The sequence below is a fragment of the Triticum aestivum genome, chromosome 7D (genome assembly GCF_018294505.1).
Source record: "Triticum aestivum cultivar Chinese Spring chromosome 7D, IWGSC CS RefSeq v2.1, whole genome shotgun sequence".
Taxonomy (NCBI): domain Eukaryota; kingdom Viridiplantae; phylum Streptophyta; class Magnoliopsida; order Poales; family Poaceae; genus Triticum; species Triticum aestivum.
Window position 1 is genome coordinate 246,726,335 of NC_057814.1, and position 71,586 is coordinate 246,797,920.

The 71,586-nt window shown below is 44.8% G+C and overlaps 3 protein-coding genes and 1 long non-coding RNA gene across 53 annotated transcripts; all 4 read left to right on the plus strand.

Annotated features, from left to right (window-relative positions):
• Positions 1–16,877: 16,877 nt before the first annotated feature.
• On the plus strand, positions 16,878–23,681 carry LOC123164693 (pyruvate dehydrogenase E1 component subunit beta-1, mitochondrial). Its single transcript, XM_044582242.1, has 14 exons — positions 16,878–17,158; positions 17,245–17,328; positions 17,958–18,038; positions 18,124–18,150; positions 18,254–18,316; positions 18,426–18,512; positions 19,285–19,410; positions 19,823–19,956; positions 20,038–20,110; positions 20,217–20,282; positions 21,753–21,791; positions 21,901–22,025; positions 22,093–22,207; positions 23,265–23,681. Exons 1-14 carry the CDS (start codon positions 17,129–17,131, stop codon positions 23,313–23,315), a joined length of 1,101 nt encoding a protein of 366 aa, XP_044438177.1. The 5' UTR covers positions 16,878–17,128; the 3' UTR covers positions 23,316–23,681.
• A 1,351-nt stretch (positions 23,682–25,032) lies between these two features.
• LOC123164446 (uncharacterized) lies at positions 25,033–30,091 on the plus strand. The gene is made up of 7 exons (XM_044581945.1): positions 25,033–25,471; positions 26,102–27,601; positions 27,696–27,953; positions 28,312–28,392; positions 29,026–29,182; positions 29,265–29,698; positions 29,890–30,091. Exons 2-7 carry the CDS (start codon positions 26,444–26,446, stop codon positions 29,944–29,946), a joined length of 2,145 nt encoding a protein of 714 aa, XP_044437880.1. The 5' UTR covers positions 25,033–25,471; positions 26,102–26,443; the 3' UTR covers positions 29,947–30,091.
• A 2,113-nt stretch (positions 30,092–32,204) lies between these two features.
• Positions 32,205–40,004, plus strand: LOC123165799 (uncharacterized). 49 transcript variants are annotated; one of them, XR_006483177.1, is made up of 16 exons: positions 32,205–32,613; positions 32,747–32,809; positions 33,484–33,658; positions 33,875–33,922; positions 33,984–34,092; positions 34,201–34,341; positions 34,407–34,478; positions 34,757–34,879; positions 35,257–35,328; positions 35,538–35,635; positions 35,774–36,030; positions 36,551–36,704; positions 36,798–36,825; positions 36,944–37,105; positions 38,148–38,523; positions 39,520–40,004. It is a non-coding gene; the product is annotated as an uncharacterized lncRNA (long non-coding RNA). The 49 variants fall into 49 exon arrangements; XR_006483157.1 differs by adding an exon at positions 32,878–32,912 and having other exon boundaries at positions 33,475–33,658; positions 33,875–34,341; XR_006483156.1 differs by adding an exon at positions 32,878–32,912 and having other exon boundaries at positions 33,875–34,341.
• Positions 40,005–45,795: 5,791 nt separating this feature from the next.
• LOC123168420 (uncharacterized) lies at positions 45,796–48,868 on the plus strand. 2 transcript variants are annotated; one of them, XR_006484330.1, is made up of 7 exons: positions 45,796–46,151; positions 46,532–46,855; positions 47,280–47,460; positions 47,539–47,731; positions 47,966–48,114; positions 48,194–48,293; positions 48,549–48,862. XR_006484330.1 is itself a non-coding variant. In XM_044586295.1 (6 exons), the coding sequence occupies exons 1-6, from the start codon at positions 46,009–46,011 to the stop codon at positions 48,239–48,241; spliced, it is 1,038 nt and encodes a 345-aa protein (XP_044442230.1). In that variant the 5' UTR covers positions 45,796–46,008; the 3' UTR covers positions 48,242–48,868. The 2 variants fall into 2 exon arrangements, 1 of the variants encoding a protein (XP_044442230.1); XM_044586295.1 differs by having other exon boundaries at positions 48,194–48,868.
• The last annotated feature ends 22,718 nt before the right edge of the window (positions 48,869–71,586 follow it).

Sequence of the window (71,586 nt, forward strand, 5' to 3'; positions counted from 1 at the left end):
ATTGTAAATAGCGGAGTAGTTTGATAGCATGATAATTTGTAATGAGCAAGTAACGATAGTAGTAACAAAAGTGCAGCAAGGTATCCCGATCCTTTTGAGGCAAAGGACAGGCCAAAACGGTCTCTTATGATAAGCAGAGTGTTCTTGAGGGTACACGGGAATTTCATCTAGTCACTTTCATCATGTTGGTTTAATTCGTGTTCGGTACTTTGATAATTTGATATGTGGGTGGACCAGTGCTTAGGTGCTATTCTTACTTGAACAAACCTCCTACTTATGATTAACCCTCCTGCAAGCATCCGCAACTACGAGAAAAGTATTAAGAATAAATTCTAACCATAGCATTAAAATTTTGGATCCAATCGATCCCTTACGGAATAGCGCATAAACTGGGGTTTAAGCTTCTGTCACTCTCGCAATCCATCATCTAATTGCTACTCCACAATGCATTCCCTTAGGCCCAAATATGGTGAAGTGTCATGTAGTCGACGTTCACATGACACCAGTAAGGGAATCACAACATACATACCATCAAAATATCGAACACATATCAAGTTCACATGATTACTTGCAACATGGTTTCTCCCATGACCTCAAGAACAAAACTAACTACTCACAAATGATAAACATGCTCATGATCAAAGGAGTATTAAATATCATATTGGATCTGAACATATAATCTTCCACCAAATAAACCATATAGTAATCAACTACAAAATGTAATCAACACTACTAGTCACCCACAAGCACCAATCTATAGTTCCGGTAACAAGATTGGACACAAGAGATGAACTAGGGTTTGAGATGAGATGGTGCTGTTGAAAATGTTGATGGAGATTGCCCTCCCCAAGATGGGAGAGTTGTTGGTGATGATGATGACGATGATTTCCCCCTTATGGAGGGAAGTTCCCCCGGCGGAATCGCTCCACCGGAGGGCAAAAGTGCTCCTGACCAAGTTCCGCCTCGAGACGGCGACGCTCCGTCCCGAAAGTCCTCCCTTTATTTTTTTTCTAGGTCAAAATGACCTATATACCAGAAGATGGGCACCGGAGGTGGGCCTGGGTGAGCACAACCCACCAGGGCACGCCTGGGCTCCCTAGCACGCCCAGGTGGGTTGTGCCCACCTGGTGGGCCCTCTCTGGCAGTTATTTGCTCCAATATTCCTTAAATATTCCATAAAAAATCTCCGTGAAGTTTCAGCTTGTTTGGAGTTGTGCATAATAGGTAGCCTGACGTAGCTTTTCCAGGTACAGATTTCCAGCTGCCAGAATTCTCCCTCTTTGTGTATACCTTGCATATTATGAGAGAAAAGGCATTAGAATTACTCCAAAAAGCATTATTATGGATAAAAACAGTATAAATAACAGTAAGAAAACATGATGCAAAATGGACGTATCAAATTTCCCTTTCTTTCCCTCGCCCTTTTTCTTGAAACTGGTGGTCTTGTTAACCATCAACACTTGATGCCCTTTCTTGATTTCTACCTCTGCTGATTTCAACATCGCGAAGAGCTCGGGAATCATTTTCGTCATCCCTTGCATATTATAGTTCATCACAAATCCTTTGTAGCTTGGTGGCAGTGACTGAAGAACTCTGTCAATAACACTCTCAATTGGAAGTACCAGCTGAGTCAAGTGGTTGCGGTACCTAGACATTCTGAGTATGTGTTCACTGACAGAACTATTCTCCTCCATCTTACAACTAAAGAACTTGTTGGCGACTTCATATCTCTCAACCCGGGCATTAGCTTGAAATATCAACTTCAGCTCTTGATACATCTCATATGCTCCGTGGCGTTCAAAACTCTTTTGAAGTCCCGGTTCCAGTCTGTAAAGCATGGCACACTGAACTATCGAGTAGTCATCATATCGAGCTTACCAGATGTTCATAACGTCTGCATTAGTTCCTGCAACAGGTTTGTCACCTAGCGGTGCATCAAGGACATAATTCTTCTGGGCAACAATGAGGATAATCCACAAGTTATGGACCCAGTCCGTGTAGTTGCTACCATCATCTTTCAACTTAGCTTTCTCTATGAACGCATTAAAATTCAAGGGAACGGTAGCACGCGCCATTGATCTACAACATAAATTTGCAAAGACTGTTAGGACTAAGTTCATGATAAATTTTAGTTCAAATAATCAAATTATGAATGAATTCCCACTTAAATCAACATCCCTCGAGTTGTCTAAGTGATACATGATCCAAATCAACTAACCCATGTCCGATCATCACGTGAGACAGGGTAGTTTTCAATGGTGAACATCTCCATGTTGATCATATCTACTATATGACTCATGTTTGGCCTTTCAGTCTCCAGTGTTCCGAGACCATGTCTATACATGCTAGGCTCTTCAAGTGTAACCCAAGTATTATGCATGTGCAAAACTGGCTTACACCCGTTGTATGTGAATGTAGAGTCTATCACACCCAATCATCATGAGCTGCTTGGAAACGATGAACTTTAGCCACGGTGCATACTCGGGGAGAACACTTTTATCTTGAAATTAAGTGAAGGGATCATCTTATAATGCTACCGTTGTTCTAAGCGAAATAAGATGCATAAAGGATAAATATCACACGCAATCAAAATATGTGACATGATATGGCCATCACCATCTTGTGCTTTTGATCTCCATCTCCAAAGCAACGGCATGATCTCCATCGTCACCGGCATGACACCTTGATTTCCATCGTAGCGTCGAGGTTATCTCGACAACTATTGCTTCTACAACTATTGCTAATGCATAGCGATAAAGTAAAGCAATTACATGGCGCTTAGTGATTGACACACATGTCATACAATAAATTAAAAACAACCCTAAGGCTCCTGCCGGTTCTCGTACTCATCGACATGCAGGTCGTGAACTTATTACAAAACATGATCATCTCATACATCAACATATATCATATCACATCTTGACCATATCACATCACAACATGCCCTGCAAAAACAAGTTAGACGTCTTCTACTTTGTTGTTGCAAGTTTTACGTGGCTGCTACGAGCAACTAGCAAGGACCGTTCTTACCTACGCAAAGCAAGAATGGTGATTATCCAGTTGCCATTTAACCTTTTGCAAGGACCGCCGTAGTCAAATAAGATTCAACTAAAGTGGTAGAAACTGATACCCGCCAACCACCTTTATGCAAAACAAGTTGCATGTCAGTCGGTGGAACCGGTCTCATGTATGTGGACATGTAAGGTTGGTCTGAGCCGCTTCATCCCACAATACAAGACATTGGTGGTAAGCAATATGAACATCACCACCCACAACTCATTTGTGTTCTACTCGTGCATATCATCTACGCATAGACCTGGCTCATGATGCCACTGTTGGGGAACGTTGCATGGAAACCCAAAAAAATTCTACGCACACGCAAGATCTATCCATGGAGATGCATAGCTACGAGAGGGGGAGAGCATCTACATACCCTTGTAGATCACTAAGTGGAAGCGTTTATCAACACGGTTGATGTAGTTGTACACCTTCACGGTCCGTTTTGATTAAGCACCGAATGTACGGTGTCGGTGCAACAAACCCTGGGTCTGTTGCCCAGACTATGCACAGGCACGGGATCAAGATTGAAGCACCGGCCCAAGTTAGAGTACAAGGGACCAAGAGCACTGAAGGACCAGTATGCAGATCAGAGGGACCAAGATCAAGCTAGAGAAGCAAGATATCACTAAGAGAAAGGCCTCCCTTGCCGGGCAGGCGAGCTTGGCGAGGGGCGAGGCCAGCCCCAGAAGTAGATGAACCAAGGCGTCCCGGCAGGGCCTGCCGGGACTCACGGAGGCAAAACCACTTCACCAACCACTCCAACACGACCCACGTTATCGATCAGTGCGGTGTCAAGCCGCAGAGTGACTAAGTGGCAGCCATTCGCCACATGGCAGCCTCTCCCTATAGGAAAAACCCACAGACGATACCCGTCCTGCGACGTGTCAAGCGAACAGGCACGGGCTGGCGAGATAGCCCGGCAAGCCTTGTCGAGCAACCAACAATGCGACGTTAAGCGGTGCATTTAATGCGCCCTGTCAGCCCGCAGAGTTAGGTATGATAGCATTGTTGCTATCTTACTAGTGCGTAATGACTACTTTGCCATTGTGGTAACCCCTTGATCTATAAAAGGACGCCCATGGCAACCGTAGAAAGGGTTACAAGGTTGGATAACTCACACCCCCATACGCGCGTAGTCGCTGCCGCCCTGAGGCAACCCTTGTGGGGCAAGTGTACTACGCTCCACCACCACCTTTCCACCATCAATCCACCAAAGCAGGAGTAGGGTTTTACGCCTCACGGCGGCCCGAACCTGGGTAAAAATGCTCGCGTGTGTGCTCCCCCACACTCGTCTGCTCTTTGTGTAACGCGATGCCCCCTGCCGAACCAGCAAGGGGCCTCCTGGTCCCATAGGTGGTCGTGGTTTCCCGCGACATACGGCACCTCTGTGTTCAGCACACGTTCAGCTCGATGACGTCCTCGCCTTCTTTGTCCAGCAAGAGGGGCAAAGTAGTAGATGAGTTCCGGCAGCACGACGGTGTGGTGACGGTGGTGGTGAAACTATTTCCACAGGGATTCGCCAAGCACAACGGATTTAGAGCATAGGATGAACTAGAGGGAGAGGAGGCGCCGACACATGGCTTGGTAAATCGTGGTGTGTTCTAGGGGCTAGCCCTACCCCTCTATTTATATGTTGAGCCCTGGGGTCGTTACTTGGAGAGAGGGCCTCCCCAAAGTTGGTTTGGAATGCAAGAAAGAGTCCTTTTTAGATTCCAGCACCAGACGCCACGGTCCTGGGCGTCTGGCCCAGGGCCAGACAGCAGGGTCCTTGGCGTCTAGTCCCCGGCCTCCGCACAACTTCCTTTTGCACCAACCTAAAGCCCTGTGGGCCTTACCCCTTGGCCCAACCATCATCCTATATATCAATCTTTACCTCCAGACCATTCTGGAGCTCCTTGTCATGTCCGTGATCTCATCTGGGACTCCGAACAACATTTGGTCACCAACATACATAACTCATATAATACTATATCGTCAACGAACGTTAAGCGTGCGGACCCTACATGTTCGAGAATGATGTAGACATGACCAAGACGCTTCTCCCGTCAATAACCAATAGCGGGACCTGGACATATTGGTTCCTACATATTCTACGAAGATCTTTATCGGTCGAACCTTTATGACAACATACGTAGTTCACTTTGTCCATCGGTATGTTACTTGCCCGAGATTCAATCGTTGGTATCTCCATACCTAGTTCAATCTCGTTGCAAGTCTCTTTACTCATTCCGTAATACATCATCTTGTAACTAACTCCTTAGTCACTTTGCTTGCAAGCTTCTTGTGATGTTGTATTACCGAGAGGGCCCGGAGATACCTTTCCATCATACGGAATGACAAATCTCAATCTTGATCCATGCCAACTCAACAAACACCTTTGGAGATACCTGTAGAGCACCTTTATGATCACCCAGTTACGAAGTGATGTTTGATACACACAAGGCATTCCTCCGGAGTCCGGGAGGTGCATGATCTCATGGTCGAAGGAACATGTATTTGACATTAAGAAAGCAGTGGCAATAAACTGAACGATCATATGCTATGCTAACAAATGGGTCTTGTCCATCACATCATTCTCCTAATGACGTGATCACGTTATCAAATGACAACTCATGTCTATGATCAGGAAACCTTAACAATCTTTGATCAACGAGCTAGTCAAGTAGAGGCTTACTAGGGACTTGGTATTTGTTTATGTATTCACACATGTATTTAAGTTTCCGATCTACAATTATAGCATGAATAATAAAATTGTATCATGATTAAGGAAATATAATAATAACCACTTTATTATTGCCTATATGGCATATTTCCAACACGATGGAGTTCCCGTCTTCTCCCCTACAACGTGAGTGCAGTGCCGGCCTGCCTACGCCGGGGTTGCTCGCCACATGGCCGACCCGGAGGTGGAGACGTTGCGACCAGGTTCATCACGAAGCCGCATCCATGAACCTCCATAGCGAGGAATGTAGATCAATCTTTTCTTTGGTATTCCCTACTCTCCTGCTTCAATTGGCAGCCAATTAGACTGTGATACGTCTCCAACGTATCTATAGTTTTTTATTGTTCCATGCTATATTATATTCTGTTTTGGATGTTTAATGGGCTTTATTATACACTTTTATATTATTTTTGGGACTAACCTATTAACCGGAGGCCCAGCCCAAATTGCTGTTTTTTTGCCTATTTCAGTGTTTCGAAGGAAAAGGATATCAAACGGAGTCCAAACGGAATGAAACCTTCGGGAACGTGATTTTCGGAACAAACGTGATCCAGAGGACTTGGAGTCTACGTAAAGCAACCAATGAGGAGAGCACGAGGCAGGGGGCGCGCCTACCCCCCCCCCCCCCAGCGCGCCCTCCACCCTTGTGGAGCCCACGTTGCTCCACCGACGTACTTCTTCCTCCTATATATACCCATATACCCTGGAAACATCAGAGAGAGAGCCAAAACCCTATTTCCACCACCGCAACCTTCTGTACCTGTGAGATCCCATCTTGGGGCCTTTTCCGGCGCTCCGCCGGAGGGGGCATTGATCATGGAGGGCTTCTACATCAACACCATAGCCTCTCCGATGATGTGTGAGTAGTTTACCTCAGACCTTCGGGTCCATAGTTATTAGCTAGATGGCTTCTTCTCTCTCTTTGGATCTCAATACAAAGTTCTCCTCAATCTTCTTGGAGATCTATTCGATGTAATCTTCTTTTGCGGTGTGTTTGTCGAGATCCGATGAATTGTGGGTTTATGATCAAGATTATCTATGAACAATATTTGAATCTCCTCTGAATTCTTTTATGTATGATTGGTTATCTTTGCAAGTCTCTTTGAATTATTAGTTTGGTTTGGCCTACTAGATTGATCTTTCTTGCAATGGGAGAAGTGCTTAGTCAGTCTTGCGGTGTCCTTTCCCAGTGACAGCAGGGGCAGCAAGGCACGTATTGTATTGTTGCCATCGAGGATAAAAAGATGGTGTTTATATCATATTGCATGAGTTTATCCCTCTACATCATGTCATCTTACTTAAAGCATTACTCTGTTCTTATGAACTTAATACTCTAGATGCATGCCGGATAGCGGTCGATGTGTGGAGTAATAGTAGTAGATGTAGAATCGTTTCGATCTACTTGTCGCGGACGTGAGGCCTATATACATGATCATACCTAGATATTCGCATAACTATGCTCAGTTCTATCAATTGATCGACAGTAATTCGTTTACCCACCTTAATACTTATGCTCTTGAGAGAAGCCACTAGTGAAACCTATGGCCCCCGGGTCTATTTTCCATCATATTAATCTTCCAACACTTAGCTATTTTTATTGCCGTTTATTTTACTTTGCATCTTTATCATAAAAATACCAAAAATATTATCTTATCATATCTATCAGATCTCACTCTCGTAAGTGACCCTGAAGGGATTGACAACCCCTTTATCGCGTTGGTTGCGAGGTTCTTATTTGTTTGTGTAGGTGCGTGGGACTTGAGCGTGATCTCCTACTGGATTGATACCTTGGTTCTCAAAAACTGAGGGAAATACTTACGCTACTTTACTGCATCACCCTTTTCTCTTCAAGGGAAAACCACCGCAGTGCTCAAGAGGTAGCAGACTGCAACTTGTATGACTCTCCAAGTTCCTGGCACCTGGACCGGCATCTCTCTGTAGTTTTCGTTAGATTGCCTATGCAGAACTGAAGTTCGTGTCGTGAGGATTCAGATAAAGTTCCATCTAGATATGTTTTCTGTTAATATGTGTCAGTATAATTCTGTTCTGCATATTCATCTTAATGGATAATTTTGAATTGAAAGAAAAGGTATTAATTATTGTCCCGGCGTCCACAGAAACAAGTTGTGTACTATGGAGGTTAACTGAAGAATTGTTCACCCAAAAGAATTGGACTCAAAGAAGTAGAGGAGAGATGAGAGAAACTTGAGAGAAAAGTGAGAAGGAATTGACCCAATGTGGTACAATCAAGATCTTTGGTAGTGCGATTGGATCATGGGGAGATAAATGGATCTGTCCCAAAAGGGAAAGAGAACTGGTTTGATTTTATGTCAGCTTTACGTATTGCGTCTCTTCTTAAATTGACTCAAATTCTGATATTACCTACACAAGGGCACAATGATGCATTCTACGGAGGATGCTCCTGGTACACAACATCCTTACCTCATAATCACCTATCTGAATGGTGCACAACATTAATGCTTGTTAATGCTAAGTCCCTTGATTGATTTTGTGTGCAGGAAGGAAAGGTTGTGTTGTCTTAACAAGGATGGAAAGTATAACAGCATACACAAACCAACATGGACAACTCATATCTGGTAAATTGTTTATGTCACTTAAGCTGTCTCTAGCATTTGCTATAATGCATAAAATCCTAGTAGGGGTTAAATTGCTAAACGTTCAAGACTGCTCATTGGAGTGATGTGGTCGGACATTCACCCTACCATCCATTGACTCATTGTTGCAGATATCATAGTGCGCACAACCTTTTTCACATGTGTTATCTTATTTTACCATCGATAATGCATTGCTTATGTATATTCATTTGTTGTATGCTTTACAGGACAGGTGGGACCTGGAAGACACACCAGAAACATAAGAAAAAGTTCTCAAAATTACGAAAGAGCGATATAAAGGCTGGCGATCAACTCTAACCTTGACTTACAAGACATACAAAACATATGCAGCTAGATTGGCTAATCCGCAAGAAGATTTACAACCAGAATAGTGGGAATGGATGATTGAGTACTTTGGCACTGATTCAAAATTTAAGGTTATCTCTAAGATCACTCTTTTTCTACTATGTGTTAAGATGAAATTGTTTTGTCTGACTGGTTATATTTGGTTTCAATGAATTGATATGAACACAGCCAAAAACACACCGATAATCGTAAGAAACAGAAGACAAAACACATAATTGGATCAAAATCTTACTCACAACTAAGTTTTGAGAAGGTATGAGTCTAACTAAATATGTATGCCTCGCTGCTAACTATGGTTTCATGTTTCAAGCATCTCATTGCTATATTACTCGCAGAGAAACATGAAAACTGGAGAAGAGCCAGATTGTATTGCTCTGTGGGAACTCACCCACACGAAGAATGGAACATGGTCTAACATAGAGTCCCAAGATGTTTATGTGAGTACACTGACTTTTGGTTATTCTATCGTTATTCAATGATGTGCATTTGACATGCTTCTTCATCAGCTAGGATTATTCATGCGTTGGATCATGTTATTCTTGTTTCATCTTTTATAGTGTCAATATTGATGCCGCACCTATATTCTTTCCATTTTTAGGACAAAGCACATCAAGAAGTTGAAACCATAGAAACTGAAACTCATGGCCCACTTTCAAGTGAGCAGAGAAACAATATTTTCCAGACTGCATACAAACACACTCTGCAATGCAAGTCATCGTAGCCTCGTGGGTATGGAATGATACATGGACAAACCTTCAACTTGTTCTGAAAGGTTTCGGGTCCAGATTGAAGAGCAAGCTTGTCCTATAGCAGCAACCCAGCAGCAAAACTCTGAGCTCAGCCAGTGGTCAACGAATTACAAGATCAACTACAAGCTGAAAGTGCAAACACACAAGAGAGGATTAACTTGGAGCATTCTGAGAGAGAACAACTTCATAAGAGGTTAAAAGAAGAGTGTGCTAAAAGAGAAAGATTGTTGGAGGAGGAGCGAACATCAAGACTGGAATTTCAAAAAAAAATGATGCCAAAGTTTGCAAAATTGAGCCAACATATGGGAACCCAATAGGTGATTACAGTCATATGCTTGCGACCTTGTAAGATTTATGTTGCTTACTTACATTTCTAAAAGTGCACTTCTATTTGGAGGTGCCTATGAAGAGGATTGACAAAGAAAATAGTAGTCCAAACTTGCAAAATACTCTTTTACAGAGATCTAGTCCTAGTAAGACTCAATGTGCAAGGCTAACTGTTATTTCTTCAAATGCGCTCATACAAGCTACAACAAGGAATTCTCGAATGTTTAAAGCAATGGTAAGTCACAACCTTGCTTTCTCTTCATGTTCACCTGCATTTTATACGTCATTGACCTTCATAATTAGCTAGTTGCTTCTTCTCTTTAACCATGTGTTGTTGTTGCATCGAGTCACAACTTAAAAAAATGAATATGTGCTAGCTAGGGACATGAACTAAGCTAAAACTATAGATCGAGTCACAACTTAAATCAATAGCGGAAGCTTTTAGTACATGTACTTGTGCTTATGCTTTAGACATTTACACTTGTAAAACTATTTTGATCCCTCAGTTACATGCTTGCGGACACAATATTACACTATTTACTCTAGCGACGATTCTTTTTAACAATGGGGCTGGAATAATTGTATGGTGTATGTTATGTTGGACTCATTAACTAGAACTTTTTTTTGATTTCTTGATTGCAGGATCCAAAGAACTAGCTTGACTGGACTCTAGATCACGGACTGTTTAGTCTTGGCACTTAATGGGTAAATTACATTTGAGTTTCATTTGATGGATATTTGCTATGAGAATTATGAATTTTATGAATCTACATATTATACGAATGGTTTTCAATATTGTAATTGAATGCCTGCATTTTTTATATGAATGCAATAGGCTATTACCACAACCCACTTTTGGTTGCCACATGTTATCACCACGAGGCGACGAGGTAGATCTCAGCAAGGCGACAGACACAAAAGAAATTGAACCAGTCCAAGTAAGCGAGGGGAAGGAACAAGGTGAAGAAACTTATGTGCGCGCCAAGATCTGGGCGGCACCGCCGCCCACCCACACTCTCCCACCGATGCAGAGTAGCGAGGCATCGGGTGACCACCAGGCGCGAACTTGCCGATTTGGCTGCCGACGGTGCCCAGATCCCGTGAAGCAGCAACAGTGAGGAAGAACCATCACGATCACGATTAGGGTGGAGAGGAAGAACCATCTTTATCCGAGGAATCATCACCATCACGATCAAAAGCCCCAAATCGGTTGGACGATAGCCGCACCGGAGAACAGAGAGAGGAGAAGGGAGCGAGGAGCACCGATGGAGCGGGGGAAGGAGAGGAAGGACGGCTGCGACACGGGGAACCCTGTGCCGGGGGGGTCAAGACGGCAACCGGAAAAGGGGGCGGGTAGCTCACCGGCGAGGGAAGAGAGAGGGGCGCCGGGAGAGGGAGCCATCACCGATCACCACACTCGTGCTTTTAATGTCAGTGGAGATGGAGACAGAGATTATTTGTGCAAACATTTCAATGAACTGGAAAAAAGAATTATTATTAGAAGATTAAATTTTGAAAAGTCTATTAGATGAAGAAAAGTTGCCTAAAAAAGATGAAGAAAAGTTTAATTCCTTACAAAATAAGGAATTAAGAGCAACTCCAATGGGGCGACCCATTTCGTCCGCCACCGTCCGTTTGGGTCGGCGCGGACAGAAAAGTCGGCCCAACGCGCCGACCCAAACGGACGCGCGTCCGCTTTTCGTGAGCGGGCGACCCATTCCTGGCCCATTTTTGAGCCGGATTTGCGTTGGTGTGGACACAAGACGGACGCGCGCTCGCCCTCTCTCCTCCCCGGGCTCGCTGGTCGGTGGCACATTGGCCTCTCCACATCCAACAGCACACCCTCGCCCACCTGCTTCGTCGCTGACGCCGCCGGCCATTTTTTCCGATAGAAAAAGGATACATAGATAGTTCTAGCGTACACAGATAAAAGAAAAGATCAACTACTCGTCGCTTTCCGACTCCGACTCGGTAATGTCCTCCTCCGACGTCTGAATGTAGGCGTGAGCATACCGCTCGTCCTCGAAGTCTCACCCCGACGTTTCTCGTAGCTTCAGTTTTAATTGAGCGGCCTGCTTCCGCGCACGCTTATCCTCCCGATAGGCGGCTCGCTCCATCCTCCTCACCTTCCTCTCCGTCCTCCTTTGCTTGTAGAACTGGCACTCATCGATGATGTCCTGCGGGAAGCGTTCGCGCCACACCATCATGGCTTCCACGTCCATCTCGGCGATGGCGAGGCGACGTTGCCGCCTCCGGTGGACACGACGATCCTCGTCGGTGAAAAGCCGCGGGAGAGGCGCGAGATCCTGCGCCCGCTGGCTCGACACGTCGGGAAAATTCATCTCCCGACGAGGCCTCAGGAGGCGCCACGCCGCCGCGTCGTGCGCGCGGGCCGCCTCCTCTGCGGTGTCGAAGGTGCCGAGGATGAAGCGTTTCTCGCCAAACCAGATCTCGGAGGAGAAGGCGCCGGAGCGGCGCTCGCGGACTCCGCGAAAATCCGAAGCGCCCAGGCAGCGCATCGACATGGTGGCGCAGAGGGCGGCGAGGCTAGTGAGAGGGGGCGAGACGAGTGGGCGGCGGACAGAGTGTGGAGGGAGCGCCGGCCGCGGCGCGCCAAAACAAGCGCGCGAACCTTTCCCACGCGCTGGAGCGCCAAAACCAAGGCGCGCTAGGCCGATTTTCCCCGCGCGCTGAAGCGCCAAAACCAGGGTGACGACATGGCCGCTGGCATGATCTAAAACGCGCGCGGTCATGAAATGGGTCGGCGCGTTGGGTGCACTGCCGACCCAAATCTAAAAAAGGGCGAACGCCAGGCGGGCGGCCGACCCAAACACAGACAAAAGCGCCGTCCGTTTGGGTCGGCCCGTTGAAGTTGCTCTAAATGACGGAGATAGAATGAAATATCTGCAAGATATGCTCCTAAACGAGAAGACGTTATCAGACGATTAGGCCAGCGCATCGTAGCAATCTGTTCATCTGAAAACGAGTGATAGACGCTAGCAAGCTAGCAGCTGGGCGGTCGCCGTTGAGGGCTTCAGGAAGAAGAAAGGCATGCATTTGCTTGAACGTGGAAGGAAAATACGGCCCCTGCAGGCTCCAACGGACGGGGCCGGCCGGTGGCGCGGGTGGCTCCGGGCCTCGCCGGTTGGCCAGATGCTCGCACCACCCGTCGACAGCACGGATCACACCGCACTGTCACGCACGAACGTTCTTCATCTTGATGACCACACGAGCGCTGCTGCTGCCGCCTTTTCTAAAATAAAAAAAGTGTGCTGCTGCGGAGGCATGTCATGTCAAATGCTCCGTAGTCAGATCAGATGGGATAGATTCGATACGTCAGGTTGATGTTTGTGCAAATATGGTTTAGCTCACCTAGCTAGCCGAAGCCCGTTTCCTCACCTCGCCTATGCCAGTGGAACTCACCTGCAATATCTTTTTTCTGTTCACAGAAATACAGCAGAAACGCACAAACAACAGAAATTGAGTTTTTTTTAAGAGAAATTGAGGGTTTTTTAAAATAATGGAGGACCCCGGCCTCTGCATCTGGACGATGCATGCAGCCACTTTATTAATTATTCACACAAGACCTTACAAAGTCATACAACATTAAGACTGAAGCCATCATCTAGGCAACAAAAATGTCGCTACTCCTATCCAATTGATGAAGGGATGCTAATAGTCTGGGCCTAATACCAAACAGACCTCGCAGCCAGACCTAACATATAAGACCTGAGGTCCCAACCAGGACGCCTGCCGGGTATGCGCACCCACTAGTCCGGCGTGCTCCTCAACCAGGACGCCTGCCGGGTATGAGGCCGCCGCAGCCACCTGCCACCAATCCATCTTCAGAGCTGTACTGCTGCATGAACGTTGCCCGGTCTAGCTGCCGCCGACGCCACCACGACGCCAGACAGCGTCGACCTCCTACGCGAGTCCATCATCGCACATCAGACGCATAATCTCCAGAGCGCCATGCCATCGAGATCCGACCCCATCGATGTATGTGATGAAGCACTACTCCTCCTCTTGTCTCCTCCAGCCATCACTTGCTCCAAAACGATGCCCCCATGAGGGAAAGCGCTACTAAGAACGCCATCATCGTCCGATCCGGGAGACCCGGATCTAGGGTTTCCCTCGGAGCATCCCAAGCCTGATGACGCCAACTGCAACAACGATGCCTCGACAAGGAAACGACATCAAAGACACCGCCATCGTCCGCCATGACCGTAGTCGACGCGATTTTCATCGGCAGTTGCGCCACCGGGCGCACGCCGCCGGCCTCGCTGGTTCCTTCGACCGTAGCAAACTCCAAAACGATGCCCTGAAGAGGGACTACGGCGCAAGAGCACCGCCATCGCTCGATCCCATGGAGATCTAGGGTTTCCCCCGGAGTTGCCCGGATTGTCAAGGACCAGACACAGATGGAATCCCGCAGATCCGTCCAGCTGCCGACCTGTCGCACTCTCCATCGCGCCGACCGTGACCCGGAGACCAAGCTCACGCCTGAGCCCTGATCCGGCTGTGCTGCCGCCGATCTGGTCACGCCGCCGCCGTCCATGGCGACCGTGGCGCCCCAGATCTTGAAGTCGCCTGCCATGGGGAATGGGCGCCGCCAGCCCCGTCGTGACGTCCGGCCGCACGCCACGCTTTGGCCCGGGGGCGCCGGCCCGCGCCAGCTTCTCACGAGTGGGAGGGCACCTATTCCCCCCCGCCGCCGGCGACAGCAAGGCTTTGCCTGGCCGCGCCCTCAGGCGGTGGCGAGGGAGGGGGAGGACGATAGGGGGAGTCGGGGGCGACAGGATCTAAATATGCCATGAGTTATTGTATGAACAAAAAAACTTTTGGGAATCACGCGAGTTAAACACATAATTTGAAGATACAAAGGTCAAGCTTCTTTTTTGGCAAAACAAGTCTCATGTTTCTCCACCCCGACCTCCCCTAACGGTCTCTTTGTTTCGTAGGATTATAAAAACACAGGAATAGAAAAAACATATGATTAAAATGTCATACTCATGTCGATTTTATAGGTTTATGGGTTATTTGATTGCATCATAAGAAAAAAGCAACACACAGTCGTCAGGAAAGAGCGCTCCTACCCAGCTGCCGCCAGGGTTTCTTCTGCCTCTCACTGGCGCCGACGCCGGTCTGCCTCGTCTCCTGTGGCCTTAGGGCCATGGAGGCGTGGTGGATCCCGGCCTTTGCCTGCGGGAGGGCTTCGTTTTGGATGCTTTTTTGGGTTATTTAGGGTTTGTGTCTTGCTCAGATAGGCGAGGCGGTGGTGGCGGCTCTCTGAGGATGAAATAAGGTTCTCTCCGCCTAGTCGCTGTCCCGATGGTGCTTCTACCGTCATCGGAGGGTGTGTGGAGGTTTGTCTCTGGTGGATCTCGCAGGATACGGTCGGCGTTTGTCTTCAGTGGGTCCACGTGGATCCGATATTTGTTCATCTATGTTCTCGTGTCTACAGGTTGGATCCTTCCGATCTAAACTTCTCTTCAAAGGCGACGGTTGTTGTTCCAGTGCGCTGGTCCTATAGGGTCTTATCACGACGACTTCCCGACTGTTTACTACAACAGGTTTTACCCGACATCAGTGAGGGAGGGGCGATGACAGTTGTGCGCCTTCGCGTCCTTAAACTTGGTAACATAGCCAACAATCAATCTAGAGTAAAGAGACTTAACCGAAAAACACCCACAAGAAGTATGGGCCCAGATCCCCGAATTTGCCGCCTCCGAAAGCGTAGGGAAGATGGCAGCAAGACAGTGCCATTCTTCCAACTCCGCGGGAGAAAGGACACAACGGAAACCCAAATCCCAATTGTTGCGAGAGAAATCTGAGATGGAAATCTCAGGATCAGCACGGAAAGAAAAAGGAACAGGAAAAGACAAGCACAATGGCGCATCACTGTGCCATGAATCAAGCCAAAATCGGACTGAAACACCATCACTGACCACAAACTTAACGTGAGAACGAAACTCATCACAAACTTTAACCAAATCAGGCCCGAACTAGCACTCCCCAGACGCTGAGGCAGACAAGGGGCTGCAGGAAGGAAAGTATTTTGCTTTTAGAATATCAAACCACAACACCCCAAGAGAGGTGTTAAGAATCAACCACCCCTATTTGATGACCAAGCAATCAACATACGGAAAATTCCTAAGAATTCTAATCTTCCAATATCCTATGAAAATCCTCTGAATGAAGAGAGCCCAGTTCATAGATTGTCTCATACAAAGGCCAATCAAAAGGTATATGGTGACTTTCTCCAAATCAGGCCACAAGATTTTCCCTATGTAAATCATGTCATCAAATACACTATGATTTCCATGTCCCAAACATGGCATAAGACTTGCAAGATTTTTTTCTTCTAAAAATTTCTATGCCAATTCCATATTCCATATTCATAATACTAGTGCATTCAGATCACCAAAACAAAAACACACACACATGCACACTCATCCTATGGAGGCATGGACCCGACAAATCTTGAAATTGGTGAGCCTGCATAAACACCATATTGCTAAAAGATTAGCGCCGGACAACCTAAAATAAATTCAGAAAAATGTGATTACTCTTGCCAAGTCTAGACCTTGAATCCGGATAGACACGTTCCGCCACAAGGGATCTAGCCATTAGATCTATGCTTAGTTCACAGCAAATAACGCTATTGACATGATACAAAGTCATCATGTCATAAAATTTCAAACCTAAATACAACCCACAACTTCTATAAAAATAAAAATAAAAATAAAACCAAGCTACTGATATTACAAAATCAAACCAATGAGGCAGTGACTGAGCCCCACCATGTGCATCATTCAATGTAAATTTATCTTCTTCTTCCCTCTTTATTTAATTTGCACTTTAATTCCAGCGTCATAGATCATATGCTCCCTTAGATACATCCGTATCTAGACGAATTTAAAATAAGTAATTTGAGACATAATAATTTTTATTTGTATCTTAAAATTAAAATGAGGAATTACAGGTAATAAACTGTGTACACTTATTATTTGATGTACCATACATTCAATACCGAACTTCCTCGATGTCCTTTCGACAAAATATAGCAAAAGGAGATAAACGCAGGCTGCAAGTCGGCGCGGCAATTTCGGCGGCGTCCTCTCCATCCATCTCCCTCGCCCTCCCCCGCCGCCTCAACACGGCGCCATCCTCATCACGAACCAACCAAACAAACAAAAGGCGGACCCAACTCCCCCTCCTCCACCTTCCCCGGAGCGCAAATCTCCCCTCCCAATCCCCACCCCCGTCGGTAGCCGATCGCGTCGACGATGCTGGGCGCCGCGAGGAGATCCGGATGCGTACGTGCGCTTCTCTGAGATGTTTCTCCTCCGTCCGTGCCTGTTGGTTTTGTCTCTGATCCGTGCGCGTGTTTCGATTGGTTCAGGTGCTGGGGCAACTGATGCAGACCCTCCGCCCGGCGGCGTCGGCGGCCACGGCGGCGAGGAGCTACTCCGCGACCCCGAAGGAGGTGAGCGCTTGGCTGGAACCCTAGCTTAGCTCGTGTTGTGAGGTGTGGCACGGTCGTCGGTGTGATTGATTAATCTGTTACTATTTGTTTGTTTGTTCTTTGGTGGTGAATGGTACAGCTAGGTGGGGTTAGTTTTCGAGACGGTTGATCTGTGACAGGGGTGGTCGCAAATTGGCCAGTCATGGGCTTTAAACACTAGAGGGCGTCGATTGTATGGAACCTTGCTGGGTTCGTGCAGCTCAGTTCTGGAAAATGGTTGATCGCTCAGGAGAATCAGTCGTTTTTGTTGTCGACTTCTCCAGGTGGAGGACATACCTTTGGTGTGAGGCCATGGTTTCAGTGAATTGAACGGTACTGTTTTGAGAAATGCATAGCAGTATTGTCTAAGCATGTGCTTGGACAGCTGGTGTAGAGGTATTCGGGGTTGTTCTGATTTCACAAGATTGAAAGAACCCAACATTGAGTTCTTTTGTCAAGGGCACTAAAATGCATCTCTTATTAGTTTTTTAATATGCTTGCTTGTTGAATTTTTGCAAGTGTTGTGTTTGTCTCTAGAGGTAATTTTTTGTTCTGTGTACATTGTGATTTTGTCTGGGAAATTTATGCAGTCCTCTTCTTTTGCTCTTTAGATGACTGTGCGTGAAGCATTGAATTCCGCCCTTGACGAGGAGATGTCTGCCGACCCTTCTGTTTTCTTAATGGGAGAAGAGGTACCACGATACCACCTGGAAGACAAGTTATATATTTTGTGTCCTTTTTTTGTGCACTCTAATACTCTTGTCATTTCTGTGGCAGGTTGGAGAGTACCAAGGTGCGTACAAGGTGAGTGAATTCTTCTCAGGACTCGTGATTTCTTTATTACTTCGTGGCAACTGAAAATTTGTGTGAATACTATTAGCATTTATATATTTTATGTTATTTGCAGATAACAAAGGGTTTGCTGGACAAGTATGGTCCTGATAGGGTTCTCGATACACCAATCACAGAGGTTATGAACTTAAACCCTTAAAGTAATCATTGGCGTCTGTTCATAAGCTGTCAGATTTGTGCGATCAGTTTTGGAGTATTCAGTACTAATATGCTTTTGTTCTGTTCAGGCTGGTTTTACTGGCATTGGCGTTGGTGCTGCCTACCAAGGTCTTAGACCTGTAGTAGAGTTCATGACATTTAACTTCTCGATGCAGGTCAGTCATTTTATTTTCGAAATTCCTGAAAACGCCAGTTTGTCAAATAACCTTATTATATGGCTGCATTGTATTTTTCGCTGCTAGTTTTCTAAGCAGCTTAAATTATGGTAGGTCGTGCTGATTTTTCCCTTGTGATGAGTGGTGATGTAGTCTGCTCTTGATTTGTTCTATATCATGCTGTGTTTAAGGGGACGGGAATATCCTTCTCAATTGTTCTATTCTTTTACAGAAATATGGTTACTAGAAACTGACATTGGAAAGTACTCATTGGAACAGTATCATCCTTCTGAAAATTAGATGATCAAGATCACTACATTTTCTTCCTGTTGGTAGTTTAAACAGAATACAGAACTTGATGGCCACAGTATAGTTTATGCTTAACTGCAAGTGCAAGAGTAATAAAAATCTTTTACTCGTAGTTTGTTTCGCATGTTGCCTATTGGACATTTGAGAACTTTGTTTTAAGACATAGTTCTTCCTTGTCTGCATATTCACATATTACTCTGAATGGTTGGATATTGAAATGATACCCATTAGTTACTGCTATTTTTGATTAAAACTTTGATCCCCATAATTACATATTAATCGCATACGGCTGCTAGTATGCCTTTCTTGTTGCACTCAGTTTGTATTCGGTTTGTACATAACTCTGTCCATAATTTTACTTTCATTTATTCTGTATATAAATCTCGTGAATATGTCTACATACAACAACTGTGTATTGCATTAGACAAAGTGTTTGCCTAATAGCACTGTTTTGCACATCCAGGCAATTGATCACATCATCAATTCAGCTGCCAAATCAAACTACATGTCAGCTGGTCAGATATCCGTTCCTATTGTTTTTCGAGGACCAAATGGGGCAGCTGCTGGAGTTGGTGCTCAACACTCGCAGGTTTGTGACTAAAGCTTACCTCTACCTATTTTTTTTTCAGAAATCCATTAGCACTGCCTTCTCATGTAGACAGAGATGAACAATATGTACAGGTTTTTGAAGGGAGCATGGCAAAACCCTATAGGACTAAACTTACCTCTACCTATCCATGTGTTGTTCGTCATCCTTGCTCTATTTCTTCTGTTGGTAGTAGAATGAAAGCCAAAACTGTCAGAATATGACTTATTCATCTCACTATCAATAAATGCATTGAATTGCGAGAGGTGCTTTAGTGTGCTTCTGGTGCTTCATGGTCGTAAGATGCATAGCATCTTTGGATCATTTTTTGTTTAACAATTTTTTTATCTATTTATGCAAGTAGTGGAACCGTAGTAGTCTAATTTACTTAGGTACTAATTGACTTCGTATGCAGTGCTATGCAGCATGGTATGCCCATGTTCCAGGATTGAAGGTCCTAACTCCTTATTCTGCAGAAGATGCTCGTGGCTTGCTAAAAGCAGCAATCAGGGATCCAGACCCTGTAGTTTTCCTGGAAAATGAACTACTGTATGTAATATCTTGTCCTACTTAATTATATTCTCTACATTCAAGTTGTCATTTCAGCGAATCATGTATTCTTCTCTACAGCTATGGTGAATCGTTTCCTATTAAGGCTGAAGTACTTGATTCTAGCTTCAGTGTCCCAATCGGCAAAGCTAAGGTATGTTCTTTAGTGGTCGGGAAGAGTTTAGTTTTGTCAGGTATTTTGTATGGATTGCCAGTAAGAGCTTATTTTTGTTGGTTTCACCTTTATTTTTGATCTGCAGATAGAACGGGAAGGAAAAGATGTTACAATTACTGCATTCTCTAAGATGGTTGGGTATGCTCTTCAGGTTTGTTACTACAGTACTTTTAAGTAAACGGAAGAAGTTGCTCATAGCTGTGTTCACTTGTGTTGTTGTCCATTAGGCCTTCTTGTTTTACATTCGTTAGTGAAATTTGACCAAATAGCGTAATAGTACTATTAGCAGCTAATGGTTTGTTCATTAACTAGATACTTCTTTTATGCAAATAATGGTTGGTTGTGTAATAGTGTCACCTTGAATGTGAAAGACTTGTTCACCCTGAACCCCTGCAAAATTGTCCCCACTTGTCCCTTTCACATTACCTTTGGGTTCGGATCATGCAGAAACTTTTTTGATAAACTGAGGTATAAGACTTCTGTGCGATATTAGTGATGTGTGCCCGCCTGCCCGGGGTACCATGTCAGAAAATGACACAGGGCCAACAGTACTTCCACCTTAAGAAATAACAATTGAAGCTGTGCTGCAGTCTCAGTCCAGTCAATACCAGCAAGAACACAAAATTAAGGACATTTGGTTTCACTTTTGTCAGTTCTTGGAATAATCAAGTTGCTCTAGAGGGGTGACTTCTGACCAAGTTAATTTTTTTTACGAGTTATGAGAAAGCTGGGGCTTCCAGAGTTTGAATAATATCCAAGTGACTACTGAATGCATTCGTGACATTCAGGACCTACACGTCTCGTATGTCTACATGGAGTGAATGATAAAAATTAAATTCAAGATGATCTTGTCTATACTGTCAAAACAATTCAGGATTCAGTCTTCATGATCTTCAGTTCTGAGAATCCTACGATATGTCATGCTTCGAAATTAACACATTCATGCAACATAATCGCATAAAAGAAAGAAGACCAACCTTCACATGAAGTAGCATTAATTAGATAAGCAAAATCTGTCTTGACATGAATCAGTGCATTAATTAAGTGGATTGTATAGTCATAACCGCTGTAGCTCAGTGCCAACGATAGTGCTGTTAAGACCATGCAGCTCAACCCTGAGTTCTTCAGCACTATCCTCCTGCTGATTCTGCTTCACCATATTCCACGTTAGAGCATAGACTGCTATGGAACTCAGGGCATCTATGATCTTGATGATAAGGTGCTATGCCTCAGGGCCTGGTGTCATGGCGCTGAAAAAGAAGGTCCTGCATGTTAGACTATATGTAGTATAGTACACGTACAGCCCATGTATATGGTCAAGGCTGTACGCATCATGGGCATGTTAGTGGTGCACGACCTGTTGAGCAAAAGAGCTAATCAAATGTGTGTTGAATTCTATAGGCTACCCCCTTCTAATAATGGTCTCAATGTCCAAATTTAGAGAAGTTCAAAATTGGGCCAACCATAGTGAGATGACATTTTGAGAAATTGATTCTGTTTGAGATGATTTACTTACGTGAGTGCATTTGTTTAATTACTAGCATCAATGTTTTTTTCCCACTGTATATAAAATACTTGACCTATTGTTCTGGTTACATTCTCATGCTCAGTCAATTTTCAGGCGGCAGAGATACTGTCCAAGGAGGGAATCAGTGCTGAGGTAGTTACTTTTCACAAAACATATTTGTAGTACAATTATGTGACCAACGTACTTTTTAAACTACATCCATCAGTATTTTCTTATTATCCACTATAATATCTGTTAACAGGTGATCAACCTTCGGTCAATTAGACCATTGGATAGAGCTGCTATCAATGCATCCGTTAGGAAAACCAACAGATTGGTAACCGTCGAAGAAGGCTTTCCACAACATGGTGTTGGTGCTGAAATATGGTTCGTCTATCTCTCTCTCTCTCTCCTATGCTTGGGTGTTGGGTTCTCAGATGTATCTTTATTGCAGCATGTCCGTAGTGGAGGACAGCTTTGAGTATCTTGATGCACCAGTTGAGAGGATTGCCGGAGCTGATGTACCTATGCCCTATGCGGCAAACCTTGAAAGATTGGCAGTTCCACAGGTCTGTACTTGCTGCTTCTTTTACATTGAACCCAAACTATTGGGTCCCATTTTTTATAGATATTATTGAGAAAGTCCGCCTAATCGATAATAGCATAGCATTTTTCATGACTAGTACTGGAAATAGCATAGTTTTACCATGATTTTTAGTTTCTTGCCTTCATCCATCTACCGTGGAATCTTTATCTATAGCCAGTATCATTGGTTGGCTACCGCGCAACCTTTATCTGTAGCCAGTATTATTGATTGGCTACCGTGCAATTTTTATATTTGGACTGCCTTGTGTTGGTTTCGTACTTTTTCATTGTCAGTGCGCTCCATTGTTATTAGGAATTTAGTGAATCATATGTACTGTTAAGCCGGGACTTGCCTAGTGGGGCATCAGTGAGGGAATAGTTTTTGCTTTTGGGGGGCAGTGTGTCTGACAGGAAACCAGGAACCTAGTTTGCTAATAGCTCGTAAAATATGAAGGCTAACGCCCTGTTAAACTGGGAATTTTCCTAGTGGGTAATGAATGAGAGTGCAGTGACGAAACAACAATTTCTTTTGTAGCCAGAGTATCTGTCACCAGCGTTGTTACTGATAGCTTGGAAAATTTGAAGGTTGGGCATTAGACAGTTGATATGTTTCAGAGACAGGATCCTCCGCCCATATTTTTAATCTTTGTAGGCATACATCATCACTCTTTAGACTGCTAGGATTTAGCTTACCAGATTATGTTGGACATGGGGAGTCGATTCTTCAAACGTTTCTAGAGAGATGAGTAGGCAGAGCCGCATAGGAAAGGTGGCTATATAGTATGTTGAATTGTCTGAGAGAACATAAGACCTACATATTAAGGCCTCCGTTGATTCATGGGATAGGAATATCACAGGAATAGGGAAGTCATATTCTGGGAAAATTTACTCAGGTTCAGCCAATCATCTTAGGAGTAGGATGGTGATATTAGACGTAGGTTGAAGTATTCATTCACCTAGTCATATTAGGAGAAAGCAGGATCATGCATGAATAATTTATTTCTTATCCTCGCCTCACTAACGTTTTTGGCATGCTTGCAGGTTGAGGACATCGTCCGTGCTGCAAAGCGAGCTTGCTACAGATCATCATGAATGGCGGCAACCGCCTAAGCACAAATGCACGTTTTGTTTATCGGCCTTCTTCTTTGTTCCTTGTCCAGAAAAGATGTACTGAATCGCATAATTGTATCCCCCAACTCTTGTGAGCTAATTTTGTAGATCTGCATGCATTGTTGATTCCAATCTGTCGGCGGCAGTCGGATGACTGCATTCAGTTCATGGTTCATCCTGAGGCGTTTGAATCGTGCAACTTCTGGAGGTTTACATCACTGAGGGATGTCTCAATAACATGTATGTAACTGAATTACAGACGTTCACATGATTTTGCTGTGGCTTAGGCCGATCTGTAAGTGTGATCAATATCGCGGAGAAAACTGGAACATTGAAATGCTTCCCTTAGCGTTTGTTTGTTAACTCACACGTGTATGCATACTTGAGTCTGAGAGTGACACCTGTGGCTGACGCCTAGATGTCGCTCATGATGTGTCAGGGCTGAGAGGCTGATTCTACAGGCGAGGCAGTCTCCAAGATTAGTATATACGCGGAAAGCAACAGGTGGAACGCGACCCATAAAGGAGAGCTCCACCACATGTGGAGCAACTTCCGTTGCTGTGGGGTTGTGGCCTCATCATGGACCATGATTCTTCCTTCAGCTGGAAACTACCGAATTGTGGCAACACGTATGAGATAGCGATCGACCGTTGCTTTGTCTAATCTGTAGATAATATCATTCCCGCTAGCTCATCATTGGTGTGTGGTGCTCTGGATCAGGCGCTCTCTCTCTCGTCCCTAATCCACATCGCCTTTTGGCCGCTGTTTCCGCTAGTGGACAGTCCTGTGCCACGATTCAAATCTCAAATGACATCTTCTGTCGTGGTCAACATTACTTTGGTCCATTGAGCCTTCTATTGTAGAGTACTGTAAAAGATTCTTACATCATCCAATGAGCAGTCCATCGCTCAGGTACCACAAAGCTACTCCGAGGGAAGGAAAAAAGATGAAGCGAGAAAAAGATGATGCATCATGGCAGGGGAGTGTCATTGGGAAGAAATGGACCAGGTTCTCAGTCTGACCGGTCTTAGATTTGATACCAAAGTAGAGCGTACGGATCTTAGCCGCCCAAGGAGTAGGTCCAGTCCACTGTTTTGAATCTAGTCTTCTTTTCTTCTGCGAAACTATAAACAGGCCCTTGAAAAGATGTGTTTTCGTGTGTACAGGTCATCAGTCGTCCGTCTTAAGACGGAGGTTCGGTATAGTCTCCTACAACTTGCGTGCGTGCATAACAACAAGATCTGATGTCAGGTGTTTTAGATCGATTTAATGGTTTAACAACGACGACTATGGCTTTATGGTGCTGGTCTTTAGGGTACCTTCGTGAAAACTTTTCAACTGTCATCGATTAGGCTAGGCTGGGTCTGATATGGGAGCCGCGACAATGGCATGTCGGTGCCTCGTTCTGATTGCAGTAGTGGTCGGATGTAATCTTTATTATGTTTGATGTGCTTTGTATTTTCCATTAACTTTTATAACAGATAACAGATATAAGTATTTTACAAAAGAAATATATGTCCTCTGGGCAGCAACAGAATTTGTTACAGAAGCCGGTACATTAACCACCGCCGCTCAACCGCCCCAGAGTCTCAGAAACCGAATCTGTGAGACGTGAAGGGCCTGAATGTTAGAAACAGAAGCCACAAAACAGACGCGAGAACATTTTCTCTATCCACTCCGGAGAAAAAAAAAAGCAACCGAACGAGAACAAAAGCGAAACCAAAACAGCCGAGCTGATTGGAAACATCCAGATGCCGCTGCCGCTGCCGCTGCTACTAACCCAACCCAACCCGGCGTTTCCCCTCTAGAAAATATCATCATTTCTAGCGCCTAATCAAGGACCCTTGGTTAGTTGCTTGCGGAATTATATACCCACCATTGGAGCAGCAAGCGATAGAGGGGAGCGAAGAAGAGCAGCCAGAGGAGAACGCAGGAGAGGAGAAGGTCCGGCGGAGGTGGACGTCGAGAGCCCGGCGGAAATCGCCCGGAGCGATTGAGCCGCGGAGTCTCCCCGGGCGGGCTGGTTCCCGGCGGTCGGATCGAAGCGGCCCTCAATCTCGGGGCACCCCGATTCGATTCGGCGGCACGGGCCGTGCCGCTGTTGATTAATCCATTTGGCTCCATGGATGGATAGGCAGGTAAACCTTTATTACCGCCGGCTTGTATTTCTGCGATTCCCGTTGCTCTGGTGGGCTCTGCCCGTTTATCGGTGGGGAATTTGGTTCTTCGTTTCGATCGGTGACGGTTTCCGCAGTCCGTCCCCAAATTTGGGTCTCTCATTTCCTCAAATTTGGCTGCTGCCGTGCTCCCGATTTCGGTAGTTTTGAGGTTTAGCCCATGCATGTCTGTTTGCTCGGCGATTGGCTGACCATGTCTCCATTTGTGCCTGGTCTGGGCAGCAGTATGGAGTGGAGTAGATAGCATTGTGATGGATGCGCAATCATTGGTTGGGAACTTGCTATTTCTATGCATCAGGCGGAAGATATAGAATACTGACAAGTTTGTTGCTCCTGAGCTAAATATAGTAACCGTAGCACGTAGTATTGATTGAGCTTCTGTTCATCACGTAGTGGGATTAATTGAACTCCTTCTATTCATGGGTTTAGTCATGTGATGGGTGTAAGAATAGTTAGCAATTGAGCTTCTCTTGGTCATGTAGTGGGATTAATTGAACTTGTATTCATGGGTGTAGCCAAGTGATAGGATCAATTGAGCCTCTGTCTGCTCATCAGTTTGCTGAATCAATGTTTGTCGATTCGTTTCTGCAGGGCTGTGACGTGATCTTCTCGCATGGTTCATCCTAGGCCAGGTCCCTGGTTGCTTGCCCAGCCTCCAAGTTGTGTGTCATCTCCAGTTGTGGTAGCCAGGGGGCATGATTAGTAGTGGCAAGATGGTAACGTTGCTTCCAGTGGGTCTGAACCAGAAATGCCGGTGTGGTTCGGCCCTTCCGGTGGTGATTGGTTTCAATTGATGATTTGTCTAGGCATCGATTTGGACACTGAAATGGCAAGATACTGAGAGGGCCGTGGAAAGGAACTGGATAGGTGTACTGCAGGAGCGATTACAGATTGGGGGTCTTCCTTCTCGCTGAGTATCAGAGATTGGTTGCGATGGGTTTACCCCAAGTTTCTTCAGTCAGGGAGGATGTCTCTACAGGATCAAGGACACCTGTGTCAAGCCCTTCACGTACCAATGGTGTTGGTGCCTGCGATTTGGACGGGCTTCCTCGAGAAAGCCCAAATGGCAAGGCTTCATATCGATCGATTGGCAATTTCAGTAGACAGATTGCATCAGATTCCCTGGATGAATCAAACGGGTATTTTAGAGACAGCCATGCGTTTGATGGACTCACAGACTTCCAAGGATTAAGAATTGATGATTTTAGAGATGCAAATTCTAGATCTTCTCATAAATTGCAGCAGCCTGCTGTCCATATGCCCACAACAAGGGTTGTGGGCTTTGAATCAAACTGTATTGGAGGTCCTGATACAGCAGAACTGGATACAATATGTCCATCTGTGGCCAGTCATAATTTTGGTTCACCATGTGATCAGCATGAACTTCAGGCAAGGAAAAGACTGCTGCCTCCGTTGAAAAATGTGCTCTCTAGAACGTTCCATGGTGATTCACTGAATATTGCTTCTGGTGATGCTAGATTTCAGCATTCCGAGCCAGGTAAGAAACTCTACAGTTCTGACTTCCAAGATAATAAAATGGTAAACACTGGAAGCCTCAGTTCTTTTGAGTCACAGGCATGTCCGACTCCTAGATGGTCCAGTCGGACTTCAGAATTTGATGTCAATAGGATGAATTCTAATCATTTCACTGATGGCCCTTTACTTGGGAACAAGGAGTCATTATCCTATTATGATCATCTAGCTGCCAGTGCAAAATTAGCACACTCTCCGCTCTCACTGTCTCCTCTCAGCCCTAGACGTATTCATAAAGTCAAAACTACAGGATCTCCAAGGCATGTAATGAAAGATATTGAACATGATTTCCTAGATTTGAAGGAACAGGGAGGATTTGATGGAATTAGGATGCTAGATGTGGTAGAGGAAACTAACAGATTACATGATGAATATGATACTATGACCCCTAAAAGAAGTTCATGTAGAAGATATCAAAACTGGGGTTCTGAATCTCCACCCACGTCTCCGCGAGTTGGTTATGGACGGAGTTTGAGTCTCCCTGCAAGGAGGTCACTAGTTGTCTCCTTTGAGGAATCCCTTTTGTCTGGCCGACTTTCTTATGGAAAAGATAATCAGGTCTAATATTTCTTTCTGTTCATCATCTAGTATAATATTACAATTCCAGGGTATTGACTGTTGAATTTGATTGCTTAATTCTCTGTGGATGCAGACAATTGATGGTTTCTTAGCTGTCCTGAATATTGTTGGTGGTAGCTTCTCTCCCCCAACTCAGAAACTTACATTTGCAGTAGCAAGCATCGACGAGGATAGCTCCTTATTGTACTATTCTTCTATTGATCTTGCTGGTAGATTGTCCACTAGTGCAGCCAACAGCAATAGCCCAAAACTCCAAAGAAGCCTTAGTAACAATGATTCAAGATCAGCAAAGAGTCGCTTACGCATCCCTGCCAAGGGGCGCATTCAACTGGTACTAAATTGCTTGACCCTTAGCTCATGATCATATTTGTTCTTGTGCATTTTGTTTTGCAAATACTTTGTCTATATTAACCACTCCATCTTTTCTCTATCTAGTCATGCTTTATAGTAATGAAGATATCTCGTTTGACAAGCCATTTTGGATTGTCTGCCTTTGCTTCAACAGAAAACACAACTCTGTATACTTTCTAGACCTGTTTCAATGTGCCAAACCAAATTTCACTTGTGATGGCTAGGTTTCCTTTTCTCACAGCACCTGGTGTATTTCTATGCATATTTAAGCTACTATTTGAAATTGTATTGAATTGTTATATGCGTTCCCATCTTGAGTTAAACAATTGCCTCGTCAGGTTGTGAGCAACCCTGAGAAGACCCCACTCCATACATTCTTCTGCAACTACGACTTGACTGACATGCCATCTGGAACCAAGGTACAAAATATTATGACTAGTTGACTCCTTATCCTTTATATATTGACGAAAACCAAAGGCTATTCTAGCACCAAAACACAAATGTGCTTTATATCTAGTCCTTCCTTGCTTGCAAGTTGCAACTTCCATGCTATAACATTTTCCCTTAGCTTTAGCCTTACACCTAAGGAATCATGCACATAGTGTGTCCTCATGTTTTATATTATCACTTAATCACTATATCTATACTAAGCGGGTTGCCTAAGGAAGTGAGGAAGATTGAAAGAGGGAGAAATACGGCAGCCCACGAGCTGGCATGCCATGCTAGATTACATGGAGACTTTTTCTGTTTAGCAAGTGTTCCACCTAGTTTTGACCATATAATCTGTATGGACAACTTACGTCCTGAGTAATATCTCTCTCTTCCTTGTCCCCTAAAAAAAGTAACTAAGTGGGTCGCCTAAGTTTGAGATCAGGACACAGAACAGGTAATTCACCATTTAGTGCATACCTTAACTTAAGAAGTATCATGTCGTGCACAGAGAAATATTTTCCTTTTTCTCAAAGGATTTAGTGTCTATATAATCACATTAACCACCTTTTGTTTTCTCTATCCCTCATCTCATCTTATTTCCCTTGTGTATAATGAGACAGACGTTCATGCGGCAAAAGGTCACTCTGTCTCCCACTGTTTCTCCCTCTAATATAGTGAAAGAAGAAAGCAAGACCAGTGACACAAATGTTGGCCCGAAAGCTCAGTGTGTCTCATGTGGGAGTGAACTTGCACAACGAGGAACTCTATGCTTGGAATGTAATGGAGCTGATAGCCTGATAACAAGAGTTGAATCCAAATTATATATGTTGAGTCTCTGATTATTTCTTTGTCTTTGCAGACTGCGGGCAGGGACGGACATGCAACTCAGCTGATGAATCAGAAAAGAGACGCACAAACACAAAATGTTACTCATCGGGCACTGACATGAAGGAATCAGATAAACCCAATTCTCTTGGGAATAAGCAAAACAATACTGATTCTGATGATTGTTGCTGTCAGATGGACAGCGTCCACTCAGGTGCGAAGAAATCATGTTGTGCGTCTTCCAGGATCAACGACAGTTCAGGTGGAGGCGTGCTCCGCTATGCTTTGCACCTGCGGTTTCTCTGCCCCGCCTCGAAGAAATCCTCAAAATCTATGCTACGTTGCAAATCCGATCCATCATCTGTACCGCACAGCGGCAATACGGTGACTGAGGATAGGAGATTCTATCTCTACAACGATCTTAGAGTTGTATTTCCTCAGAGGCACTCGGATGCAGATGAAGGCGAGGTAATCATCCTAATATCTTGAAAGTTATCTAGTGACAGCTTTCTTCCAGGTTTTCTTTTTTCGAGCATCCGCTTGCAATTTAGAAGACCTATGTAAAGTTTGTCGTTCAGCTTACGCATAAATAGTTGCTCTCTTGTTGGTTGATCGGCTAAATTCGAGGATTTAATCTGCTGATTCCATTTCTGTTGCAGCTGAAGGTGGAACACGACTTCCCTGCTGATCCCAAGTACTTCGACATAAGCAACTGAAAATTTGCTTTTGCTGTCATGTATAGCCTGTGCTGTGGCACACCGATAAACGAAAACTCTGTATATATTTATTCCACTAATTTGCCAGCAGTCCCCAAAATGTACAGGTTTTATCTTCCAATAAAATGCCTCATTTTAGTTGTTACTTTCTGTATTTCTGCTTCTGCCTTTTGAAACTTTTTAGGGTCATCGTCCATAAGTCTGATGTACCCCCTCCGTCCTGAATTACTTGTCTTATACTCCCTCTGTCCCAAAATAAGTGACTCAAGTTTGTACTTGACTACTTGAGTCACTTATTTTGGGACGGAGGGATTATTTGTTTAGATACGAATATCCATATCTAGACAATCTAAGACAAGTAATTTGGGACAGAGGTAATACAATATTCTGGATCATGAATATTGTGTATCGTGTTCCCCATGCTTGGAGTAAGCGTACGTACGTGAAAATTTTCAAAATAACTATGAGATAGGAACTACATAAAAATTTCAAAATAATTATGAGATAGGAACTACATAGAACAATCATCTATAAACAAGTTTTGAATCCAAGACTAAAACACATATCTAGAAACAAAGACAAATCTGGAGATGAACGGTAGCTAATTCAAACTGGGCTGGGAGTTCAGCCCATTTACAGTATCAGCTTGAATTTGTCCTTTTGTTTCTCAAGCTACAGCTACAAGCTGCGTATGAATTTGGATGTTTTATTTGACATAGTATATACGTGCAATATTAGTATTAGACATGAATTTTCATAATAGAAAGAAAACCGTAAGGACAGGGTGCATCAGGAGTACTCAAGCGTGGGCGTATTGCTGATCGGCTTGCCAGGCACGGGCTTCCTCACGCGCCCCTCTGCCTGTTCTGTGTGACCAAGAGCCTGAGAGTATGCACCACCTGCTCTTCGGATGCTCCTTCTCGAGACAGCTATGGCACGAGTTCCTTTCCTGGTGCCGATGCACCTCGAGTCCACCAAGGCGAGACTGACCGATTTTCAAGATTGGTGCCTATGCTCGTGCACGTACACGCCCGTGCCTGCCCGTAAAGGGCTCTCCTCCTTGCTACTTATAGGCGCATGGCTTCTCCCGAAGCATTGGGACAACATCGTGTTCCAAAACGAGGCTCCCTCTCTTTCGAATCTTCTCAACCCCATCATCAGTGAAGCCTGGTTCTGGGGCTCCGCTGAAAACATCGGTTTGGGCAACATCCTCCCTGAGTAGTTCCCATGAGCCAACGTCCTCTTTTCCTCATTGTAACCACCCCTCCTCCTAGAAAGATGGCAGAATAAAATTAGACATTTAAGATAGTTCTTACGCGGTTGGGCCAAACATTTGAGTGGTGTTTATAAGGTTGAAAAAGAAAAGCTCCTTAACCTTATTAATTCGTTCGATTTAAAAGCCGAGTCCTCCATTCTAGATACCAGAGAGCTGGAAACTAAATTGGAGGCGAAAATGAGACTGAAAGAATTGCTTCGAGAGGAAGAATTGAAGTTGGCGCTAAGCGCTAAAGTACGAAAAGTCGTCCAAGGGACGATAACACACAATTCTTTCATATGATTGCGAATAGCAAGCATCGAAAGAAGAAAATCTTTCAGCTCGAGCAAGATGAAGGGACGATTTTAGGACATAAGAACCTAAAACTATACATCACCAATTATTACAAGCAGCTGTTTGGGGGCATCTGAGGATAGTTTTGTGTCCTTAGACGAGTCTATGGTTGAGGATATTCCTCAACTTGCGACGGACGAGAACGAAATATTGACCGCCCCATTTTCAGAGAAAGAGGTGTTTGAGGCAATTTCACAGATGAAGAATAACAGAACACCTAGGTCGGATGGTTTTCCGGCTGAGTTTTGTAAAAGGTGCTGGCATATTATTAAGGGTGATTTGCTTCCAATGTTCCATGATTTGTTTTCTGGGCATTTGCAGTTATTTCACTTAAATTTCGGAATGATAACTTTACTTCCTAAGAAAACAGAGGCGGTGCGGATTGAGCAGTTTAGACCGATATCTCTACTCCTAATGTCTCAGTTGGTAGTCTCCGTTTCAGATTTATTTTCGTCCCACCTCACCCGATTTTTTGTACCTATTTTGGTACCTCCTCCCACCTCAGGCTGACCCGCCACTAGCCGAAAAAACCACGTACCGAGTCCTCCACCAGCCCCCGCGCTCTTCAGGACGAAGAAAAAATCTACCACGATTAACCAGCGATAAAAAAACCTACGAAAAATAACCAGCGAAAAAAAACCCCGGACGTACGAGCAAAGTCGCATGCCCTCGAGCGAGAACGACTCGCACGCTAGACTCCCTGCCCTCGTTCGTCGCCGCCTTCATCCCTTCGCCTCCGCCGCCCTTCATCCCTTCGCCGCTGCACTCGGTCTCACATCAAAGGCGCCCCACTCGCGGGAGAGGATGAGCTGATCTCCATGGCCAGATGAGGGAGGAATACGGGTGACGGGATGGATTTGGATCTCAAGGCGGGGAGGCCAACGTAGCCGCCCCTAGCGCGTCGAGCGAAAGCGAAGGATTTGGATCTCATGGATTTGGCTGCGTCGACCAGCAGAGGACCGCCGCCGGCTCGGCTCCTCCACCACAAAGCAACCTCCTTCCACCCCGTAGCCGCCGCCCAAAACCCTAGCAATCGAGCCCCACCCATGGCGCCCTAGGTCAGATCCCCTTCCTTCTTCTTCTTCGTCTGGTTTTCTTCCTTGTTCCCGTGATGCGTGAGTGAGTGAGTGATGTGCAGGCGGCTTCTTCTTCCTCTGACCCCTACGTCTCTCTCTCTTCACTTGTCTCTAGGTGGTACAGCGGCCAGAGGAGAGGAGAGGAGAGGAGGTGGAGCAGCCATCGCCTAGACGTGAGGTGAGCTTCCCCCATCCAATCTTATCTACCCCCACCACCAGGTGGCTCACAATATCTATCACCTGCAGCAGCATCTTGTGCATGCATCCATTGAGGACGTGAGGTGCACACCACATTTTGGTTCAGTTTTTCCCTTCTTTATTATAATTATGCCAAGGACATCTTACGCCTTACAGTAGTATTTAGATTCTCAAGTTTGTTTATTTATTTTTAGTGCAATACTGCTCTCCTGTCTGCAGGAGATTGGAGGAAAAAATATCAGAAATCGGAACATGACGTTTTGGATCAGTTCTGGATCATTTTCTTTTTTGGTTCAGTTTATATAAGTGTTTGTTGTTTTATGTTGCTGCTAGCCATCAGAAAACGAGTTCACAGTAGGTTTCCATCCTTATAATTCATTTTGTGTTGCTCTGAACTGAAAAAATAGAGGGGATATTGTTGTGCCTAGCGTGAAGTTCACAGTAGGTTTGGCATCAATCGAGCAAACTTTGTTACAGTTTTTAGTGGATGTTGTATGTATTACATTTTTGCTTTTTCTAAAACCACATGTATCCAATAATCTGATTGCTTTTCTTTGTATGAGCACCAGTTTCTGAGCTTTCCCTCCACTATTTTTTTCCTCTCTCTCTCTTTCTCTCTCTCTCACTCAATCTCAACTTGGCAAGCGATGGCAGCGGTGAATGGGCAGCGCGGGCGTCGAGCAGGATCATGGGGGAGCAGGGGAGGCCAGAGGCTGCTCACCATATACATCGCCATCCATAGCCTCCCTCGTCCGCCAAGAAGCTGAGGAGGGAGGCTGACCTCCAGTGACCACTCTGCACCGCTCTGGACGACACCCTCCCCCACCAGGTTCATCCTCCTAATTCGTTTTAATCATCCCAATTTTTTTTGTCTTACCACAGTTAAGAAATACGATTCATGTTTGCTATTGCATTTGGAGCTCCATCCTTACAACTTATGGATAATATGAATACATCAAGGTGTTTTGGTTCTCCCCATTCTGTATGTTCGCAATGGAGTGTATATATTGTTGATTTATGTCATGGTGATTGAATTTGATTGCAGAGAGAAAGTGCAAAAGCTATGGGCAATCCTATATGACTGGCGCCATCAGTAAGGATTTATTTAAAGCTAGCTTACTTTTGGGTCTAAGCCAAGTTTATTTCTTTCGCAGATTTATTCACCTTATTGGGACGGTGGGGTTAATATATATACATCAACTTTGAGCATCAGCAACGCATGAAGCTTGCTTCTGAGGCTGCAACATACTTTGCAATCCCCCTGTGAAACATACTTTTGTCACTATGCACATATGGTTATTCGAACGAATTGATTTCGATTAGACTATCTTTTTCCTAATTACTTGTTATATGATGTTCTTTACTATTCAGAGGTTGTTGAAGGGAGATGGGGCTCTTCTGGCCCCTTTGGTGCAAAAGCACAAGCAACAGCATCTACAGCTGACCACTCATAGCCTAGGATGTCCTGCAGATTTGATCTATTTTGGATAGAGACATGGAATCAAACCACAGGTAATCAATTTGCTATATTCACGTGATTAGCTATAAGGAATTTATTACCTCTGTTTTATTTGCAGGATACCCAAGCAGTGCGTACAAATTGTAGTGGTGCTTGTAGCTTATCATCAATCTGCCATTATTATTTGTATGTATGTGTTCAAAACGACCACCTAGAGATTCTTGATTTGCTCCTGGCTGCACCGTTGGGTTTCTCGCGGCTTTGTTTCGTTTGAGTTCTATTGTTCAAAACTGAATTTGTTGATGCTTAGAGTTTGGACTGGTCCGTTTGATACGTCTGCACTCGTGATGCGGAACATTTTCCAACATAGTGTGGGTTCAGAAGTGAGGAAAACAATTGGCTTGCAGGGTTCAGGCTACTTTCTTGTGCTTGTTTTGCCTTGTGATTACTTGAAACTGCAACCTGCAGGTTGAATGGGCGCTTTATATTTTAGGGCGGAAGACTGAAGCAAAGAAAACTGCGGCTCTTTAGTATATCTTCAGATTTGCGGCTCTTTGAGCTGTGGTACATTTGATTCGAGACCCGGATGAGGTCGGTTAAATTAGGATTAAAGTCCGCACAATAACTAGGAACACTGAACAAGCAAGGCTATTCAGATGAAGTCTGCACTTAATACTATAGGTTTCTTTTTGGGCTCTTGTACAGCTTCGCTAGCATCATGAATTAATTGTGGGATATGATGCACAGTAGTAGCTTCTTCTGTTTATTTTAGAAATCTTAGTTTATAGGTTTCCTTTTCGTCTCTTGTACTAATGTTCAGGGTAATGGAAATCTTGTATGATAATCTGCACATAGTTGATACTAACAACATAATGATGACATGTTTGTTTTTGGGCATAAAGTTATGTGCTGATCCTCTTGCATTTGGATTCCGGTCTTACCCTGACTATGCGGATATGCTATTCTAGGTTGGTTTTACGTTTCTTATTGGAAGAGTGAGATGCCCAGGACAGAATCCAGTTTGTATCAACGCCTCATTGGTAAGCACGCTCGGGTTTAATGTTACTGCAATTTCCTCCCTAATTTCAGCCCTAGGAACTATACCAGATCATCATAAGGGTTTGTGAACTCGCACCTGGTCTTGATGCTATTTTTGCTGCATGGTAGTCATTATTTTCTTATGTCTTGCCTGATGACCTCTTAAGTTCCTATTTTATTTTATTTCTCTTAAGAGTGGTGTCTCTTGCAGAATAGAATCATGTAGATTCTGCTTCATACAAGCTTCATAAAGAAATAGTTTTAACGGAGGACTTCAAAGAGTATTTTGCCAAATTTGGTAAAGTGCGGGTAAATTGATTTTTGGTTGTCCTTTTTCTTTACAATTGGTTCTCATACTATTACTTGCAATGTTTGTTTACATACTATCCACCACCGTCTTCGCCCCATCTTAGCTTCTCCTCATCTCCACTCTCTCTCGTCGGCTAGGGATGGAGGGCAGTCAGCATCCACCTCGAGGCAGAGGGGTGGGCAGAAGGACGGTCGGTGTTCAACTCTCTACGGTTCAAAACCAAGTCCATCCAAGCCTCAAAGTATAAAGAAGGCGCCTAGACACTCGATGGGTGGTGTAAACCGTAGGGTGTCCATTGGTGGAGCCATGATGCAAGCATCCAAAACAGACATATTGTATACGAAGAATGTTCATGCTGCCAAGAGAAGTGAAGACATTGCCCATTTGTCCCCTGGTAAGCATCTATCAAGTTTGAGAGCTATTTGTTGTGCTACATATATATCTTTGCTACAAGTCTCGAGATTTACGTGGGTGGAGTATCAGAAAATTAGGGAACCAGTTTCTGACATAAACTCTCTGTAAAACACTGTATATTAAATATTCAGACATAGAAGCCTTGCTGTGGTAGAGATCACATCAATTAGAGATAAGGGAACTTCTTAATCATGCTTTAATTTCTTAAACAAACAAGTTTTCTTATAATTTATATCCAACCATATTTAGTGGGTTTTAACTATAGTTAATTTCTGACAACCAGGCTGGTGTTACACTTTTGTTCATAATAGAAAAGGTTGTTGCTACATTTGCATCCAATCCAACAATGAATTAAAAAGCGTGCATGTTATTTGGTTATTGGCCTTTGTAATTAAAAGAATCATGTTTATGCATTTAAGAAAAGGATATGTGCATGTTACTGAACAATGAGAAAAACACTGTCGACCATATCTCAAATCAAGTTATTTGGTGTATTTCAGGATGGGCGTGTAACTAGAGAACAAAACACTATGGCGGCAAATGAGACTATCGAACCGAACTGATTGTACTGAAAACTAGGACCTAAACTTGTGCTGCTGGCCAACCTTTTCTTCAGGGAATGCCAAGATATTCGCCAAACAAAGCCATAGGATGGTATGTTCAAACATACACCTTTTACTCATCATGACATGATATTTTATTCTGTTGTGCCCTTACTCCTTTTCTATCTCCCGACAATACTTTCAGGTGCTATACACAGAGGACAACCTATCAGGTGAGAATCGATTCGTGGCTCTTTCTCTTTTTTGAACTGGTCGTTATGTGGTTCTTGGGGACTCGCACTCTGTTTTGTTTCTTTTTTTACCTCCTATTTATGGGCTCCCTTCTGTTAGGGAGTCCACTAATGACCAGATGGGTATCTTGTCGCTCATCTACAGCAAGTCGGGCTCCAGTGTGTTTGGGTCAGCGTCCACGGAGGAGCAGATAACTGACGACATTTACGCTGCCGGGCTCACTATCCTCATCACACATGACCACAACCCACCCAACCGACTGTAATTCTTTGTTCTTACATTTCATTGCAAACCTCATGGTTGACTGCACATCTTGGTTGTGTCATGTGATGGGAACATATTTTGGGTATTTGTTTTGTCATATGATGATGATTTCTTTCCAACAAGTAGTCACACTAATTAAATTCACAAATTTGTTGGACAAGTCAACTTTGTAGATTCATAGTGTATGATTAAAGTTGGCATTAGACAAACAAAGAATGTGATCTGCCTCTCTAAATTTCCTCTAATTCTAATGTGGCACCAAATCGAGACGGAGCTGATGTGCAATTAGCTTGTTTTTTTAAGTGTGCAGCGACTTCTAGCGCTTGATTAAAATGGTCATTTGCTATTCATCATTTATTTTCTATTTTAAATCTTATTATATCTAATCAGCCCACTATTTCTTTTTTCAAGATTCTATAGTTAACCCAAACTTGTTTGGGACTAAAGGCTTTGTTGTTGTTGTCTATAGTTAACACAAAATCCAATCTTAGAGTTAGCAATATAGTATACACTACCAGTCTGATACAAGCTTTATGGTAGCTTGTAAGAGCGGGGATATGTGAGCATATACCGAGCCATTCAATTATGTTACTGAAATCATTCCAAGAAAATATGCAGATTTTTAAAACATGTAAAAAGAGAAGAGAGTTGTTAATAATGATTTATAGGAAATTGGATTGGGTAGTGCCGCTAGCTCGGATGGCGCCACTGAATTAATGACACTAATGCAGAGGATTGAAGTAAAATTGCAGAGATTAGAACTTGGTCTCGCCAAAGCCCCTTAAGTGATAAGGGAGACAACCCGCATAGACAACCGGCAACCACTAACCGACAACGATAATGTGCTTGTTGGCTCGGTGTATTGGAATGGCTATGCATTTTAGTAGTATGCAAAATCCTTTTGCATCTATATACTTTACCATTAGGGCGCGAAACTACTAAAGAGTAGTATTGGAAAGATGCATCTGACTAGCTTATTATGGGAGAGAACACAACTACAACGTCACTGAATCTGATATATGTTTCCTCATTTTTGTAGGTTACAATGGTCGTGGAGCTTCTTGGATTAAAATTGCAAAGAGTAGTACTGGAAAGCTTCATTTTCGTAAGATGCTCTGGTATTTCCGAGTAGAAGAAAGCAAAGCCAACAAGGGTCGTTAGAAATTATTAGTACTCTACAAAATTTGTAACACATCATATTAATTGGGAACTCAAATCTTGGTTGCAAAAATTAGATCTGTGCTATAAATGCAGGCAATACAAAAGGTAGGAAGACCATACGAAGACCAATACAAAAAGGAGGATGCATGAGCTTCAGATCTGATTGAATTTAGTCAGAAGATGGAGACTTGAAGGAGGAATTAGTGGAGAATGGGAAGGTGGATAGAACATGGGAACAAATCAAATACGTGTAGGTATGACATGGTGCTTTTTTTAACTCTTGCGTATGTCAATATTTTTCTACAGTTACATATATACAACTGAATCACAAAGGATTTTTTTTTGATTAGGTACACCATAGAATAGTCTCACATCTTGGTTTATTTATTACCCTGTTTAAATATCGACCAACATGCTTGTCAAATTTATAATTTGTTATTTGCTTGCCTCAAGGCAATATTCTCCCAAGATATATATATATATATATATATATATATATATATATATATATATATATATATATATATGTGTGTGTGTGTGTGTGTGTGTGTGTGTGTGTACACATATACATATACACACATATGTGCATGCGTGCGACAAAAACACTCCCATACCTGAGGTCTCAGTTAATGTTAATGTACTGCTGTTGAATTCTTCTGTCACTTTTGATACAAAGCTATAGCTAGCTATACTTTCATTTGCCAAGAAGATAAAATTGGTTATATACAGTGATTTTACTTTCAGATTTCGGTTTTTTTAGAAGTGCTCCACAAATATCAATGAAAGGAGCTTGTATTTGAGGTAATAGTCTAGGAAGTTTCCGTGTCAACGAAAAATAGTACTACACGTGTGAATAAAGGGCACCTATGACATACAAAGTACTGCAATAAAATTGGAGGGCTGGGGAAGTGTTGGACTGGAGCTTCGCCCCCATGCGGTATGCTCTATCCAAGTATGTGCTCCTGTTTGCCGCATCTACATATTGGATGAAACCTGTGTGCTAATTGCGAATTATGTGCAAGTGAGTATTGAACGCTCTGTATTTCCAGAGAAGTAAGTTTCAACAGTTTCCACGACATTTCATGTCTGTTCCATGCAGTAGTGTAGGTGGGAATTGTATTGATGATTTCATTTTACCTTCATATCTGCTGAATTTTCTGACCAAACACAAAAGCTTTGTGAGGTGTTGATAGAAGTGAACATAATTCATGATACAATCCTAATACTCTGAAAATATTTTTATGGTTCAGTATTCCTATGAGGGGAGTGAGTGGAGACAGAAATGAGTGCACGTGGAGCAGCTGCTGCCTATGAGGCGAGTGAGTGGAGACGGCCAGATCTATGCGGCGGAGGGGCTATAGAAGCTTGAACGAAAGATTCGTCGCCAGCATCGGAGCAATTTATTGGGCAGATCGACACTAAATCTCCTGCATGGACGTGAAGGCATGCCTTTATTAAGTTCAATCTTTGAAAACTTGGCATGTGACGCTGTGTAAAAATAGAAGATGCTAGAAAATTGTCTCTGGCCAATTTCGTATGTAGCCGTGAGCATTGCTAATTTCTGTCAACATGAACGATATTTGGTCTGTTTATATAGCTACCATGTGCTGAACAAATTGTCTGATTAATGTAATACTCCTGAATAGATTGGTGTGCGTGCCATGTCATTTGGTCTGCGTTACACTAACAGAATCATTTTGTCAATGGCTGGTCCATTAATACTCTTTCAAAATTTTGTCTTGACTGCAACATTGTAGTTTTTTTTGGTATGTATAATAAGCATAGGTGTTAATTTTGGAGCAGATGATAGATTGTTGGTTGTAGTGATCTGATATTTTCATGACTATTCATATCAATGATTATGCTTGCCCCATGAGAAACACACGAAGAACAAAAGATTGTGAGATAGGGAGGGGAAGGGAAAGATGACGAGGAGATGTATTTATCTACCGCATCAAAAGCATGCAATATCATCGCATGTTGTCTATCACTCCCATATCACATGGCATTTATCTTTGTATATACATTTTTAGTAGCATATATTTTGTTAGCCCGTGGCAACGCACGGGCATCCTACTAGTATCTTCTTAATGTCATCTTTAAAATCTTCACCAAGGTGGGGACTAACAGGCTAACGCAGATTGCATATAGTGTGGTGCAGCCATCTCAAACAGCTTTCATGCCGGAGAGAAACATCCTAGAAGGGGCTGTGATCCTACATGAAACGCCCCATGAAATCCACATGAAAAACTAGATGGGGTGGTTTTTATGGTGGATTTTGAGAAAGCGTACGATAAGGTTAAATGGCCATTTCTACAGGAGGCCTTGCGGATGAAAGGATTCGATCAGTCCTGGAGAAAGCAGGTAGATTTTTTTACGCAAAAAGGCAGTGTCGGAATCAAAGTGAATGATGACATATGTCATTATTTTCAGACACACAAGGGTCTGAGGCAAGGAGACCCGATGTCACCTATCTTGTTCAACATAGTAGTGGACATGTTGACAATTCTAATAGGAAGAGCTAAAGACAATGGCCAGGTAGGCGGGCTCGTCCCGCATTTAGTGGACGGAGAAGTGTCCATTATGCAGTACGCTGATGATGCTATCATCTTCATGGAGCATGATCTGGCAAAAGTAAGAAACATGAAGCTTGTGTTATGCTTATTCAAACAGTTGTCGGGGTTAAAGATTAACTTTCATAAAAGTGAATTGTTTTGAGCTAAAGACGAACAAGAAGCTTACAAACAATTGTTCGGATGTAAATTAGGTTCGTTGCCTTTTACATATTTGGGTATACCAATTCGCCATAGCAAGCTATCTAACAAAGAATGGAAGTGCATTGAGGATCGATTTGAAAAGAAACTAATGTTGGAAATATGCCCTAGAGGCAATAATAAATTGGTTATTATTATATTTCCTTATTCATGATAATCGTTTATTATCCATGCTAGAATTGTATTGATAGGAAAGTCAGATACATGTGTGGATACATAGACAACACCATGTCCCTAGTAAGCCTCTAGTTGACTAGCTCGTTGATCAATAGATGGTTACGGTTTCCTGACCATGGACATTGGATGTCGTTGATAACGGGATCACATCATTAGGAGAATGATGTGATGGACAAGACCCAATCCTAAGCATAGCATAAAAGATCGTGTAGTTTCTTTTGCTAGAGCTTTTCCAATGTCAAGTATCTTTTCCTTAGACCATGAGATCGTGCAACTCCCGGATACCGTAGGAGTGCTTTGGGTGTGCCAAACGTCACAACGTAACTGGGTGACTATAAAGGTGCACTACGGGTATCTCCGAAAGTGTCTGTTGGGTTGGCACGGATCGAGACTGGGATTTGTCACTCCGTGTGACGGAGAGGTATCTCTGGGCCCACTCGGTAATGCATCATCATAATGAGCTCAATGTGACTAAGGCGTTAGTCACGGGATCATGCATTGCGGTACGAGTAAAGAGACTTGCCGGTAACGAGATTGAACAAGGTATTGGGATACCGACGATCGAATCTCGGGCAAGTAACATACCGATTGACAAAGGGAATTGCATACGGATTGATTGAATCCTCGACACCGTGGTTCATCCGATGAGATCATCGTGGAACATGTGGGAGCCAACATGGGTATCCAGATCCCGCTGTTGGTTATTGACCGGAGAGGCGTCTCGGTCATGTCTGCATGTCTCCCGAACCCGTAGGGTCTACACACTTAAGGTTCGGTGACGCTAGGGTTGTAGAGATATATGTATGCGGAAACCCAAAAGTTGTTCGGAGTCCCGGATGAGATCCCGGACGTCACGAGAGGTTCCAGAATGGTCCGGAGGTGAAGAATTATATATAGGAAGTCAAGTTTCGGCCACCGGGAAAGTTTCGGGGGTTACCGGTATTGTACCGGGACCACCGGAAGGGTCCCGGGGGTCCACCGGGTGGGGCCACCTATCCCGGAGGGCCCCATGGGCTGAAAGTGGAAGGGAACCAGCCCCTAGTGGGCTGGGCGCCCCCCCATGGGCCTCCCCCCATGCGCCTAGGGTTGGGAACCCTAGGGTGGGGGGGCTTCCCCCTTGCCTTGGGGGGCAAGGCAACCCCTTTCCACCCCTTGGCCGCCGCCGCCCCAACCCTAGATGGGTTTTGGCCGGCCCCCCCTCCCAAGGGGGCCTATATAAAGGGGGGGGGGAGGGAGGGCAACAAGACACAGCCTTGGGCGCCTCCCTCCTCCCCTACAACACCTCTCTCTCTCGCAGAAGCTTGGCCAAGCCCTGCCGGAGACCCGCTACATCCACCACCACGCCGTCGTGCTGCTGGATCTCCATCAACCTCTCCTTCCCCCTTGCTGGATCAAGAAGGAGGAGACGTCGCTGCACCGTACGTGTGTTGAACGCGGAGGTGCCGTCCGTTCGGCACTCGGTCATCGGTGATTTGGATCACGGCGAGTACGACTCCGTCATCCACGTTCATTGGAACGCTTCCGCTCGCGATCTACAAGGGTATGTAGATGCACTACTTTCCCCTCGTTGCTAGTAGACTCCATAGATGCATCTTGGTGAGCGTAGAATTTTTTTAAATTATGCTACGATTCCCAACAACTAAGCTGCTGGAAGGGCAAGCTTATGTCATATGGAGGCCGACTAATTCTCATTAATTCGGTGCTCACGAGTATGCCAATGTTTCTCTTGTCCTTTTTCGAGGTACCAGTTCGGGTTCGGAAAAGACTGGACTTCTATCGATCGCACTTTTTCTGCCAGAGCGATGAGTTAAAACGAAAATACAGACTTGCTAAATGTGATATTATCTGTGAACCAAAAGATCAAGGTGGTCTTGGCATTGAAAATTTAGAGGTGAAGAACAGATGTCTTCTCAGCAAGTGGCTGTACAAGCTATCTGTAGAGACCGATGCCACATGGCTCAGATTCTGCGTAATAAGTACCTACATTCTAGAACCATATCCTAGGTGATGGCCCGATCGACCGATTTGCCGTTTTGGAAAGGACTGATGAGAGTGAAATCAGCCTTCTTCCAAAGGACAAAATTTATCGTTGGAAATGGTACTTCCACGAGATTCTGGGAGGATACATGGTTAAGAGAGACACCTCTAACTATCCAATATTCTTCTCTCTATAATATTGTTCAGCGTAAAGATGTTTATGTTGCAACAGTATTACAGTCCAACCCTCTTAATATTCAATTCAAGAGGACTTTAGCGGGAAACCGTTGGAAAGTTTGGCTCCATCTTGTGAGAAGATTGATGGATGTTCACCTTTCTCAACAGCCATATCAGTTGCACTGAAAACTAACCAAGAATAGAGTGTTTAAAATCCATGTATTTGGATATTATCAACTCTGGCTCTATCCCTCGATCTATGTATATTTGGAAAGTCAAAGTGCCCTTAAAAATTAAAGTGTTTATGTGGTTTGTCCATAAACAAGTCATTCCAACTAAGGACAATTTGGCAAAACGTAACTGGACAGGACCTCGAAGATGTATCTTCTGTGATCATGATGAATCTATCAAACACCTCTTTCTTGATTGTCCAATGGCAAACAATTTATGGCGGTCTGTTCACATAGCGTTTAACATTACTCCTCTGACTACCATCCACACGTTATTTGGGACGTGGCTAGATGGAGTGGAGTCAGAAACAACAAAACATATCCGTGTAGGAGTATGTGCTTTATTATGGTCTGTATGGAACTGCAGGAACGATTTGGTTTTTAACAGAACAACACATAATCATTTTTTGCAGGTTATTTTTCGGGCCACTACACTTATCCGTATGTGGTCGCTACTCACTCCGACGGATGCCAGAGAGCGTATGGTTACTGGGTCTATTCGGTGGGAGACGGTAGCGCGGGTTATTTCGACCGGTTTGGATGTGGGTCATGTAATAGGATAGGTGTTTAGTTTCCTATTTATCTTTATTCCGCCGGTTGTGGCAATCCCGTTTCATGTTTTTTTTTTGCTTTTTGTGAGTTTTTTTTACTTTTTGAGACATGAAGACTTTGTTTAACTGTTTGCTTATTAATAAGATGACCACATGCATCATTCTGATGCAGGGGGGTAACCTCTTTTTCGACACCCCCCCCCCCCCCCGCCCTCCATGCCCTTTTTCGTTCCTGATTTGGAACCCTGCCGGGGCACCTTGTACTCTATGTACTTTCTTTCTTCTACTATCAACTAAAGATACGCAAGCTCTTATGTATTCGTGAAAACAAAAGCAGTCACACAAGGTGTTTTTTTAAGGCACACAAGATTTATTAATGTACTCTACTCCTTTTTTGAGAAAAAATGTACTCCTACTTGCCATCATTTGGTGATCTCCAAAATGATCTCAAACTTATATGCGTTGTTTTGAAAACACGACCTGCCCGAGTTCAGGGAGCCGTAAAACAGAATAATTGCTTGGATCTAAAATTGCAGCGTCTGAGTAGTTTTTTTTTGTGAAAATACTAACGATTACACGTGTGGCAGTTTTGCAACTCGCCCACACGCGTAGATCACCGTCCAGTCGAGTTTGCACGAATCTTGACACATTGAGGCGGATTTTGAGTGCCACGTAGGACGGGGCTGGTGTGCGGGCGCTGGAGAGTTCGCTCACACGCCCCGCAGCATGCAGTTTGCCAGCTGCGTTGTGTGGGCGAACTAGTTTCTGCCCACAGCCACCACCTAGTCCACGCGTGTGTGGGCGAACTGCTTTTCGCCCACACCACACTCGTACGTTGTTGGATGGCAACTGCAGTTGCGCGTACGTGGCAACTAGGTAAACACATATGTCAACTGTGATTCGTTGCTAGACGGCAACTTCAGTTGCGCGTACGTGGCAACCAGGATAAACACACATGGCAACTGTGATTAACCATACATGGCAACTATGGTTGTACCACACGTGATAACTAGGTAAACACACATGGCAACCACTGTTTGACCATATGTGGTATGTAGTTAATCATACACGGCAACTATGGTTTGATTACACGCGGCAACTACCATAAATTAGACATGTCAATTATAGTTAACAAAAGCAGATAGAGTTGCCATACTTTTACAACTATATTTGTCATCCCGGATAACTACATCTGCCATCCCGGATGGCAACTAAATCGTTATCCCGCGGGGTACCTAACGTAGTTGCGGCAGGACGTGTGGGCATTTTTGCTTCGTGCCACACGCCCGGGATGGAGATGATAGTACTTGTTGGGCGTGTGGCACGATGTAGCTGCGCCCACACATGTGGGCAATTCTAATGTTCGCCCACACACAACCCGTGTGGGCTGCCTCCTGCTCACGCCATACATGATGTGTGAGCGGATATCTAATATGCTACACGTGTGGCGTTATCGGCGTCCTTTTTTTTAAAGGAGTTTGAGTAGTTTAGTTTAGTTTTCAGCACAATTGTTTTGACTCGGAAACTTTTTAAGAAAGGGAGATGTTTGGGTCGGTGTCCGGTACCGCTAGTAATACGACTCGTAGACAATGAATGCTTTGCCGGTATAGGAATAAATAAAATTATTATAGGGGGAGATTACGAAGATAGCCTCTTAATTTGTGACTTGTGAGACCAATCCAGGGCACATGGTATAATCTTCATCTCGTCGACTAGTCCCAATCGAGAAGAAAGTTGACGGATAATCAGGCTCTAGCAGCAATGGCAATTAAGAATAATCTAGATACGCAAGTGCCATCTCTCTCTCTCACAACCCTTTAAAATTCTTTCATATTCTTATTCGTATATATTAGATGCGCGGCCCGTGCTGCGGCGGATCGCTCAGTCGCGTTGGCGGCGGCGGCGGCGCGACACCACCTCCGCCCAACTGTCTGCCCCCTCCTGCGGTAGCGCCGTCCCCGCCCAACTGCCTGTCCCGTCCCGCGCCCCCAAACCCGTATGCCTGCCATCTTTCGTGTAGGTTTATCATCTAGACTAATCAGCAGAAAAGGCGTGGATAGAAATCTAGTTTATCGTTTGCCTAGCTAGGGAGGTGGGTCTAATCTACTTTGTCTGATGGTTGCAACAACAAATTATCAACTTTTACACAAATCAGCAATTTTTTTCATCGTTTCTGTTAAGCTTTGTCCATAGAATGCTGCTAAGAACTGTTCACTCAGCTCCTATGTCAATCTGAATCGCTATTTTACTTCTATACTCACCATAAGAATGCTGCTGCCCTTGCAATGTTCCGCCGTCCGCGTCTCTGTTTTTCTTTGTCTTCTTTATAAAACAGAAAGAAGAAGAAACTTCTACTCATCGATTTACTTAATTCAGGTGCCAGGATCATGTGGCTGGGCCTCCATCCGCACGGACGCAGCCGCAACCGTCTGTCTCGTACTTGAGCAAGTTGCTCGGCAATAAGGCATTCAAGGATACTGCCACTTCCTCATCCTCCCCACAGGCTGTAGCTGAGACCCCGCCACCGAAGCCAACCATTTATGTCAACGACCCTCCTGATTGGTACTTCAGTATTTACATCAGGATCGATCGTTCAGGATTTTTCCACACATATCCTCGTCTCGGTGGACCATTCAAGAGCTTACATGAAGTTGAAAAGGCTATTGAGCGCTATCTTGATGACAAGCGGCATAAAACGCTGTATGGTTTCTCAATTTCTTCCATGTCTATTTCTTCTCAATTTCTTCCTGTTTACATACTTGCATCTGCACTTGATTATTTTCCCTGAGATAATACCATATAAGAGCTGTCAAGTTGACCGCAGAAATGCTACCATATGTTTGGTCTCCTCTTCATGTTCCTGTTGTGGAATACCTTAAATTATCTCAACAGTTTGAACTAGAGCATAATTCGCAAGTATAGCTCAAAATTAAGAGAGTACATATTCGAGCTGCCGCATCTGAATTGTATCTTGTACAATTATTTAAATTTTAGCTTGGGACGCCCATCTAGCGGTTCTTCATTTGTTACAAAACACTGGTGATTAGGATCTGAAAATGAGGATGCGCATCTTTTTACAATAACAAGTAAATATTTTTTCCAGAACCTAATGATACACTTGTAGGTGGAACGAGCAAGCTGGGGATTCTGGAATGGACATGGTTATAAAAAAGGCTCTTTACTGGCCTGATGGCAGAACAAGGAAATGTTCAGACAAGGAAGTAGTGGATCATACCCGTGAGCAAATGAGTTTAATGCTTCAAGCTTTACTGGACAAGTATAATGAGGATCACAATCTTGTTGGGGTATCTCTCTCTCGCCTTCACATCGTTGTGTCATGTTTCCTTAAATGTAATGATTGCTGATCCACCCCGTTCTTTTAGGATCTTGCATATGAATTCAAGGATTTTTTGCACTATCGATCAATTTGTGAAGACTATAAGTGGTACAAGCATTTCAATTTCACTACAAAGACTAAAGATGGAACTGAGGATCTTTTCTTTGCTGAAGTGACAGAGGGAACATGCGATGAATTAGTGGCCAACTGTTTCTGCAAGATTGAATCCAATGAAAATGGTAAGTATCGACAGAGGCCAGAAAGACCAGTCTATTCACTAGAAAGTTGCAGATGGATCTTGTCTTTCTATCTGTTCAACAACAGGCAAAATTGTGCATCCTGTCCTTTTCCACTCTTGTTTGAATTCAGAAAGCAAATTCATTGTTGTCTTAACTTGCATCTTGAGAAGTTTTACCCTCACCCAATGATATGACGGAGGTATGACAGTTGTCTTTTGATCTTTTTTAATGAAGGCCACTGCTATGGTTGCATAAATCATGGAATTACTGATATGAAGCACCCCGACAAGGCTGATGCATACTCTGGTGGCCACTTGAACGTATATTTGCCATTTGGTGGGTGTAGAAGCCGTCCTAACACGTGGACAGGATCTAAGGAAGATGTACATACTAAAACTTTGGTCATACTAAAAAACCGGTTGTCACTTGGATGTCATCTTATTATCTTTCTATTTATTACAGGTGACAGCTGAGGAAGCTAGGCTGAGATACATCTACGGTATACAATGATTATTACGAACCGGATCCTCTAACATACACAAGAGATGTTAGAGAAGCTATAGTATCCTAACTTTCCTTTTGTTTATCCATACAATTAAGGCTAAAATAATTTAAATTAATTTTTAAATTACAGATCTAATATGTACATTCATAGTAATTACATACAAACAAGTTAATGGTGAGGTAAAATTAATTTTGGATTTTATATCTACAGTAATTATCAAAAATAAATAACCTGCTAATAGTCCTTAACATTTCTTCTTCATTTTACATTAGACGAATACTGTAGCACCGTGACTTCCCTTATCTAAGTTAGAGGATCCGGCTCCGGTTATTACTCCTTTCTCAAGTGTGTGTCTGTGAGCTAGCTTCACTACTAGGTGTGTGCGTGTGTCCACGGCAGCAAGTCTGCTTCACTAGTGTGCACGCTAGTTTTACACTGCATTTTATCCAGCAATAGTTCATCTCCAGTTCTTGCATCCTCTTCGGTTGATTCGCGGACAGTTATCTAGTCTGTAGTTGGGCTAACAGTTGTTGGAGTTGTGGTGGAAATAAGCAAATATTTTTATTGTTTGTGGCGTGTATTATCGTGCTAGTTCTTGGAGTTGTGTTATGTGTTTTTTCTTGAAAATGTTATTTTTTAACAAATCCCAAAACAAAATGTCCAAATTCATAAATTACACTTCTATTACCCCGTCGGCCTCCCATAGGCCGAAGAGTCACTCTTCGGCCTCGCTTGGCCCGAAGAGGCCCTTTTCGGACTCTGTTGGGCCGAAGACCACTACTTGCTCTCACTGTTGGGCCAAGACCACTCTTCGTTCACGCAAAGGCAGAAGAGTTGCTAAAAAAAGGTAAAGGGCATAAGAGGGTAGGGTTGATGGTGAATGAAGGACACTCTTCGGCCTTGACGTGAACTAAGAGTGGGTGCGAAGAACTAAGGGTGGCTCTTCGGTCTAAGGGAGATGGAAGAGTGGTCTTCGGCCCAACAAAGTCAGAAAAGGGCCTCTTTGGGCCAAGCGAGGCTGAAGAGAATAGAAGTGTCATTTACGAATTTGGACATATAGTTTTGGGATTTGTTAAAAATAGTAACATTAAAAAAAATCGGTGTTATGTTTACTTGCACAGCTCAATGCTCCTTGTGGTTATTATCCTTTTGTTGTTCCGTGCTGCAGTTCTTACCTCGCTCTATGAGACATACTAGAGTGACCATCGTCAAGATAATATTTTGCTTTCTGTTCCTTGTATGAAATCTCCATTGTTTGCTATCCTTCCTAACAAGTGTCTGTCGAGGTAAACGAACATGGGTATATATTTCCCCCTGACTCGTGCACGGACAGTCGACCACCAGGTCGGCAAAGCACCCAGATCAGATCAAGACGTGAGGATCAGTTCTTTAAGGATCAAAAATGCGGATCAAGAAGACCAAGTCAAGCCAGAGAAGCAAGATATCACTAAGGAAAGAACCTCCCTTGCCGGGCAGGCGAGCCTGGCAAGGTTGGTGTTGCCCTGGAAGCAAGCCTCCAGGATTGCCCCGGCAGGCCTGCCGGGGCTCGCGGAGACAAAACACCCCACCGCACCACCTCACCACAACGACCTGCCGGGGCTCGCGGAGACAAACCACCCCACCTCACCACCTCACCGCGACGCACGTCGTCGATCAGTGCGGTGTCAAGCTCCTAAGTGACTAAGTGGCTGCTCCCTGTCACATGGCAGCCACTTCCTATAGAAAATACCTCCAAGTGACACCCGTCCTGATACGTGTCAAGCAAGCAGGCGCGAAGCTGACAAAACAGCCCGGCAGGGCTTGCCGGGCAAGCCGTGATGTGACACTGAGTGGCGCATTTAATGCGCTCTGTCAACCTGCAGAGTTAGGTATGATAGCACTGTTTGCTATCTAATCAATATGTAAAGACTGATTTGCCACTGTGGTGACCCCTTAATCTATGAAAGGAGGCCCATGGCAACCGTAGAGGGGATTCAGACCCTCGCACACTCATACGCGCGTAGCCACTCTTGCCCCGAGGCAACCTTGCCGGGCAAGAGCACTGCGTTTCTCCACCATTTTCCACCATCAATCCACCAAAGCAGGAGTAGGGTTTTATGCCTCGTGGCAGCCCGAACCTGGGTAAAATTGCCCGTGTGATCTCTGTCGCGCGGTGTTGCGCTTCTGCGCTCTTTGTGCAACGTGCCCATCCCCTCGCCGAACCAAAAGGGGCTCATGGCCCCATAGGTGGCCATGGTTTCCCACGACATCTTTGGCGCGCCAAGTAGGGGGATCACTTGCGCGAACCCGAGAGCGTAAGCAGCGCGTCATCTTCATCGCCATTCTCATCATCGACTATGGCGCCCGAGGAATGGCGGAGAAGGACAGGGACAGAGTGGGATAATGACATCATTTCCCCTGCCCGAGCTCCGTCACCTCCTCCCGTCGCGGCCACAACAACGGCGGAAGCCAACAAATAGGGCGATGAGACCGCCCCGGGCGGATCAAGCAGCGTGGATGCACCACGGGCTCGGGGGAGAGGGCGATGCGCGAAGGTACATGGCTCTTTCTCTCTCTGCCACTCTCACTTTTCGACAATCGAGCTGCTTTGGGTCCTAGTGTCATCAACGTCGATGAGCCCATGCGATACTCGGTTCAGCATTTACCCTGCTTAGGGAAATCATGAGTAGAGCGCCGGTGCGAATCCGTTGATCGATGCCCCGACAAGCACGCTCCGGCAAGGTCGTCCGCGTTGGCATGACTTCTGTGCCAGACGCTATTGGATTGTCCAGAAAACATGAAGAGAAGGAGAGAGAAACCCGCCATGCCCTGCATCGCATCCTGCCGCCCGCCATATATATATATATATATATATATATATATATATATATATATATATATATATATATATGAATGAATATGACCGACCCCTGCCGGGGGTCAGAAGTCGATATGCATGCGACACCATCCTTCCCGAAGCTCACGGGCCCAACAAGTGGCCGCAACAGAAAGGGATAAATAGAGATACAGGTAAGAGCTAAGTTCATGCCACCCTTGCGTTATTACGGTTTCTTTTGGATCTGCATGATATTTTATCCTTGAGTACCAAAGTGTTCGTATGATGAAATCTTTCGCAAGGAGGTACCTCTGCTAGATTCTTGTCTGCACCCTCGTTCCGTCCAGAGCCAGCTTGCGGAACGAGTGGCTGCGTTGGAAACTACTGAGGAAAAACCTGCCGGGACGCATCCACGCCAAAATAACTGTTGAGGGCCAAGCCCTCACGACCATTTCGGCAATATGATACCGGCAGGCAACCAAGAATGAGCAATAGAGACTAATCATACGAACACAGCATGGATAAAGCTCAAAAGGGATAAACATGCAATTCAGATTAAGCAAAAGTATCAAGCACCACATGAAGCATGAACATGACGAAGTCTAAACATAGCACATGCATCATTGTTTTGATTACAGGACCGCACAGTAGTAGGGATAATTGAAGGACGGGCCTGCCGGGCTCGTACGTGGAGAACCCTGTCGGCAAAGGGAGCGGCCTTCTCCTCAGCGGCGGAAACGTCAGCACCCCGTGGCGACTTCCTGAAACCATCAGCAAGGTCGAGATCCGGGTGGCGGAAAGCAATGTTGCTCAGGACCATGAAGAGGGAGTTGCGGGCAAGCCTCCGGGATTCATCCTCGAAGCGACCAGCCCTTCCCTCCTCGTGCGTCTTCAGCTTGGCAATCAGCTCGTTGAAGAAAACCCCCAGCTTAGCACCGGGGGCCTCCTGCTTGCTGGCCGAGTAGACCGGCCCCTCCATTCCCATCGCCGCGGTCTGAGCAGTAAGGCGGTCGGTGATGTCGATCAAACTTTTGATCCGGAGGTCGACTTGGCCAGAATGGTTCTTCAGCTTGTCCTCTGCATCCTTCCGGAGGCGCCTTGCGGTGTCCAGATCCTATGATAGCTGCTGCTCGCGGGCCTCGATGGATTCCATTGAGCCCTCCAAGGAGCCAATCCTGGCTTTTAGATCTTCGATGGTGCCGTTGGCAGCCTCGAGGCCTTGGCTCTTGGAGGAGAGCTGCGATTGTGTGTCCTTCAGAAGGGACTCTGCTTTCTGCACCTCCTCCTTGAGGTCCGAGACTTCCTTGGCACTCCCGGCAAGCTTCTCCGATAGCTCGACCACTTGTCGGTCGAGGTCCACCTTGGCGGTAGAGGTGGCAACGAGGTCATCGGCAAGCTTCTTGAAAGATCGAGGATGTCGCCTAGAGGAGGGGGGGGGGGGGGTGAATAGGCGCTTTAAAATAATTATGATTTAGGCTTGAACAAATGCGAAATAAACCTTAGCGGTTAATTTGTCAAGCACAAAACCTAAAACAACTAGGCTCACCTATGTGCACCAACAACTTATGTTGGGGAACGTAGTATTTCAAAAAAAAAATTGCCTACGCACACGCAAGATCCATCTAGGTGATGCATAGCAACGAGCGGAGAGAGTGTGTCCACGTACCCTCATAGACCGAAAGCGGAAGCGTTTAGTAAGGCGGTTGATGTAGTCGAACGTCTTCGCGATCCAACCGATCCAAGTACCGAACGCACGGCACCTCCGCGATCTGCACATGTTCAGCTCGGTGACGTCCCTCGTACACTTGATCTAGTTGAGGCCGAGGGAGAGTTTCGTCAGCACGACGGCGGGGTGACGGTGATGATGAAGTTACCTACGCAGGGCTTCGCCTAAGCTCTACAACGATATGACCGAGGTGGAAATCTCTGGAGGGGGCACCGCACACGGCTAAGACAACTGTCAACTTGTGTGTCTATGGGGTGCCCCCTCCCCCGTATATAAAGGAGTGGAGGAGGGGAGGGTCGGCCCTCTCTATGGCGCGCCCCAAGGGGGAATCCCCCTTCCCTAGTTGGAGTAGGAGAAGAAGGAAGAGGGAGAAGAAGAGAAGGAAAGGAGGGCCGGCCCCCTCCCCAATTTGGATTGGGCTTGGGGGGGGGGGCGCCCCCCACTTGGCCGCCTCCTCCTCTCTCCCACCATGGCCCATTAAGGCCCATTGACTCCCCGGGGGTTTTGGTAACCCCCCGGTACTACGATATATGCCCGAACTTATCCGAAACCATTCCGGTGTCCAAACATAGCCTTCCAATATATCAATCTTTATGTCTCGACCATTTCGAGACTCCTCGTCATGTCCGTGATCACATCCGGGACTCTGAACTACCTTCGGTACATCAAAACACATAAACTCATAATACCGCTCGTCATTGAACGTTAAGCGTGCGGACCCTACGGGTTCGAGAACTATGTAGACATGACCGAGACTCATCTCCGGTCAATAACCAATAGCGGAACCTGGATGTTCATATTGGTTCCTACATATTCTACGAAGATCTTTATCGGTCAAACCGCATAACAACACGTTGTTCCCTTTGTCATCGGTATGTTACTTGATGATGCGGTTTACAGATGTCTTTTGATGATGCAGGAACCCGTGTTGCTCATCTTGGCTCAGATATGCGGAAAAAACTGAAAGCCACCTATACACTCATAGAACAGTTATATACCGGCGTACAATGGGTTATCTGCACAGCTTCCCATAACAAACCGCCCCCAACTTTGATCAAGGAGACGTTGGAAAGGCTGTCGATGATGCGTGCACGGTTTGAAGAACTAAAGAAATCAGCTGCAAGAGCGGGTGCTCTTACCGCACTGACTCGGGCCAAAGCATGGATATCTGATCTTGATCCGGCCGATTTGGCAAACGGCTGCCCAAGCATAAAAGAAAACGGGTGAAAGGATCGATATAGTTGACTAGAGGGGGGGGGGTGAATAGGAAACTAACAATTTTTAGCTTTTCTTTACCAAATTAAACTTTGCATCAAAATAGGTTGTCTAGATATGCAACTAAGTGAGCAACCTATATGATGCAACGACAACAAGCACGCAAGCAAGTGAGAGATATAACACAAGTAAACTAGCTAAAGTAAAGGAACGAGATAACCAAGAGTGGAGCCGGTGAAGACGAGGATGTGTTACTGAAGTTCCTTCCTTTTGAGGGGAAGTACGTCTCCTTTGGAGCGGTGTGGAGGCACAATGCTCCCCAAGAAGCCACAAGGGCCACCGTATTCTCCTCACGCCCTCACACAATGCGAGATGCCGTGATTCCACTATTGGTGCCCTTGAAGGCGGCGACCGGACCTTTACAAACAAGGTTGGGGCAATCTCCACAACTTAATTGGAGGCTCCCAACGACACCACAAAGCTTCACCACAATGGACTATGGCTCCGCGGTGACCTCAACCGTCTAGGGTGCTCAAACACCCAAGAGTAACAAGATCCGCTAGGGATAAGTGGGGGGAATCAAATTTCTCTTGGTGGAAGTGTAGATCGTGGCCTTCTCAACCAATCCCGAGCAAATCAACAAGTTTGATTGGCCAGGGAGAGAGATCGGGCGAAAATGGAGCTTGGAGCAACAATGGAGCTTTTGGGGGAAGAGGTGAGTCAACTTTGGGGAAGAAGACCCCTTTATATAGTGGGAGGAACAAACCAACCGTTACCCCCCTTCTACCCCGAAGAGAGCGGTAGTACCGCTGTGCCACTATAAGCGGTACTACCGCTACACAACGCGGTACTACCGCTTGGCCCACAGCGGTACTACCGCGGAGGGAGGGCGGTACTACCGCACAGGAGCGGTACTACGGCCCCCCACAGCCGCGGCCAGTACCGTAAAACCCGACACGAAAAAGGAGCCCTCGAATCGAGGCGGTACTAGCACGAGACCACCGCGGTACTACGGCTTGGGCCCACTAGCGGTACTACTGCTCTGGAGTGGTACTACCGCTCGTGGCACCCAAGCGGTACTACCGCTCCGTCCCGCGGTACTACCGCTGGGACCAGAGTTAGTACACACATGGGGGCTACTAGCGGTACTACTGCTCTGGGCGGTACTACCGCTCTAGAGCGGTACTACCGCTTGTAGCACCCAAGCGGTACTACCGCTCTGGCCCGCGGTACTACCGCTGGGACCAGAGAGGGCACAAAGAGAGGAGACCAAGCCCATCATCAAAACGGAAAGGTCGGAGGGAGGGGCAAAGGAAGTGTACGTGATGATTCCGCCCTAGCCTTTCCAAAACGGACCCCCTCTTGATAGTACGGTGATCCCTATGAAACTAGTCCACCAAACTAATCCGAAAGGACTACACCGTCTTCGCTTTAAGCTCCGAGGGGAGGAAATCGTCTCGTGCCAAAAGGACGAATCTCTGAAAAACACTCAACGCACACGATTAGTCCGCAAAAGCATTGTCATCAATCACCAAAACATCTTAGGGATAAATATGCCCTTACAATCTCCCCCTTTTTGGTGGATTGATGACAATACGGGATTTGCACATCTGGGAAAAAACAAAGGACATAAGCAAACCCCAAATCTCTAAAATATAGACGGGCTCCCCCTAGATGTGTGCCATCAAGATAAGTGCTTTGAACTGCACGACACACATACTAGGATCAACACTCCCCCTGTATTTTAGAGACCAACAACCTAAGCGAGATACAAGATAGCAGGATATATAACATAATGAAGCATATAACTCATGAGATATCAAATGACTAGAGACAAAGATAAAGATAGCAGGATATATAACATAATGAAGCATATAACTCATGAGATATCAAATGACTAGAGACAAAGATAAAGATATGATAATGATAGGGTAGCATATGTCTCACACCATATGACTCGAACTAAAGTGTCACTGAACACAAAACCAAGCAAAGCACAAGGTCCAAGCAAAGCACAAAGTAGCACATAATGAAAGTACAAAGGAAAAGACACACTCGCAACACAACGACGCAAATCCCTAAATTCTCTCCCCCTTTGGCATCGAGACACCAAAAGGGGCAAAGAGCTAACCTACGGCTCCAGGTGAGAGCATGCTGAGGATCTCGAACATCAGGACTCTGCGTGATCATCTGCACTGCCGTCCTTGCCCGGAAACTGCTTGGCATCTGAGTTGGTCCACGGGCAGTGCTGCTGGATCCACTCCTCCTCCTCAGTAATCTGACCCTCAGAGCCGCTGGTGACTGTCGCACCCATCTGACGCATCAGCTCCTTGTGACGTCCTCTTGCCTTCTTCTCAGCCACATGAGTCATGTACTGACCATGAGACTCCATGCAGAACAGCTTCTTCATCTTGCGTTTGAGCTTCTTTGCCCAAGAGGGCTCTGCCGCAGAAGGCTCTGTCCCAGGAGGCACATAATCCTCATCATCATCACCGGCATCAGCCTCGTCCTCGGTCTCCATGGCAGCAGTAGAAGATGGAGCTCCAGATCTACCCCAATTATCCTTCTTCCTCAGACGCTTGATCTCATGAGAGACCAACTCTCTAGTTTCCAGCTGCTCCTCAGGATAGGTATGTCTCCAGGCCCTCTCAATAAGCAACATAATGAACGGACCATAAATTGGGCACTTGCGCTCAGAAACAGCCGCCAGAAGCTCAGACCACATGACGTGAGAGATGTCCAGGGACTCGCCGGTGTTTGCGTCCTTCTCACGCTGGCAGAAGAGAAGCATGTCCACAAGGTAAGAGTGTACCATGTCCAGATTCCCAATACGAGGGAAGAGAGTCTCGCGGAAGATGCGGTGAAGGATGTCTAGATAGGTAGACAACTCATAGGTTTCCTTCCTGGTCTCAGGGTGGACCTTCCGAGTACAGTAGGGCCAGAGGGCTTGCTTGTGAGTGGAGGTGACATTTTGGTGAGGACGAAAACCAACTGGAGTCTCGAGCCCTTGATCTTCCACCTCAAGCAGCCCCATGAAGGCCTGCCACTTGACAGCTAGCACCTTTCCATTTGTCATCCAAGTCAGAGTCCTGTCTGCATCAGTTCCTAGGTGAACAGTGGCAAAGAACTGTGCCAGCAAATCTGCATCAAAGTCCTTGTTGAACTGCATGATCCTGAGAATGTTCAACTGAGAGCACATCTGAAGGGCATCACCAAAGTACTCAAGGTCCTTCTCCATAGCATCCGTGTTGATGGAATGAACATTGACAAAGAGGTTCTTCTTAGCCTTGATCACATCAAAGTATGTGGCATACTGAAACCGGTTCCAGAACGGGCGATTGACAAGATTGGGTTCTTGGTCTTCCTCATAGGGGTTGTGCCGACGCCTGTCCCAGAATTCCTTGCTAGACATCTCAGTCACTTTCTTGCCACTTGGCTTCGGTCGGCTGGCAATCTTCTTCTTGCGAGGAGGATTAGCACTTCAGGAAGCACCCCCTGCCGGCTGTGGAGCACTGGAAGAACCACCTGCAGTCTCAGATGGGCGGTACCGCTTCGACGTTGAACGCCCGGGGTTGACACGGCGGACTTGCTGCTCAGGATGTTCATCACCTGGAACCAAACACACGGACACAAGAAACAACCAGAAGGAACGATCAATACCAAATAAACACAACAAATATGGATCAACATGTGGTAGGAAACAATGGAACTGGGCATCCAGCGATAGTACCGTGCCTGCTCAGCGGTAGTACCGCTTAGCCACATAAGCGGTAGTACCGCTCCAGCAGTAGTACCGTGCCAGATGGGCGGTAGTACCGCCCGAGACGGGGCACGGTGGATCCCTACTGCCGTGGTCAGATCCGGCACTATCGGGGATGCCAAATTCAAAAATAAACCTACCAAACATCAATCCAAAGAGTCTAGTTGCCTTCTCCAACCTACTCAAGCCTAGATTTGGCCAAAAATCTAGAGATGCAACTACTATTGCCCCTAAAACGCGAGATATGAAAAATAGACAAGAAGAGAAGAGGAACGGGGGCAATACCGGCATCCATGGCAAGAGGACGAGGTGGGGATCGACTCCACCGAAGGAAATGGAGAGGAACGGTCCGGAGACGGAGGGCCGCCGGAGCCTTCCCGCGGCGAGATGGCGCTGGAGATAGAGGAAGAGGAACCAGGGGACGAAGCAAATGGGTATGGGGTGGAGGAAACCACCCCTGCCCACGACTTAACCCCCTGGCCCCGCCCCACAGCGGTAGTACCGTGGTGAAGGGCGGTAGTACCGCTTAGCCACATAAGCGGTAGTACCGCTCCAGCGGTAGTACCGCTCCTGCACAACGGTAGTACCGCCCAGCGCAACTCAAACCAGACTCAACACATATGGTGCAAAAACGAAAGACGGGAAACAACGGCAAGAAGACCAACAAGAGCACTAGCAAGAGAACAAGAATCACACGCCTCTATACGAGAGGGCGGTGGCCGAGGCCACCTATGTTTGAGTCACTTGGTATGGCACCGCGAAGAATTATCCTTGGGCCCATGACCAAAGCTCGTCTTTGAAGCACAAGTACCATCAAAAATGGCTAATGTGAAAGAGTGAGATCAGTTTATGCATTGTGGGGGGAGGGAAAGTTCATTGAGAGAACAACACTCCCCCTACGTCCATGCCTACACCTAGACAAGAATGCACAATGAATGTGAGGGGTGTGCAAAGGTTCAAACCACATTGCTCGAATCAATGATATTTAGCTCATGCCTTAACTCGCGAAATCTTGCTTCATCCAATGGCTTCGTGAAAATATCTGCCTTTGGGCTTTGGGCCTTCTTAGTAAATCTCCTTCGTAAGTCGCCATCTTCTACGTCTTCATGGGCTTCAATACTGGTAAATCGCCATGAGTATAACCCGGCCCCTCCTGGGCGGTTTATACTCAATAGTTATATCCCCAACACAAAGTGTTCCTCCAGTATTCGGGAGTTGCATAATCTCATAGTCATAGGAACATGTATAAGTTATGAAGAAAGAAATGGCAATAAACTAAATGATCATAGTGCTAGGCTAACGGATGGGTCAAGTCAATCACATCATTCTCTAATGATGTGATCCCGTTAATCAAATGACAACTCTTTGCCCATGGCTAGGAAACTTAACCATCTTTGATTAACGAGCTAGTCAAGTAGAGGCATACTAGTGACACTCTGTTTGTCTATGTATTCACACATGTACTAAGTTTCCGGTTAATACAATTCTAGCATGAATAATAAACATTTATCATGATATAAGGAAATATAAATAACAACTTTATTATTGCCTCTAGGGCATATTTCCTTCAACTTATGCTAAGCAAGATAAACAACTATGTGATAGCAAGATATATAACATGAAACACTATGGCTATCACAAAGTAAAGTGCATAAGTAAAGGGCTCGGGTAAGAGATAACCGAGGTACGTGGAGACGATGATGTATCCCGAAGTTCAGACCCTTGCAGATGCTAATCTTCGTTTGGAGCGGTGTGGAGGCACAATGCTCCCCAAGAAGCCACTAGGGCCACCGTAATCTCCTCATGCCCTCGCACAATGCAAGATGCCGTGATTCCACTAAGGGACCCTTGAGGGCGGTCACCGAACTCGTACAAATGGCAACCCTTGGGGGCGGTCACCGGAACCCGTCAAATTGCTCGGGGTGATCTCCACAACCTAATTGGAGACCCCGAAGCTTGCCCGGAGCTTTACACCACAATGATTGAGCTCCAAACACCACCAACCGTCTAGGGCGCCCAAGCACCCAAGAGGAACAAGCTCTAGGGTACCAAGCACCCAAGAGTAATAAGCTTCTCAACTTGAAACTTCCACGTATCACCGCGGAGAACTCAAACCGATGCACCAAATGCAATGGCAAGGGCACACGGAGTGCCCAAGTCCTTCTCCCCCAAATCCCACCAAAGCAACTAATGCTAGGGAGGAAAATGAGAGGAAGAACGAAGAAGAGAACATGAAGAACTCCAAGATCTAGATCCAAAGGGTTCCCCTCACATAGAGGAGAAAGTGATTGGTGGAAACGTAGATCTAGATCTCCTCTCTCTTTTCCCTCAAAATCTAGCAAGAATCCATGGAGGGATGGAGAGATAGCAAGCTCAAAGAAGGTCAACAATGGGGGGCAAATGCGAGCTCAAAGGATAAGGTCCATTGGGGAAGAAGCCCCCTTAAATAGGCACCCCCGAATCCAACCGTTATGCCCACTGGTCGTGCGCAAGCGGTGCTACCGCTTGGAGGAGCGGTACTACCGCTTGGAGGAGCGGTACTACCGCTTGGAGGAGCGGTACTACCACTTAGCATGGCCAAAACAGCCCAACGAGGCAGAAAACACGAATAGTAGATCTGCCAGAGAGGCAGTACCGATCTGGGGAGCGGTACTACCACTTGAGCAGTACTACCGCTCTGGGAGCGGTACTACCGCTTGAGCAGTACTACCGCTCTAGTAACGCTTAGGGAAAACAGGCAACAGAAACATGCACAACCATTGAAACACAAGAGGTACTACCGCTCGGAGGTGCAGTACTACCGCTTGAGCGGTACTACCGCTCTACCACCGCTCTACTACCGTTTAGAGAAAACAGGCAACAGAAACATGCACAAAAGACTTTTCCCAAACGGTAGTGGCAGCGGTAGTCCACAACAGAAGTACCGCAAGTGGTACTACCGTGGTACTAAGCGGTACTATCGCTTGGGTGCTGCAAAATAGCCCAAGCAAAACAGAAGAAACAGGTTGGACCGAAACAATCACAACATTTGCATATGAGCTCCAAATTGAGCAAACTCAAGCTTGTTGGATAGAAGACGACGAGTAGCATCCAACAACAACTGGTTAAGGTAAGAATAGGCAGGGGAGTTATGCCAATATATAGAAGAGAGAAACCTCCAACAGAGAAGAACCGACATAACCTCCAACATCAAAAACATCATAGAAGAAGCATGAGAACTCCGTTTTCGAAGAACTCGAGCTTGTCATGAAAATGACCATAAGATCTGAAACTCACCAAGATAAATACCAAACAAGAACCAAGAAAGATGATGAAAGGATGCAATTGTTTGAGCTCTCTACGAACGATACGATCAAGCTACTCATCGAGAGCCCCCCTTGATAGTACGTCAATCGACCCTATAACCCGGTCTCCCAACTACCACCACGAGACCGGTAAAATAGTAAACCTATCAAGGGCAAACCTTTGCCTTGCACATAGTCCACTTGAGCTAGATGATGACGATCTTGACTCCCTCAATTTGGACCACCTTTCTTGATTGCGTTGGCTCGATGAAGACTAGCTAGTTGATTGCTCCCCCATACTCCACTATGGGTGAGCCACTCTTTGGCACATCTTCACAAGTCCATTGACACCACAATGGACGACAAGATTCAAGCACTTGATCTCTTCATGATGCTCCACTTGACCTTGCACACCGCAATATTGATGACGATCACCACTTGATGTCATCCTCTCCATGGGTTGTATGATATCTTCCTCTTGACGCAAGCCTATGGAAACATACCTAACCCCACATAGAACTCTCACGTAGACCATGGGTTAGTACACAAAGCGTAATGGACAATGCTTACCATACCATGTGATCACTTGATCCCTCTTGGTACATATTCTATGCTTTGTGTGTTGATCAACTTGAATCACTCTTTGTACTTAGTCTTGATCATCCTTGAATCTTTCCAACTCTCTTCATTTGGATGATGTCTTGAAGGTAAACATGAATGATCACACAATCTTCTTCTTCAAGACATGCTTGCAATAAGCTCAACACTCACATGACCAATCTTTGGATAATTCCTTAATAGCACCTTGGTCAACTCATAAACTCCTTGAAACCAACACATGGACTTCAAGAAATGCCTATGGACAAATCCTTCAAATATAACTCAATGCAACCATTAGTCCATAGTGAATATCATTAATTACCAAAAGCACACATGGGCGCACCACATGTTCTTTCAATCTCCCCCATTTTGGTAATTAATGACAATCACTTTCAAGAGAGTGTATGTAAGGAATTATGCATCACCATGCAATGCAACAACCAATAATGCATGCGTATGAGATGCAAATGCTAAGGAACAAAACCAAAGCAAGAAGAAATAACTCTGTAAATTTCTCCACAAAACTCTCTGAAACTTCTCCTCCATTGGCATCGATTGCCAAAATGGGCGAAAAGCTTAGAAGGCCAATATAAATTGTGTTCCGCCATAAGTTGTGTATTTCTCAACAAGAGAGTGGAAAGCAATACACACATACAAAGGTAAATACTTGGAGGAAGACAATTATATTGAGGCTCAAAGATTGCTAAAGGATGATATGCCACAAAGACATAACAAAGAGAGACACACGCAATCAAAAGATACCAATTGAAACAAGCAGCCAAAATATACCAATTGAACTAAGTAAACCAACGATCCTACGAGCCACATGGAAAAAGATATTACAATAAGAGCAAAGAAGTGTTCTATAGAAACTGGAGAAGCTCCCCATGATTTGTGCATCATTTAGTTTTGTATTTGGATACAACGAGCACAAAATAGGATCATCACTCCCCCATAATCAATAGAAACTCACAACAATTGCAAGTGGGCTAAGATAAGAGACAAGGCATAGCTCTTGCAACAAGCACATGGTTGAGCAACATGTAAAAGAGGCAACTTACGAATGGACTCAACCAAAAGAATGTGAGTGAGTCATGGCAAAGCACTTAATAAGACTAATATATGGATGAGCATTAAGTATCAACATAGTCTTAAAGAATGAGATACAATGTGCAAGACATGTCCTTCCCACACACACACACACACTCAACAAGCAAATGGGTTCACAAGCTCATTAATAAGTAAATTAAAATACCGATGCTTGTGACAACCCATGGTGAAGATAGACAATTATAGCCTCGTCAAGAGGAGGGATACCAAACGAATGGCAAAAGCCTCGTCAAGACAAGCATGAGGAAAACAATCTTCACCACACACGAGTGCATCAAGATGCAACGAGAAAAGACCCGCACTCAAGATAAATCCTTTCACGAAACCACCAAGGGAAAAGGTGAACGTGAAAGAATAAGGATATCAACTAGAGATGTAATTTCTCTCAAGTGTATAAGATTCTAGGTAGATGGAAGATATCAATCCACAAAGAAGGACGCACACACGAAATAGTTACACAAAGGAAATAACAAGATATCCACAGGGAAGTCCTAAATTTACCAATAAGATATTTGCTTGAAAGCATATCACATGGCTAGATATGGTCTTATTGTATATAAATGAACTCCTACCACACCTCCATTAAAGACATCACAACTAGCAACAAGAGATCATCGTTGGGATGCTTTGAGAAAGGAAACAAGTATCACAAGATGAAATGAATATCATGCCAAGATGCAACCTCCACAAGGTTGAATGCAAGAGAGGAATGCATGAGCAGATACTTGTTACCGAGATAGCATTGGAAGGATGTAGAAGATACCAATTGAAGGTATTAGATAGTAGTTCATTGAACATCCTAGCTTGAATCCAATAAGCACATGGTGACACCACCTTCCTTGTGAGTAAGCCGAGCATCCAATGCGTCTCCAATTGTTCCTAGAATAACAACACAAACAAAATGGTACCCAAACTCATTGGGACCAAAGAGTTAGAAACACCAATACATAGGACAAACTCCACAGAAATATGTGCACATATATATGAAAATAAATATCATGCACATCTCATCCAATTTGAGACTTGGTGGAGTTTCCCCTATATATAGGGTCTAAGAAAGAAAGCATGCCAAAGAAAATACATGAAGTAAATATGCATGCTAAATACTTTCAAGAACCAACACCAAATGAAAGAGGAAAACCAAGTGAAAAGGATACCACATGGAGAAATCATCACTTAAAAGATACCAAATAAAAAAACATAAAGGAATGAGATATCCATTGTTACACGCAAAAAGAAGGATGTCGAACTCCCAATAGAGAGAATGGTTCCAAACAAACCAAACGCTCTACAAAGTTTCATGATAGCACAAAGTACCAAAAAGAAATGGTTTGTGTTTCACCAACACACACTTGATAAGGATCACAAGGTGAGCGTTCTAAGAAAAATAGGTGTAACATCCCAAAATTCTAAATTTTGGAATGTTATATTAAATAAATAGTTTTGATTGTTGTTCGATTGTGGTGTGGTTGCTTGTGTGAAATTGAGTGAAATTTGAAACTTTTTGAAAGTTGAATGAGAGGGAATGAAATGACTTTCCCAAACTTTCACCTTGCATTTATGATCTCCATGAACTCAAATTCATTTCATCACAAAACCCTAGAGTGAAGATGATATGACTTCTTCCATTTAAATAAATGAAAAGGGTTTTGAAAAGATTTGAAATCCATTCGGGTATATTTCAAATTCAGAAACTTTTGCAACTCAATGATCCTCATGAGAGAAGATAAAATGACTTCTTGAAAGATGAGTTGGAAGTTTAAAGGAATCAAAATGAAAGTCCCTTTGAAGGTATTTTGAAACCTACTATCAATTTGGAGTTATTTGGCTTTTACTCAAATTATTTTCTCCAAATAAATAAATAAATGGAAATAAGGGTAAAATGAATCCCTTCAATGGAAAATTAGGAGAAAATAAATTTGACATCATTTTGGTATTTAAAAAAATGATTTTATTGGGTTTTAATGCAACACTAGCATTGGTTGCTTTATTTAAGTTACTGAGGATTTTAGTTGCCTATGAAAATATGTTCATCCTTTAGGATTTATTTTTCTTAAGATTTTGATATACTATATGTCTATAGGGTATTTTTATTTTCTTTGTATTACATTTGTTTTTCCCTCTCTGTCTTTATTTAAAAGAAAATGGCGTTGTTCTGTTTTTTTCTTTAACGGCCGAAGCCAACTAGCCCAACAGTGCCCAGCACCGTGACCCATCTCTCTCTCTCCCCCGGCCCACCTACCTCGTCCCGTGCTCGAACCGCTACAACCCGGTTGCCCGCACCTCTCTCTCGCTCCCGCACTCGCTGACAGCGGGCCTTGCCCGCGTCTTCTTCTTCTTCTCCCGCACGCCATGCCGCACGAGTGCCCGCGCCGCCGCCGGGATCCCGATCTTCTCGGGATCGCAAAATCCCTTCACCCCCTCCTCCAAGCACCCCTTCCCCTATAAATATCCCTCTCCCTCGACCCGTCCCCCTCCTTTTCCCTCACGGAGAAACCCCGCCGCCTCCTCGATTCCTCGCCGGAGCAGAGCACCGCCGCCGCACCATTGTTTCCTACTTCATCACCCTGACCACCCCGCCACCGCCCAAAGCTACCCACGCACCGCCACCCTCTCCTACACCTCCCCGTGCCCTCACCCGAGCTCCAGCAACGCAGGAGTGCCATCGCCATCAACCACCGAACGTCACCGCCACCCCGAGCTCGCCGCCGTCCTCCTTCGACATTCCCGAGCTCCACCGAGGCCACAACCGTGATCGCCTTCGTCCGCTGCATCCTCCCGACGAGTTCACCGCGCTCGCCGACGACCGGAGCATCGTCCCCGTTAACCACCGAAGACGGAGCATCTCGCCGGAGCTCGTCCGCCGCCGCTGTAAGCTCTCGCCTCTCCCTCCACCGTTCGATCTACAATAAACGCCGTAGATTAGATCTATTCTGAACAGTTAGTTTTTTTACTAGATCAGTTTTGCTTCGGTTTATTTACAGTTTAGATCTAATCGGTTTAGCTGGTCGGTTTTTCCTTTACTAGCACGTGCGGCCTCGTTAAGTATCGGCCGAGTGCTTTATAGATCGGATCACACATCCTCTAGGCCCAATAGAAGCCCGACGCGTAGCACCTATCCGATCTGTTTTCTTTTAGTTTATTTTCGTTTCTGTTTTAAAAACAGATAAGTTTCAATCTTACATATTTAATATCTTTTTGTGTGCTTATCCAAATTGAGTGATTCTTTTCGCATTAGATTCAAAATTTGTTAAAGTTTCTGTTGGTGCACTCAGATTTCAATTTTTTTTACCTTAAATTTGAATTTGATGAAATTTGTTGAAATCACTAATTTGGTCGTATCTTGAGTTTTATAAAATATTTTTGATTGATTCTTTTTGCTACTGTTTTGTTATTGTTTTGTCTATCCAGTAGCATATTGTGATTTATTTTCAGTTTATTTTAAATTAGGGGTTTAGACAAAACAATACTATTTTAGTTTTAGTTTAGTTTTAGTCTTTTATTTATAGTTTTATTATTTTTAATTTATTTCTTTTTGTCACTTTTGACAAATTTATTTTGTTTATGTTATTTAACAATAGAAAATTTTATTATTATTTTAAAAAATTGTTTTCTTTAGTTTTGTATGAAAACTTGTATAGGTCATAGTTAGAGTTTTATAAAAGCTTTTTATTTGTTTCTTTTTGCTACTAAAAGTTTATGAAAAATTCTTTCTGTTATTTTAATGAAAAATCTATTTCTTTTCTGTTAATTTATTAGTTTAGTATTTTATTTACTGTTAAGTTTAATTAGGTCAAAAACTACTTTTGTGTTGGTTGTTGAAAAAACTCTATAGTTCCTTGTAGTTTTCCTTGAAATTTTCTTTGGTTTTCTTATGGATTTCTTTGTTGCTTTTCTTTGTTTTTTTATTGTGAGTATTAGAATTGCTTGCTAGTATGTTTATTTATATGAGTGCTATGTTTGACTTAATAGATTTACATCGGAGTGACGGATAGTATCAAGTTATTTTTTGAGAGCGCTATCATCTTCATCAACTTACCAGGCAAGTTCACTTTGACCATGTTTTCCATACCTATGTTTTATTTGCATGTAGTAGCACCCTTTCAACAATCCCTCCAGTAGTGTTATTGAATCTTGTAGTTGAGTAGAATGCATGAGGTAGGAAACCATCTCCCTGTTATCAAGACCGGGACGTTGTTTAGTTTCAATGCTACGCTATAGTAGACGGGGTTGGTATGAGTTCTCGGGAGTGGTGTGAGAATGGAGGACTCTACATCAATGATGACAACTTCATGATGGCATCAACAAGGACCGCATCTTCAGGACCTCAAGACTTTAAGACCACAAGATTTCGAGACTCGAGACAAGAATTCAATACACACTACTAGGTGAAGGACGGATTTGATGGGCTCCCTGGAGCAACCAGTGGATGGCTGGGATGCATGGTGAAGTGCCATGACATCTTGCGGAAAGCTTCACCCAGACTCAAAGAGACAGAAGAATACTTGATGCCCGGAAGCTTACCTGTGCAACCGCAAGTCATTATGGGCTCTTGCTTGGTTGACCCTAGTGGTGACTCTGGCTGGGACGGTGCTAGCAGATGTAGAACTACGGTAGGATTGGATGAGCACCAGACAGTGGTCAGGGGAACTCTTCGGAAGAACATGGTTCGGTCGTCTTGTTCTCAAACACCCTGAAGTGCAAGAACGTAAAAAGAGGGATCGAATCTTGCGGGTAAAGTGTACAAACCTCTGCAGAGGGTTAAAACCTAATCGATTAGCCGTGTCCCCGGTTACGGACAACTTGAGCCTCTAGACTTGGATCTATCTCGGAAATCTCAACACCAGACTGATAACTTAATTATGGGAACTTATGATGATTTGGGCTATGAGACATCTGTTGGCGGAACCATGTCATGATAGATAACTCCATAGTACAGGCTCCGGTTCTTTCTTTTGATGTAGGGAAATAAAACCAGCTTTTACCAAAAACAACCTAGACACAGAGCCACAAAGCCATATTGCATATAAAATAGTTTTATCATCTGCATTCTTATTGTGATCTTGCCGGTACATTCAATGTACTGACCTACACGGCTGCAACGTATCATGTTGCAGGATTATTTATACGTTGAGTGAGTTTCGTTGTTGGGTTACGGTCTACACTCAACCTGCTGATGGCGTTGATGGGACTCCACACCCGTTGATTGTTTCCACTGAGACATATGAGGTATATATTAGTTTGACGTTACTTATACATGTGATTGCACTTTGATATATACATTGATGTACTGTGTGTGCCAGCATACTGATCCAGGGATGTCACAGATACACAGAGACTTGACCGTTTGAGGTCGGATCGCTACAATAGGATAGCTCCCCCAAGTGTTGTGCATTATAGAGAACTAGATGATACCCCACGCGTTGCTGCGGGATCTTTTTATTGGCATTAAAAGTAGAATAGAAACTAAATAGAACATCAAACCAACACTAAAAATTCCAATGTCAACATTGTAATAGTAAGAGAATTGACTTTCCGTTGGTAGCGGACTGGGTAGTGGGGGTGAACTTCTTATGTATATAGGATAAGAGAAGGCCAAAGCCTAAGAGTACAACGACAAAGAAATGACCGTACAACAACCAAAAACAGTTTTGAAAAACACCCCAAAACAAAAGGAAACAACGAAAACAGTTGAACTACCACTTACGGCGAGCAACATGGCCAGAAAATGACCAGGAACTAAATCTTTCCTAACCAGTAGCTAGCATCAGCTTTCAGCTGGCTCATAACCTGAATAAATGGCGTAGCCAAATGACCATTTGCCTGACACAAACTTGGTTTTTTGTTCTGCATTTGTTCAACAGTGAAAAGGGCCAGGTTGCGAACTTGATGATTGTCAATCTGTTATGATTGTATTTTTTATGTTTTAATTAGTGTTTGTGCCAAGCAAAGCCTTCACTACTGCAGGATTCTGCTAACGCGACACTATGATCAGAGACCCTTCGAGAAACTGTGTGCGATGCCATAATCGCAAACGGTGCTGTATGAAAACTGTCAAAAAAGGTGAAAACATTTGCGATGGAGGATGCATCAAACACGGTTCAGATTTTAGTTGTGTGTGCGATCCAGGGCATACGGTTCAGTCCAATGAACTGTTTGTGATGAGGCGGAACAAAAGAAACGAGCAGCTTGATGAAGGCGTGTGTGATATAGAGCATACGGTTCACTCGGATGAACTATTTGTTATTAGGCAACACAAAAGAAACGGGCAGCCAGATGAAGGTGTGTGGGATATACAACATACGGTTCACTCGGATGAACTGTTTGTGATTAGGCAACACAAAAGAAACGGTCAGCCAGGTCAAGGTGTGTGTGATTGAGGGCATACACTTCAGAAGGATTAACTATTTGCGATTAGGCAATAGAACAGAAACGGGTAAGCTAGATCAAAGTGTCTGCGATTGATGGCATACACTTCACATGGATGAACTGTTTATGATTAGCCACAACAAACTGAAACAGTTAGATAGATCAACGTGTGTGCGCTAGACGGGCACACCCGTTCTAATTAAAAGACGTGTGCTGACATTGCCTATTGTGGTGCACCCTATGGTGCAAACACCACGTACGCGGCCGGGAAGGCGTACGTGCCCATGTTATGCCTTCCGGGAATAGTGCCGCACTTATAACCGTCAGTAAATTTTGAGCATGCGTCCCGTCACATTCCAAATTGCAAACCTGTTCACACCGATCAAAACCTAAACGGTTTCCCACTTAGGAGCGTATTACTACGTGGTTATAAATACTACTACTCCAAGATGACTGCACATTCCTCCTCAACTCCTCATCCACAAAAAGTCAAAAACAAACAAGTCATTCATCATCGTTCCCTTGCGTCCGCCATGGCCAGCGTGAGTTCTGGGTCGAGAGATTGCGACCAGGGAGAGGCGAGCCTGGAAGCGGGAGCACGAGAGATGTCCCGCCTCGTCGCGATAGCAGCCAACATGTCCTGCCGCACGGCCGTAGCAGCAGAGAGGTCCCCGCCGCGCCGCCGAAGCAGCACGGAGGACCCGCCGCGCCATCGATTCAGCAGACTGGTCCGGCCGCGCCGCGGAAGCAGAAGAGATGTCCCGCCGCGCCGCAAATGCAGCAGAGATGTCCTCCCTTGCTGCGGCAGCCTGGGAAAATGCCTCACGGGCAGGCGAGGACTCTTACAGGCGCATGCGTGCCCTCGTCCATAGGCAGATGGATCAGATCTCCAGGTGGGCAAGGTTACAGGATGACCTGCAAGCCTCGTTTGAACAGTCTACCGACGTCATCCGGCAACTAAATGAGAGCAATGCGAAGCTCTGGGCCGAGCGTGACCTGCTAAGGGCGAAGATCGTTGGAAGTGCGGAGCAGCAAGAGCAGACCACTGCCTTGTTGAAGAGGACCGGCGCCATCGTCGAGAAACTTATGGACGAGAATAACAAGCTGCGCATCGAGCGTAGAAGGCTGGTGGAGGAATCCGTGGATGCTCTCAAGCAGCATCTTGAGGACAAGGAAGAGCTCGTCGCCGCTTGCCGCGGAGACTAGTTCCCGCGGCCTGCAGCAAAGCATCAAGAAAGTAGAGATCAGCGAGCCAAATCGTTGTCTTCCTTCTTCCTTTGCCCTTGTGTATTTCGGGCGTTGCCGCATGTGGCTTTTTTAATTATGTTTCTAAATAAGTAAGACAATTATTATCCACTGTCATCGTCCTTATATTCATCATGTTTGCTATAAGTCGCAGTCAATGCTATATAGGTCCGTCGGATCTTACATCAAAATCCGTGCAAAACTTTCTTTTCAGATTTTCATTTTTCTCTCTTAAATCTCAGTCCAGTGAGACATATAGCCACGCCGTAGAACAGGTGCTCAGGCGCCATTAATGGAGACGTTGGGAGGGAGGTGCGTGGCGGGTAGCGGTCAAAGGGCTCTCCTCCCGATGAGCACGCGCAGGGGTCTGATCGCACGCCTCCCGTACTCAAATAGCTACCCCGCACGGCACATCCTAGCCAATAAAAAAGGGGACGCGTGGCCGCACGTAATTGGTAAGTCGAACGCCCACGGTTTCAATAATACTTGTGTTTCCGATTTGTAACGTGACAGCACTTGTTCCAAAATGACTTTGTTGATTGTTAATGTGTGGGCCTTCGCAAATCGGACAGAAAAATTACCACAGCATGTTGGTGCCATGTCATGAGACCATGCCAAGTTTCATGATTTTCAGGCGTGTTTTGGAATTACAGGAATTAAAAAACCAAGTTTCTCAATCTTTCCGGCCGAGCCACGACGCCCAGATGTTTGAATTTCACTCCCATCTCTTGCATGGGACCTAGAAATTCACCCAAGGACACACATGTGATTTTTCAAACAACTTTGGTGCACTGGAGCATGTGCTTGTAGTTCAAATTTGAATTATGCACATTAAATGCCCAGAAACTCAATTAATGTATAAAAAAGGCCAAACGAACCCGGAATAATTCCAAAATTTAGCACGGTACTTCTATTTGGTCTAATCTGGCTGTGTAAAAAAATAAGGCGGGAGAAGGCAGTGTACGTATGTCGTTTCGCACACGGAGGTGACACGTTCCCTCTCGGAACCACGAGCCTTCTTGAGGGAAGCTCCGGTTTGCAAGAAGCTTACACCAAAGCTTGTCCCAATTCGGCCAAAAATATTACCGCAGCATGTTGGTGCCATGTCATGACACCATGCCAAGTTTCATGATTTTCAGGCGTGTTTTGGAATTACAGGAATTAAAAAACCAAGTTTCTCAATCTTTCCGGCCGAGCCACGACGCCCAGATGTTTGAATTTCACTC

Excerpts from the sequence above, each read along its gene's own strand:
- LOC123168420 (XM_044586295.1), top strand. The coding sequence starts at position 46,009 with ATGCGCGGCCCGTGCTGCGGCGGATCGCTCAGTCGCGTTGGCGGCGGC. Across the intron at positions 46,152-46,531 it reads CGTCCCGCGCCCCCAAACCC|GTGCCAGGATCATGTGGCTG; the intron begins GTATGCCTGCCA and ends TACTTAATTCAG. Across the intron at positions 47,461-47,538 it reads AGGATCACAATCTTGTTGGG|GATCTTGCATATGAATTCAA; the intron begins GTATCTCTCTCT and ends CCGTTCTTTTAG.
- LOC123164446 (XM_044581945.1), top strand. The coding sequence starts at position 26,444 with ATGGGTTTACCCCAAGTTTCTTCAGTCAGGGAGGATGTCTCTACAGGA. Across the intron at positions 27,954-28,311 it reads CCAAGGGGCGCATTCAACTG|GTTGTGAGCAACCCTGAGAA; the intron begins GTACTAAATTGC and ends TTGCCTCGTCAG. Across the intron at positions 29,699-29,889 it reads CGGATGCAGATGAAGGCGAG|CTGAAGGTGGAACACGACTT; the intron begins GTAATCATCCTA and ends TTTCTGTTGCAG.
- LOC123164693 (XM_044582242.1), top strand. The coding sequence starts at position 17,129 with ATGCTGGGCGCCGCGAGGAGATCCGGATGC. Across the intron at positions 18,151-18,253 it reads AGTACCAAGGTGCGTACAAG|ATAACAAAGGGTTTGCTGGA; the intron begins GTGAGTGAATTC and ends TGTTATTTGCAG. Across the intron at positions 20,283-21,752 it reads TGGTTGGGTATGCTCTTCAG|GCGGCAGAGATACTGTCCAA; the intron begins GTTTGTTACTAC and ends GTCAATTTTCAG.